Source organism: Anopheles gambiae, chromosome 3, assembly GCF_943734735.2.
Source record: "Anopheles gambiae chromosome 3, idAnoGambNW_F1_1, whole genome shotgun sequence".
In the NCBI taxonomy this organism is placed as follows: Eukaryota; Metazoa; Arthropoda; class Insecta; order Diptera; family Culicidae; genus Anopheles; species Anopheles gambiae.
In genome coordinates this window covers 52096784-52168872 of record NC_064602.1, presented here as the reverse complement: position 1 = coordinate 52168872, position 72089 = coordinate 52096784, and the positions used below count along the sequence as shown (strand labels likewise).

The 72089-nt window shown below is 41.6% G+C and overlaps 2 protein-coding genes and 1 long non-coding RNA gene across 6 annotated transcripts; 1 reads left to right on the top strand and 2 right to left on the bottom strand.

Moving 5' to 3' along the window:
- Nucleotides 1-37752: 37752 nt before the first annotated feature.
- Nucleotides 37753-41705, bottom strand: LOC133394074 (uncharacterized). Its single transcript, XR_009766591.1, has 2 exons — nucleotides 41257-41705; nucleotides 37753-38969 (listed from the first exon to the last, which is right to left on the bottom strand). It is a non-coding gene; the product is annotated as an uncharacterized LOC133394074 (long non-coding RNA).
- A 6718-nt stretch (nucleotides 41706-48423) lies between these two features.
- On the top strand, nucleotides 48424-51195 carry LOC133392779 (uncharacterized protein K02A2.6-like). The gene has a single exon (XM_061654132.1). It carries the CDS (start codon nucleotides 48548-48550, stop codon nucleotides 50912-50914), a length of 2367 nt encoding a protein of 788 aa, XP_061510116.1. The 5' UTR covers nucleotides 48424-48547; the 3' UTR covers nucleotides 50915-51195.
- Nucleotides 51196-53871: 2676 nt separating this feature from the next.
- Nucleotides 53872-66492, bottom strand: LOC1277317 (apoptosis-stimulating of p53 protein 1). 4 transcript variants are annotated; one of them, XM_061662596.1, is made up of 9 exons: nucleotides 66349-66444; nucleotides 65862-66023; nucleotides 65276-65788; nucleotides 64948-65195; nucleotides 57216-58920; nucleotides 57034-57116; nucleotides 56667-56884; nucleotides 54130-54332; nucleotides 53872-54052 (listed from the first exon to the last, which is right to left on the bottom strand). In XM_061662596.1, the coding sequence occupies exons 2-9, from the start codon at nucleotides 65889-65891 to the stop codon at nucleotides 54011-54013; spliced, it is 3042 nt and encodes a 1013-aa protein (XP_061518580.1). In that variant the 5' UTR covers nucleotides 65892-66023; nucleotides 66349-66444; the 3' UTR covers nucleotides 53872-54010. The 4 variants fall into 4 exon arrangements, with proteins under 4 accessions (XP_061518580.1, XP_061518579.1, XP_061518578.1 ...); XM_061662595.1 differs by having other exon boundaries at nucleotides 65862-66172; nucleotides 66349-66434; XM_061662594.1 differs by having other exon boundaries at nucleotides 65862-66492.
- Nucleotides 66493-72089: the final 5597 nt, after the last annotated feature.

Genomic DNA, 72089 nt, shown 5'->3' with positions numbered 1-72089 from the left:
GCGCAAGTGCGGCAACAGCGCAGCGCAAACCGAAAGAAACGGGAGAGAGCAAGAACAGCTGACCCGCGCATCCAGCGCAGCGCGAGAGGAAAGAAACGGGAGGGAGGGGGTATCAGCTGATCAGCTGTTTTGTATCGCGAGAGTGCCCCGTGTAATTTGAAGGCATGCGAGAGAGCGCTGCGCGCGCTCACTCTCAATTCGGAAAAAAATCACTGCGCCTCGACTATGGCGGCCAATACAAAATCGACCGAACCCCTTCCCCCTGTTTCTACATGCCCCTCGCCTGTAAATTTCGCTCTCTTTGTCTGTAGGGCCGTCACGAGCGTTGCGTACGACGAATTCAAAGTAAGAAGAAGATGGCAAATCACATCTTCTTCGCCCATTTTTCCACCAGTTGCTTTGTAATCGCGCACCAATTTGTCGAATTCCAAGAAATGCTCTCGAAGCGAGTTACTTTGGTGTTTCAGCGCAAGCAACTTTTTCTTCAAGAACATTCGGGACGCTAAACTTTTTCTTTCGTAAATACCAAAGTCCATATAATACAGAGGTCGATGCATAGCTCGATTTTGGTCCACCATTTTGAAAGCTTATTTTTAACAGTTAGATGAAAAAGCGTTAACAAACGATTCCAAACAACCATACACTTTTTAGGGCTAATTGTGCATTTTGTGCTCAAAACTTAGTTTAACTATACATTTCTTTCTCATGAACGTGGCATGGAGTAGTTTTTTAAGTAATTCATCACTTAAAAATGACCACAATCAGAAATCTGGCCTCTTAGCTTTGACCCTCTTGAGCTGCACATGATTTTGTCCTAATTTTGAGCACTGATCTTGTTATAATCAATAATTGTACTATAATTCTATCTTTTCTTGATATTCGTCCACTTTTTTAAGTACAATATTACGAACAAACAAAGTAAAAATGACCGAAAATGCATTCAGACCACTGCATGCACAACAACTAAAACCTCAATGTATGCTACGATGAAACTATTGAAGCTTTTTCATCCAGCTGTCAAAACTTTCCCACGCTTTTTGATCAAATGTTCTGGACGACTCGACCTCTGTATTATATAGACTTTGGTAAATACTATGGAGTGTATCCGACATTTTCACCTGTTCTCACTTTCCTCTGAATCTTTATCCGGTTGCTATGGATCGCAATCCATGAGAATGGATCGCAATCAACTACGTCTGAATCGTTGTCAGCTACGTTTGGATCGTTTTCAGCTACGTTTGGATCGCTCTCAGCTACCTTTGGATTTTACGTTAGCTCGCGCAAATTTTGTTGCGGCGCATAGTTTATTTAGTGACCGCTTGGCGTACCTCACGATTCACATCATAACAGACGATATGAAAAGCAACAATTTCATATTGTTCTATGTTTGAACCCAATTGAGAATATGTGTTAAAAACCAATTTTTGAGCTATGAACAACATTTGACAGATTTGTCGGCTTCTACGCATCAGAACAGATTTCCTCCATTCTAAAGATGGAATATCCGGCTATACCTAGAAACCCTGAACAAGACTAAATGACCACGTAGGTCGTTACGCTAAAAAGAAGAAGATTGTGCTGGTTTGTTTGGAAAACTTGGTCTAATAACCAAAAACGTATGAATGGTGATGTAAGCTTCATATAAAAAATACGATAAGATTTTATAATTGAATGCATTAATTATTTAATTCTTTCCTTGGAATGCAAATGTGTCCCACGGTCACTGAATAAACGGTGCGCTAAAACGAAATTTGCGCGAGCTAACGTAAAATCCAAAGGTAGCTGAGAGCAATCCAAACGTAACTGAAAACGATTCAGACGTAGTTGCAAACGATTCAGACGTAGTTGATTGCGATCCATTCTCATGGATTGCGATCCATAGCAACCGGATAAAGATTCAGAGGAAAGTGAGAACAGGTGTATTTTGGAGTATGTTTATCGCGAACATATTCCAACTGCGAATCTGCTATACGTGAGATCAGTAAAAGTTTACACTTCTTGTCATTTTTACTAAGGCTGGAAATAGACGAACCGAGATCGTCGCGGTACCGCGAAAATCGCGCCTTGTTTATAACAGTTGTAGAACAGTTGAGCTGTCAAATCTTCCGCGCCTCCAATCGCGCCTGCTGTTTCGCAGAGATACACAACTTGGATATTGTTGAGATTTCCGCGGTAGCGCGAACCGATGACATTTCATTTTTCATCACTTGTTCGTTGATGGCATGTTTCGAAAACTATTATTGGAAGCTAGTTTTGTGAGATATAATAGTATTAACGTGAAAAACAACTATAATGGTTAAATATGAAATGAAAGACACCCTAGCTGACAGTTTGTAATTATATTCTCAAAAATTTAGATTCCAGCTCTGAACGAAAAATTAAAAAAAAGGTATGTTTATCAACAATTGTGATGTGAAAGAAGTAGCACGATATCGCTCGCTCCGGATGTTTCCTTCGTGCGATGTACCGAGTTATGCGGCCTGTGCTGAACCGTATTTTCTTTTGTATTGTTAAAAAAACTATCAAACCAATACATAGCTTATCCTGATGATGATGATGATGTTGAAATATCCCACACCATACATAATGCTACTGACGGAAGTGTTGCTCCGTCGCAGTGCCTAACGCTGGTGCTAAACACGGTTATATTTTTCCTTTTGGATACCGGAGAGTGTCTCCGAAGAACGTGCGATTTTGTTAATGTTGTGTAAACGCACTTTCGTTATTTAGGCTCTGATATCTCATATACTGTTAAGTTGATGACCGTATATAGGTTAGCTAACAGTGCACTTTTGTTGGAGGTTTTTTTACTTTTTCTTGAGGTCGTAAGCCGCCATAGCACTTCTAGGTGCCATAGCACTTCACCCGTCAAAGGATTTAGGTTGACGAATCGTTAAGAGATCATTATTATAAAAAAAAAAAAAAAACAAAAGTAAAATACAAATGTTGCTATACGCCAACATGCTCAGGTGAACACGTCTGCATTTCGATCCCGCAACTCCTCCAAACATGACCAAACCAGCACTGCACACCACAAAGAATCCAGCAAACCAGCACCTTACCCGATTCCCGCACTAAAAATGCTTAATCTTCCATATCATCCCATTAAGTGGTGGTGGTGATGAGAAGAGAAATTAGAGATGATTTAACATCATTTAAAACTCTTATTAATTCGTGTTTTTTCCAGGCGATTTCTATGACTGATGAGGAAACTCTTCAGCTCATTGATGTCATCTTTCGGCACTCCGCTATTTGGGACAGAAAACACCCACAGTATAAAAATATCAATCGCAGAAATGATGACTGGAGCGTAATTTCTGTTGAAATAGGGCGTCCAATCACCGTTTTGAAGGAAAAATGGGCATCTCTCCAATCATGCTACAGAAAATACAGGTCGACGTATAATCGGAGTCTTGTGACGGGTTCTGGTAAGTATCATAACAATACATATTGTAGTTGTACTACAATAAGATGTTAATCGTGATTTTGTTATTTTTAGGAGCGAACGAAATTGTTGAGCCATCATGGTTTGCATATGATGCAATGCGATTTCTTGATGCGACGACGGATTGTGGAAACACTATGAATACAGTAAGTAATCTTTTTCGACAATCATTAAGCCAAAAACTATCTTCGGACAATTGGATGCCTCGATAAAGAGACTTGAACCAATCGTAGGAAAGGCTATGATAGTTCAAAAGATCTGTGTACTTACATGCTTGCAAATGTTATAACGTGTCTGTAAACATTGTTCATAAGGATTGGTATCAAGGCGTGTGAAAAATGGTGTGCCTCTCTTTAAAATTATTTTCGTTGTTTTGTTTCCTGTTGTTCCTCAATTTTCCATATAGTTTGCTCCACGACCTTGCTCAAGCGCGCGCCAAATCTTTCTCCTCTCCGATCGGCACACACGCATCGTGCCGAGCGCGCGTTCGCTGACTTCCCGATAGATCGCTCACACACTTCGATCTACGTCCGATGAGTGTCCTCGGTGACGATCTACGCGACCATCAGGTTGGCCCATGATTTAATTTCAGGCATTTCTAGAACTATACTAAAGCACTCAAGTAATAAGCCGTTAAAAAAGTGTGTCTATGTTATGTCTTCGTTATCTTTGGTTTCTTTTTTATAGACGTAACAAGATAGCTGGATAATAATGTAATAATTACAGGATGGGCAGGATGGGCCGGTGGTACAGCCGTCAATTCGTACGACGTAACAACATGCCCGTCATGGGTTCAAGTCCCGAATAGACCGTGCCCCCATACGTAGGACTGACTATCCTGCTATGGTAACAATAAGTCACTGAAAGCCAAGCTCACTTCACTAGTTGGGGTACTTGGCAGGCCTTGACCGACAGTGGTTGTTGTGCCAAAGAAGAAGAATGTAATAATACGTAATAATTGCTTTAACGATATGACTGCCGCTCTGTCTCGATTTTCAATTTTTGAGCCTTTCTCTCAGCAGTTGAAACGATCGGTTGATCACGGTTCGTCAACTGTAGTATAATTGTGTACTGTAGAAAGAGCGCGTGAGCGGCTAATAGCATTCTTTCATCCCAAAACGATAATAAACGCAATACAAGCTTAAATACTATGCCGCGCGCCTCCATGTCCTACCTGTACTCCAGCTCGACCGGTTGCTCCTTACACAACCTGGTGTCTGCTCACACGACAAGCACTATGCAGTTCGTGTTTAGCGTGCGATCGATAGTGTGCGCTAGGCATGGGCAAAACGATTCTTTTCACCGAACGCGAACGAACTAGTTCGCTCACCAAAAAGAACCGAACGTGAACGACGATTCTTTCGTTCTTTTTTTCATGGGGTTTTTATACACAAAGAACATTCGTTATTTTTTTCATTTACCCACCATAGACGCATACTGTAGCCAAAGAAGTACTCATTCTGCGGTTGAAACCAATCATTTAAAAACATTAAATAAATCAGCCCATCTGCTGTCTGGTCAACACAATCTATCGCAAAACCGACCAAAAACTAGCATGTAAAAAACTAATACGAGCAAAAATGTCTCCAGCATATATTGTACCCTATGTCTTATACACACTCAAGGATTCTATAAAAAAAAACTACTTAAACATGGATAAACATGATGAGCGCAATCAATTCAGTTCAGTTCATTCGCGAACAATGACTAATGCGTTTGAACGGGCTCGATCTATTGAATTGTATAGGTATAATTTACACACCAACAGAACACAGATCGAACACCAGTTCGAACGCGTTCGATGAATTCAGTTGTGTAGGTACGATTTCCACACCAACAGAACACAGATCGAACACCAGTTCGAACGCGTTCGGTGAATTCAGTTGTGTAGGTACGATTTACATACCAACAGTACACAGATCGAACACTAACCGATCAGATCGAACGCGTTCGATGAATTCAGTTGTGTAGGTACGATTTACACACCAACAGAACACAGATCGAACAGCAGTTCGAACGCGTTCGATAAATTCAGTCGTATAGATACGATTTCCACACCAACAGCACACGTATCGAACACTGCTGGACAAATTCGACGGCGTTCGAGGAATTGAGTTGTATGGGTACGATTTCAACACCAACAGGGTACATTTTGATCTCTGACGACCCGTTCGCACGGTGCGAGAAAGAGCGAGAAAGCAATATGATTTTGCACGTTTCATTACCACATTTATGTGTGCCGTCAAACACTGACGGAACGTTCGAACGCGTTCGGTGTAGTCAGTTTCTTCCAAAAGTCCTGGTCGTTCTTTTTGTTAAGAATCTCGTTCGTTCGTTCACTTTACCGAACTGTTCGAACGGTGCGATTCTCGTTCATTTTACACATGCCTACTATGGATGCTTTGTTGACAACTGTCGTTTTGGTCGTAGTGCGTAGTTTACAAGTGATCAAATCGAGGTTTCTCGTTGTTATTTTCGAAATATAAAGTGTTATTTTGTGTTTTAAGCATCATTTATTTGTAAAGTGTTCGAATCCGTAATCAGGGGAACAGTCTATAAAATGAAATCGAATCAGTTTCATTAAAATGATACAGCATTGAATGACTTTCATACGAAGAAAGCGAAATCTGAAACCGCTCGTGTCGCCTTATTGCCAAATGCGCTCTTGTTCTTCCCTGATCGATGGTTAGTGCTAGTCTTGGCCAGAAGTATCTTGGTCAGTAGATAGTTCAACTATGGCTACGATTCTTCATTTAAACAAATTCAAACAGACCATCCTGATTTGTGCTCCTCTTCGTATCGCGCTGAAACGGTAGCTGGCTTCGGTATAGCTTCCAGGTGATATGAAGGATTGTCAGGTGTGTGTCCAAGCACGGTCCAAGAAAGGTGTACGAAAGTAATGTTTTTTAGGATTAGAATAAACAGTTGCGCTACAATGAAATTTGCGCGAGCTACCCCAAAATCCAAAGGTAGCTGAAAGCGATCCAAATGTAGCTGAAAACGATCCAAACGTAGCTGACAACGATTCAGACGTAGTTGATTGCGATCCATTCTCATGGATTGCGATCCATAGCAACCGGATAGAGATTCAGAGGAAAGTGAGAACAGGTGTATTATTACTTGATTTCAGCTAAAACAATGTCACAAAGTAAATTTTGGTGTAAATATTCACGAGTTTTAGCATACAGCCACAATTGGTACAGCTATGGCGAATTACTAGGAACACTGTAGCCATAACCCAACTTAACAAAAGTAGTGTGGAGCCAAACAATCGTTTGTCTCCCTCTATCCTCTATACCGCGCTTGCTTGCACTCATGCACGAGCGCTCGCGTATATTCTCTTAGAACTGAGTATTCGTAGTTCAACCCGTGCAGTGAGAATGTATGTGTTAATGTGCAACAAAATTTGTCTGTGTATCTCATTTCCTCACCCCCAAAAAACCACGTTCACTCTCCGCGCACTCTTAACATTTTGGCGCGCACGCTACGTACAACACAATACAAAAGGTCGTTTTAAACGCGCGCACTGATCGAAGTCGCGATGGTTCAATCGGAACGCCGAAACTCCAAGTCAGACGGGGCGAGTACCGGCTTCGAACGATGAAATCCGTTCGACGCTCATGAGAGAATGAGAATCATGAGATATAACTGTCAAGCATTTAAAGATGTTTATATCTACGATTTAAGGATAGTTATGTTTGGAATTTTGATTTTTATTGCCGTTGGTATTGGATTTCATTCGATTGGATTTCATCATTATTGGATGATTTGTTATCAATTGTAAGGCAGCTTTACTCACTTTCTTGAAATATATATATATATATATATATATATATATATATATCTATATATATATATATATATATATATATATATATATATATATATATATATATATCTATATATATATATATCTATATATATATACATATATATATATATATATATATATATATATATATATATATATATATATATATATATATATATATATATATATATATATATATATATATATATATATATATATATATATATATATATATATATATATATATATATATATATATATATACGTATGTATGTAACATTTTGAAAATGTTTTGTGATCAATTTCCAATGAAATAAATTTTCATCAGTTTTTGAAAATGTATATGTATATGAAAATGTATTGTTTTTGAAAATGTATTCAGTTTTGAAAATGTATATAAAAACCAAAAATTATATCGGAATATAAATATACATGCAAATACCTATAATAATATAGTTATATAAATACAATATAAATATATATATATATATATATATATATATATATATATATATATATATATATATATATATATATATATATATATATATATATATATATATATATATATATATATTTATATATTGTATTTAAATAACTGTATTATTATAGATATTTGCATGTATATTTATATTCCGATATAATTTTTGGTTTTTATATACATTTTCAAAATGTTACATACCTGTAATTTCAATTCACTTCAATCATTTAAAGCAAAATTTAAAGCAAAACGTTACATTGAAAACAACATTCGTTCCAAATCCGCAGCGCAAAACCTCGCGGATATCTCCCCATACAAACGGGAACGTTCGACCCCGGCAGGTAGAACTCATTCTTTCACGCGCTTCTTACAGGCTCTCAATGGTACGTTATTTTAAAACTGAGCGCCAAGTGAGCGCCTTCTGACAACCGCGGCGAACGGATCTCGTCGTTCGAAGCCCATAGCCGCCCCGAGAGATTTGGTGTGAAAGAAAAAGATTTTTTCTGACCAAATCGACAACCCACGCGCGACAACACACATCGCCACATCGACCACCGTCGATGGAAGTGTGATGATTTAAATATGGATCGGGGGGGCGAGTGAGAAGGGGGAGGGGCGTAGAACAGAACGTAAGCGTGAGTGAGTCGTCGCGTGTGTGTGTGTTGTACACTCTCTAGAACTCATTTTTTTGCTCTTTCCTGGAACCCACGTGTTCTACATTTTTCTGATTTTAAGCAACCAAAGTAAAACGGGAAATAGAAGGCTACTTCATATTCTATTTTCCTTACTACTTTGGAGCGTTTTGAATCGCTTGGGTTATAGCCATAATTGGTACATTTACTCTATTCGCAGCCCAAGTAACATTTTCGAGTAGATTTTTTCGTATTTCGAGCTGCTGGAAGCTTGAAGAGCAGGCTTAAAGTTAGCTTAAGGAGCTGGCGACATCATCGACTTTAACACTTTAAGCGCCGTGACATATAAATTCGCATGACGGTTTTGCTCACCGTTCAGCTTTGCATCTGACGCTCAGTGATTCTCTCCAGAACGAATAAGGTAGGAAAGAGAGAACGAGAACGACATGTGCTACGCTGCTTATCGCAATGAAACAAAAGAGTGATAACAATCGCACGAGAAACTGTAGCTCTCATCGCTCTCTTGCCATGCGCTACGTGCTCACTCAAAAACTGTGACGTCAGGCTGGCGGTCAAAGTGTTAAGCTTATTATAACAGATGAAACGTCAGAGTTAGGCGTTTTTTTTTTTTCTGGTGCCATTTTGAGAATTGTCATCACGTTGTGTACAAGCTACCGGCCGAAAACAAAACATGCGTACTCTTCAATCCGATTCAAACAAAAAGTTTATTATAAAACACTCTTTTGCGTTATTTTGTTAGTCCATACGTTTATCCGCTATTCTAATGAGCCTGTATAGATCGTTTATTTCTTCTTACTCAGTGTTTTGGTTGTTGTACACCGAGGACGAAACTGCAAGCTTCTTGTTGGTCCGGTTTCTACCGAAGTTCTGACATAAACTTTATGGGAGCTTCACACAGTCAACCGTACTACTCGGTGGTTTGTCGATCAAAGAGACAGTTTATTCTTTCTTACTCCCTAACTTAACTCTAATTACATCTATGTTCGCTCTAGATAAGTTTAGCTCTAGATAAGTTGAAATTTAGATCGATTTCGATTAGTTTGATTCCGATCCCATCTGAATCCATACAACTTCAACGCTTCAACACATTGTTGTTCACCCGCTGCGCGAAGCGATCGAAAACTTCTCAACCTCTTGCTCAATGTAGCTAGAGAGCAAGAACCAATAATGATAAAGCGAGGTGAAAGGATGGGTAAGAGGGGAAGGAGGAGAGAAAGAGAACGTGGGTGTGAACTATTTTTTGGCCATTGAGGTCCTTTCCGTTTTAAGTTCTTAGGCTGATCAGCCTGTCAGCTGTTTGTATAGTATAGCAGTTTTCGAGCAGTTATCTAAGTCGTTATAATATACCACCTGCACTACATACATTTTGATTCTGGACTCCATCACCAGATCTCTTGAATGCACCTTGGGATAAATGTAAACACCACCTTGTTTTGCCATTTTTCGAGCAGGTACTCGAATCTAATTCTAGCTTAAGCTGAATTAAGGCTTAAGCTTAAATTTGAGGCTAGAAAAGTCTAGACTGAAAATTGCAGGCTAGTTTTATGTGTGGTTTTGTATGGAATGTTTACATGATTTCAGCCTCCAACTGTCAAACTATCAACTGTCAACCATACAAAAAACTGACTAGAATCGTGAAGGGCCCCATTGTTAGTCTGTACCTTTCCCCTTCTCCAAGCGATTCAAAACGCTCCGAAGTAGTAAGAAAAATAGAATGTGAAGTACAGTCTGTTCCCGAGTTACGCGGTTTATGCGTTCCCGAGGAATCCGCGTAGCTCGAATATCCGCGTAAGTCGAATTTCCCTTTTTTGACTAAAATACTATTGATTGCTCGGAGTTTTTTTTTATTTAATTTAGTACTTTTATATACTTTATCATTTATTTGATGTAATTCGTACAGAAAATTCTAATATTTCAGGCTTTTAAGCGGTTTCAACTTGTTAGCAAAAAGGCAATTTCTACCGAACTTGAAGCAAATTGTACTAATTTGACATTTAATCTGTCAAATTTCAAAAACCGCGTATCTCAGAATCCGCGTTAGTCGAGAACCGTGTAACTCGGGAACAGACTGTAGCCTTCTACTTCCCGTTCTACTTTGGTTGCTTAGAATCAGAACAATGTAGAACATGTGGGTTTCACGAAAGAGCAAAAAAATGAGTTCTCGAGTGTACACACACACATACGCAACGACTCACGCACGCTTATGTTCTTCTGCCCAACGGAACAAAAGTAGAAAGCTTGGAGCAAAATAATCGTTTGTCTCCCTCTATCCTCTATACCGCGCTTGCTTGGACTCATGTGCGAGCGCTCGAGTATATTCTCTCAGAACTGAGCATTCGCAGTTCAACCCGTGCAGTGAGAATGTATGTGTTAATGTGCAGCGAAATTTGTCTCTGTATCTCATTCCCCCACCCCCAAAAACCACATTCACTCTCCGCGCACTCTTTAAAATACGTACGCACTCTTCGCTACGTACAATACAATACAAAAGGTCGTTTTAATCGCGTGCACTGATCAAAGTCGCGATGGTTCAATCCGAATGCGGACACTTAAAGTCACAAAGCAAAAGGCCATGGGAGTGACAAAATGCTTACAAATTTTTCAAAACGTGAGCTTTTGTCACTTGTTTGAGCTTTTGTCAAAATTTTGTAACCTGGAGCAGCCAGGAAAAAAAGTTGACAAAAGTTGACAAAATTTGACGTTCGTGAAAAAGCGTAAACAAACAACTATTTGGCGCAGTTGTGACCCATTGTTATGATAATAATGCTAAAATGCATGATTCTAATTGATTTGTGTACCTATTTAGTACTTCTTAAACAAAATATCGATGATATCAGATGTTGGAGCTTTTTTTCGCTCTTGTGTATGTTTTTGGTGCGGCCACGAGAAAAGCTCTTTTTTGCAGTTGACAAGCAATTTTGACAAAGTTGAAAATTTTTTCAACATTTTTCAGCTCCGTGGCCACGCGCTAACAGATTTGGTGTGAAGAAAAAAATTTTCTGATCAAATCGACAACACACACGCTACGACACACATCGTCACATCGACCGCCGTCGATGGAAGCGATGATCTAAAAATAGATCTGTAGGGCGAGTGAGAGAAGGGGGGGGGGGGGCACATAGCACATGTTGTACATAGCGTGCACGCCAAAATGTTACGAGTGCGTGGAGAGTGTGTATGAATTTGTGGGGGTGGGGGAGTGGGATACAGAGACAAATTTCGCTGCACATTAACACATACATTCTCACTGCACAGGTTGAAATGCGAATACTCAGTTCTGAGAGAATATACGTGCATGAGTGCAAGCAAGCGCAGGATAGAGGATAGAGGGAGACAAACGATTATTTTGCTCCAAGCTTTCTACTTTTGTTCCGTTGGGTCGCTAGCTCCTTGTATTGTTGCTCAGGAGATGGAAACTATGTTACCACAGTTACCGTATACTTACTTACTTATCCGGCGCTACAACCGCTTTGCGGTCTTGGTCTGCCTCAGGAATGTCCGAAACCGCTCGCGGTCTCGCGCCTTCGTCTGCCAGTCCGTTATCTCGGCCTTAATGGCGAAAGCCTCCACACCATCTTGCCACCTCAATTTGGGCCTACCACGCCTCCTCTGTCCTTGTGGACGGCCTAAAAAGACTTTACGGGCTGGGTCGTCCGTTTCCATGCGTACAACATGGCCAGCCCACCGGAGCCTGGTGAGCTTTATACGCTGTACGACAGTGAGGTCACCGTACATCTCGTATAGCTCGTCATTATATCGGCTCCTCCATTGTCCTTCCACACATACGGGGCCAAGTATCCTTCTGAGCATCTTCCTCTCGATCGCGGCTAAGAGGGTTTCGTCAGATTTGGACAGTGTCCATGTCTCATAGGCGTATGTGAGTACTGGTACTATATAGGTACTGTATAGTCCCAGCTTCGTCCGTCGCGACAGGTTCTTTGAGGTGAACTGATTTTTCAGACTGTAGAATGACCGGTTGGCAGCCAGCATCCTTGCGCGCAACTCAGCTTCCATGCTATTGTCGTTGTTGACCTTTGACCCAACATAGGTGAATTCTGGGACGACTTCAAAAGTGCATTCACCTATCTGTACGTCACGCCTACGTAGATTATGCTTTATTATTGGTAGGCCCGCTGATGTTGCCACCATCAGTTTGGTCTTTGCCTCGTTTATCTGCAAACCGAGGTTCTCTGCCGCCTGCTCGATCTCTTGGTAGGCTTCTGCTACCAATGATGTCTATATCATCAGCGTATGCCAGGATCTGGGTTGACTTATAGAAGATGGTTCCCGTAGTCTCCACCCTCGAGTCACGGATGGCCCTCTGTAGCGCCAAGTTGAATAGGAGACGGACAAGCCCGTCACCACGGCGCAGACCCTTGGTGGTAGCAAAAGGTCCTGAGAGTTTTCCATCCACCCTCACCTGGCAAGTGACGTTGGTCATAGCCATTCTAACTAGCCTAATCAGTTTGGCCGGGATTCCAAAAGAGCTCATAGCGTCGTACAGTTTTACCCTGGCTATGCTATCATATGCGGCTTTGAAGTTAATGAAGAGATAGTATGTGTTGTGTCTGTATTCAGCCATCTTCAGCCGAGATCTGCCGCATGGTGAAGATCTGATCAGTGGTTGATTTTCCGTTTCGGAAACTTCTTTGATAGTTTCCGACTATCTCTTCGACATGCGGGACAAGGCAAGGATCAGGATCTTCAGGGGGAATATTTTATAGGCGGTATTCAACACCGTGATACCCCTGTAGTTGTTGCAGTCCAACATGTCTCCCTTCTTGTATATGGGGTAGATGATGCCGAGACACCTCAGTAACAATTTGATGAATCTCGTTTTTTAGTCGTGCACCTCCATTCTTGACCAGTTACCGTCACCTACAATAATACTTGGCGATTTCAATGCCCAACATTATATCTGGGGAAATCCCGGCTCTAACACTCGTGGCAATATGCTACATGATTATTTTGACACCTGCATAGAGGTCATTCAAGAGGTCATGTTGACATTAGTATAGAGGTCATTCATAACACACATACCTGTGTCACTAGTGAACAAGGTACTTTTTTAGATATTTGTGCTCTCTCCTCCTCTATAGCTTCTAGTTTATCTGTTTCCATTTCGTAACGATACCCATGGCAGTGATCACCACCCACTTTTTGTCCATAGTCATCAACAAACCCACAGCCCTCAAAAACGTCCCAAGAAATATGAGGAGGCTGACTGGGAAAAGTACAAAATAGAAATGACATACACACTACCCTAAGATGATCCTCCCTCCCTTACACGCTTTACAGAGACAATATCAAATGCATCCTTAAGTAGTATCTCTCTTACAAAGGGTACAGTTGGCAGAAAGTCCGTCCCCTGGTGGAATAAAACAGTTGCCCTTGCCATTAAGGCCCTTGCGAAAAGCACTCAAGAGTCTTCAACGCTCAAAAAGAGAAACAATATTTTTACCCCGCTCTTGGCCGATCAATATCGAGAAGCCAATCGGGAATCAAGAGACGCTGTCAAATTTGAAAAAAAAATCTATCTTGGGGCAAACTTTTTTTTTAAATTAACCCTAAGACAACCATCAAAGTAATGTTCCAGTAAGTATCAATTTTATCCGGTAAAAACTACAAATCTACACCAATCATTCTACACACAGAAAACACCACAATTCCTCCAACAGAAATATCTGAGGCATTGGCTAGATATTTCTATGATACATCTTCAACACACAATTTTCCACCTAATTTTCTGAACCATAAATTCATCTCTGAGTCCAGAACCCTTCCACCCATTAAAGTCTCCGACCAAAATTACAATAGTCTTTGTTAACTCGGAGGAGAATTTCGGATAAAGTCTTGCGCGTTTCTTTCTGTTTTCTAAGCTACCAATAATTACCAATCTTATAACGACGATTTGCCAGAGAAGAAGAGGATGACAAAGCCTTTTCGTCATCTATTTATTAAATCTAAACCGCTAGTGGTGTCAGCGTAAACAAGTTCAAAAAATGAACGGATTTGTTCCGCTCCGCTTCAAAATGCTCGACTCCAGCAGTTGCTCCAACAGTCTTTTTCTCTTGATGAGCTTGATTTGGTTATTCAATGCTTCGAAATCTCCCTTACCGCTCCAAAACAGTCCTCTTTCAGAAATACAATAATGGGGCCCTTTCCGTTTGAAGCTCATAGGCTGAAATTTCAGCCTGTCAGCTATTTCCATTGTATAGCAGTTTTCGAGCAGCTATCTAAGTGAGTACAATATACAGGTGGGCTTATCCCAAGGTGTATGAATTTAGAAGGCTGATTTTTATCGCTTGTGCTTCTGAATGAAGATCGTAAGGGTGTTTTGAGTATTCGTCAAGCCTCCAGAAAGCTTGTTTGAGAAAAAGTGTTCACCCGTTCTGCAAAAAAGTGATGTTCAAAATTGGTTATGAAAAAATGCTATGAGACCACCTAGACTACATACACTTTGATTCCAGATTCCACCACCTGATCTCTTTAATGCACCTTGGGATAAATGTAAACAACACCGTGTTTTCGAGCAGGTACTCGAATCTAATTCTAGCTTTTAGGCTAAAATTTTCTAGACTGAAAATCGCAGGCTAGTTTTTTGTGTGGTTTTGGATGGATTGTTTACATGATTTCAGCCTCCAACTGTCAAACTCCATACAAAAAACTGACTAGAACCGTGAAGGCTCCCAATATTTGGTTTTCCGGGAACATACCGGATGACTGGAAAACCTGTTTCACAATTCCCATTCCAAAACCCAATAAATCACCACATGCAATAGATAGCTACCGCCCCATTTATTTCCTGAATTGCATTGGCAAAATCGTGGAGTGAATGGTAAATAGAAGACTGATGCAAGAATTAGAAGAACGGAACCTCCTTAGTTCCAATCAACACGCCTTTAGATGTGGGAATGGTACTGAGACATATTTTGCCGAACTCAATGAACTTTTAGAAACCCACTACCCCAAAGGCCACCACATTGACTGTGCAATATTAGATTTATCAAAAGCTTTTGACAGAACCTGGCGACATACAATTCTTTAACAGCTCAATATGTGGGGTTTTGCAGGACCCATTACAGCGTACATTCAAAGCTTTCTTTCACATCGCACATTTAAATTTTTAATTGGAACTCAATCTTCTGACCTGCATGGTTAAAGAGAATGGTGTTCTCCAGGGTGCCATTTCTCTTCGCACTTTTCCTGGTTGCTGTAAATCCCTCTTCCGCCCCATGCCCAGAAATATTAAATGTTTTATGTATGCTGATGATATAGTTCATATCAAAATAGTTCAGAAATGGTCACGTTTACAAGATTACACAGGTTACATAGGTTAGGTTACACAATTTCACACTCCAAATCTAAAATACTTCTCATTTGCAATAGAAAATATCATACACTAAAATCCATAACATACAATAACTCAGCAATACCAAACACACGCATAGCCGACATCCTAGGAGTGACTTTTGATCGTCATTTTATATTTAAAGCACACACTATACGGCTCAAAATACAAACGAAGAACCGTATTAATCTTTTCATAATGCTTGGAACCGGTCAATATCGCGTCTCCCACCAAACACAACTTACAATCATTAATAGCTGGCTTCTATCAAAACATGGCATCGAAATAGTTTCTTGGCAACGGGAAAATACCGGGGCTTTCGCCGCAAGCCCATAGCACACTTCTGTGTGAAAGCGAACTTCAACCCTTGGACCATATCATAATAGACAATATAGTAGCAGCTGCTGGACGAATGATGGAGAAAAACATCAAGGCCGATGCCCATATCCAAAGGGCAAACGCCGAATTTACCAAGCTAACAGAACAAACACTCCCACCAGTCACCAAACTCATTCAAATCGGTAGTCGTCCCTGGTACTGCCACACGCTCCAAATAGACTGGACCATAAAAAATCAGCTTCGGGCTGGTGGCAATAATGTTATTGCTAACCGTCATTTTGCCGAACTCGTTCAGCAAAAATACCATGACCACCATCTCATATTCACAGACAGATCAGTACAAAACGGTTCCTCTGGCTGTGGAATCTACTCCAGCATCGACAATAGCTCCCACCCAAGTATACCTCAATCTTAACCGCAGAAGCAATAGCCCTGTTTACTGCAACTGACGAATAGAGATGGGTTCTGCGGATCGCACCCACGGTTCCGCTCCGGTTCCGGCAATTATGATTCCGATTCCGATTCCAGAGAGAAGGAATCGCTAGTTCCACCGGAATCGTCCGGAATCGTCCGGAATCGTCGGAATCGTCCGGAATTGTCCGGAATCGTCTGAAATCGTCTGGAATCGTGCGGAATCGTGCGGAATCGTCTTAATCGTCCGAAATCGTCGGAACAGTCGAAATTGACCGGAATTGGCTGGAATCGCCCGGAATCGACCGGAATCGTGCGGAATCGTAGTCAATCGATAGTAGTGAATAGTAGAGCCGATTCCGGTCGATTCCGAATGTTCCGACGATTCCAGACGATTCAAGTTCACGTTCCGGTCGCCGCGCATATGTCAATGCTGTCTGTCGTACATTTAAGCAAGGATTGTCGCGCTCTGATTTCCTCAATATCGTTCGATATGGACGCTAGCATCTGGTGTTACTATTTGTATCTATTTGTATTAGGATATGCACTGAAAAAATGACATGAAATGAAATGGAATTCCGACGATTACAGACGATTCCGGGCGATTCCGGGTGATTCCGGGCGATTCCGGGCAATTCCGGGCGATTCCGGGCGATTCCGGGCAATTCCGGGCGATTCCGAGCGATTCCGAGCGATTCCCGTCGATTCCAGACGATTCCGGAAAGTTCCTACGACTCCGCACGATTCCGACGATTCCGACGATTCCAGACGATTCCGGACGATTCCAGGCGGTTCCGGCTTGTCGGATTGAATCTACCCTTCGGAACTGGGTCCGAAATTTGTTGGAATCGTCCGGACCCAGTTCCGCTTTTTTGTGCGTTTTGCCCAACTCTACTGACGAAGGCCTGCGCAGAGACAAACCTGTAGCATGCATATGCTATACTCAGTTCACATTACACTCAAATAACAGAAATTGCCAACACACAACACACAATAACAACCTTCAGTTAGGAAATGTAAATCAGCAGAAAAACTCTTATCCCAAAACACTTAAGAAACATGTAATCCACACACTAAGTTTCAAAGGCGAGAAAAACATTACTCAGCACAAAACCCGTTAGAACGCACTTGAAGCGTAAAACCATAACGTTGTATAATAGCAACTATCAGGTCATAATGACGGCTGCATCCGATCTCCGACAGTTCGACTCCACCTGATCCAGCCAACGAGCTCACTGTAGTCATCTACGCCTCGTGCCGAACGGACGAGCAGTTTCCTGGTGAGGTATGAGTCCGGCATCCTCATCACGTGTCCCAGCCATCGCATCGATATCAGCACCGCCAAACAGCTCAGCTAGCTCGTGGTCCATCCTCCTTCCCCACACGCCCTGCTCGCACACACCGCCAAAGACAGTCCTTAGCACCCGCCGTTCGAAAATGAGGAAAGCATTAGCGTCCTCCGTTAGCATAGTCCAAGACTCGTACCCGAAGAGGACTATCGGACGAATCAGTGTGCGATATATGGCGCTTTTCGGGTGTTTTCTGGAGTCTTCTGGATCGCAGGAGCTTGTGGAGCCCGTAAAAGGCACGACTTCCCTGAACAATGCGCCTTCGTGTTGTAGAGACGGACAGCGTCGCACAACATTGTGGCTCTGGGTTGCTCGCTGGGTGCGACAGCCCTGGACGTCACCCGCGCTGCCCGCCGAGGGCCACCGTGTGACGCAGCGAAAGGGCCGCGCCATCGCAGCTAGGACACGACGGCCGTTCACCCGAGTCATTCGGTTCTCGGGTGATCAACGAGTACGGTTACCGTTACACGTCTGCGCTGGGGTTTTTACTGTTCGTGGTTCAGTGCGTTATTAGAATAAACGAACGGACATCCGAACACAACAGTGGCGACGAGGAAAAAAATATATAGATATATATACATACACATATAACTACAGTGCAGTGCAGTGAAATTCGGAAGCCTTGGTGAATTGAAGTGAAATTAGTGAAATTAGTGTTTCGAAGGCGAAGGCTGAACAGCCCCGAAAACTCCGCTGCAGATGAGCAGCGTCGAGCATCCCAACATTGGTCAATCGATTTCGGCGCCAGCACCTCGCAGTAGCATCATCCGCCTCCTGGAGAAAATGGGAGTGGGCCGCCATCACAGAATGCTGCCCCTGCGTCATCATTTTTATTCCAGGGGGCAATGCCTTCTAGTAATGAAGCAAGCACGGTAGTCCAAGTGTAGTAGCTTCTTAAGCAACAAATGGCACAACAATTAATGGAGCAGCTGATGAGTCAGCAGCAAGTTTCACCCAGCAACCCCGAACAAATTTTGGACACCATTACGAACCAAATCGTGGAATTCCGTTTCGAACCCGATTCGGGAATAACATTCGAGGCCTGGTTCGCCCGCTATGAAGAGTTGCTGACCAAAGATGCTTCCAGGCTCGACGATGCTGCCAGAGTTCGCCTTCTGATTCGTGAGTTGGATCTCACGGAACACGAGAGACTAACAAATTTTCTTTTGCCCAGCTTGCCACGCGATTTCACCTTCGACGCCATCGTGAGCAAACTAAAAAAGCTTTTTGGCAAAATGGAGTCGATTCTCAGCAAACGGTACAAATGTTTCAACATTACAAAAGCACGCTCGGAGGGTATGCTGACCTTCGCTTGCTGCGTAAACCGTGCTTGCGTAGATTTCGAGTTATCGAAAATGACGGAAGATCAACTCAAAAGCCTGGTGTACGTGTATGGCCTCAGGGAAGACGAAGACGCCGAAAGCCATACTCGCCTTTTGTCTCGCATCGAAGAAAAATGTGACATCACTCTCGAGCAACTGTCTGCCGAATGCCAGCGAGTAGCTAACTTTAAGAAGGACAGTGCGATGATTGCTGATTGCAGTGAACGTGTTCTAACGGTAAAAAACAATCATCAACGACGTTATCCGTACCAACCGCTGAATCAGTATGAGGGCACGTCTCATTCACACTTCCAGTCGAGCGCCAATGGAAGGTAGACACAGCAGGGATGGGAGGACAACGAGAAGGCAGAATACGACAAACTTAAAAATCCTTGCTGGCTGTGCGGAGAGCTACATTGGATGCGTGAGTGTACGTTCACCAATCATAAATGTCGCGACTGTGATCAAATTGGCCATCGTGAAGGATGTTGCAGCACTACAAATCGACGTCGCAAATATGTCCACTACAACAACACTACAAGCTGAGGTGAAATCCATGGCTGCTAGGCACCTTGGAGCTTTTCCTATAAGCTTCGATGAAGTCGCTTATGAGACAAAATCTGATCCTCTGTTATGGAAGCTTTGCGAATACGTGCAAAATGAATGGCCAAGAAATGCTACTTTCAGCGGCGAAATATCGCAATACTATCATAGGAAAAATAATCTCTCAACAATCGAAGACTGCATTTTTTTCGGAGAGAGAGTGTTCATACCCGAAAGACTAAGAGAACGCTGCCTCCTTCAGCTTCATCGAGGACATACGGGTATACAGGGATTGAAGGCGATCGCTCGCAGTTATGTATATAACACACATCCTGTACCTTGGCCAAATACTAAAACACCTTGGGAACGTATCCATGTAGACTAAGCTGGGTGGTCTGCTACCATCGGAATACTCAGGAGTTTATTTGCACGTTATGACATGCCAGTCACACTTGTAAGTGACAACGGAGCACAATTTTGTAGCAATGAATTAAAGGAATTTTACCTTCGTAGTGGTGTTCATAATCTTACTTCTGCTCCGTACCATCCGCAGTCGAACGGACAAGCGGAAAAATTTGTCGATACGTTCAAGCGAGCTCTGGCCAAGATAAGAAATAATACAACCACTCTGCAAGAATTTCTAGATATATTTCTACAAACTTACCGGACGACTCCTAACTTCCAGAACCCGCAACATCAGCCTCCAACGGATGTAATGTTTGGCAGATCCATTTGAACATGTTTCGAGCTTCTTCGTCCACCCTACAAAATGCATTATGAATCGTCTATGAATACCAGCAGAATTTTTGCCAGGGAGGACCTGGTTTACGCGAAGCTTTATCATCGCAATGGTTGGAAATGGGTTCCCGCAGTGGTAGTTCAAAAGCGCGGCAGCGTCGTGTACAAACTAAACACAGGTCAACGGATGATTATAAGTCATATGAACCAGTTGAAGCGCCGCGGCCAAAGCATCGAGCAGCTTGATAATACTGAAACTTCATCCGCGTCACATCTTGAAGTGTGAAGTGTGTGGCTTCTCGCCGGAATCTCAGAAGGTACCTCTGCCACGCCGCTCTTCGTATAAGAAGGACAGCGTCGCACAACATTGTGGCTTTGGTTGCTCGCAGGGTGCGACAGCCCTGGACGTCACCCGCGCTGTCCGTCGAGGGCCACCGTGTGACGCAGCGAAAGGGCCGCGTTATCGCGGCTAGGACACGACGGCCGTTCACCCGAGTCATTCGGTTCTCGGGTGATCAACGAGTACGGTTACCGTTACGCGGCTGCGCCGGGGTTTTTACTGTTCGACCAATTTTAATGTGTTAGTTAACCGTCCAAATAGACATACAGCGACAACGTCGCGCGCGACGACGTGGCGCGCGAAAAAAAGTAGCTCAATTTTGCAAACAGAGCTACTCGTCGTGCGCGACAATTTTGCTTCATCCGAAATAATCGAATTATCTAGTTTTTTTACAAGCCAGATTAATGCCAAACACAAAAAATTACATTTGAACACATTTCAACCTATTTTTGTGTGTTTTCAAATATAAAACAAGTTGGTTGACTGAGTCAAATGAGCTACTTTGATCTACACAAAGTGAAATTTAGAGCTATTTTTCGTCGCGCGCGACGTTTTCGCTGTATGTCTAAGGCTGGAAATAGACGAACCGAGATCATCGCGGTACCGCGAAAATCGCGTATGACTTGAGCTGTCAATTATGTTATAAAATCTGACAGATAGGCGAGATAATCGCGGTTTGTGTGTGGAACCATCCGAGGTCTGGTGACGATTGAATGTGCCAAGAAGAAACATTTTTCTATCAATTTGCGAATCAAATTATTTATTTCACATAGTTTATGCAAAATAAAATACAAAACTCAATTCTCGACACGAGTTTTCACACAAATCCGCCAGAAAAAGTAAAAATAATCGGTTCGCGTTACCGCGAAAATCTGAGAAATACCGAAGTTGGGTATCTCTGCGAAACAGCAGGCGCGATTGGAGGCGCGGAAGATTTGACAGCTCTACTGTTCTACAACTGTTATAAACAAGGCGCGAATTTCGCGGTACCGCGACGATCTCGGTTCGTCTATTTCCAGCCTAACTGAATGGTAACAAAGTGCGCTAGTTTTTTATTTTGTAATATTTTAGTCGTGCGTGGTTCAGTGCGTTATTAATATAAGCGAACGAACATCCGAACACAACACATCGGATTTCGCTGCTCACGTTGTTGTTACGTTGCTTCGCACACCCCCGCAGTTGTACGTTCGATGATGTCGATGTCATCTGCGAAGCCAAGGAATTGAGAGATCGGGTGAAAATCGTGCTCCGGATGTCAAAGCTCGCGCTTCGCATGACACCTTCTAGAGCGATGTTGAACAGCAAACAGGAGAGTCCGTCCCCTTGCCTCAGGCCCCTGTGAGATTCGAAAGATTCCGAAAGCATGTTCGTCACTCTCACCTTGCACCCCGTCCATAGTGGCCCTCAACAGCCGTATTAGTTTCCCAGGGAATCCGTACTGCTGCATGGTTTTCCATAGCTCATTCCGATCTATGGTATTGTAGGCCGCCTTGAAGTCGATGAACAGGTGGTGCGTAGGGATCTGGTGCTCTCGGCACTTCTGGAGGATCTGCGGTAGAGTAACGATTTGGTCGGTGGTCGATTTGCCTCCAACAAACCCAGCTTGGTAGCTGCCGACGACATCAGTAGCAAGTGGCGAAAATCTGCAGAAGAGTATTCGGGACAGGATCTTGTAGGCAGCATTCAGGACTGTGATGGCTCGGGAGTTGGTACAGTCCAGCCTGTCGCCCTTTTTCTACACTGGGTGTATGATACTGTAGCATATCTGCTATGCAGAACATATTGTAATACACACTATCAGCCATAGACACATAGTAACACACTTTGGAAAGCCAAGTCACACCATTGTAACACATTCATTATAACACATTCAGTAAATCAGATCATACCATACACACCCGGAAGAGCTCAGGCCACACCGTTCATATAAAAACAATTGTGACACACTTAACAGAACCAACCGAAACGTACAACATAAGCAGGAACAGTTTATGCTTTATAACCCAAAGCAAGAACAGTAGAAGCATTAAACCCAAAACAGGAACTTAGTGACAAGAACCATCGTTCTTGTCAACAAAAGACAAACGTAACTAGCTTAGTGAAAACAATAACTTTCCAACATACAACCCGGAACCAAATGTGAGAAACGAGTCGAGTTGATGACCGAAGCGGAAACGGACACCGTGGGAGAAGTTGGGTGGAACTAGTGCAAACGTGCACTTTATTTCGATGAGGGTAATGCTGATCGGTCAACCGACTGAACAGCTGATAACCAAAAATGATTATCAAATATGAGCAGAGCCTTCGGCGGAATCTGCAAATTGGTGAGATGCACCAGAACACGAGTGATCTACGTGTCTATGGAAGGTGAACTGATTTCTCCATCAGTTCGAGCTTTATTTATAACAAATATGGTGTGAAAGTTGTGACACATTTGGCAACCAGATGTTTGTCAAATGTGAGCTTTCGTTTGGTTTTCCGGGTTTGGGTTTTTTAAAGGTGTTTCTTAAATTATACCTAGCGTGCCTGTGTTTTATCAACTATCCGTGCATTGTGGATGTAGCGAACGTTTTCCTGTTTATGCCTGGGTTTTACGGAAGTTTAATTGCTTATCTGTGGCGCGTTTTCCTTATTTATGTTCTGGGGTAAAACACGAGAACGTTTACGCTTCTGGTGTTTAACGTTTCTTTTTACCTGGCTTTTGGCAATGCTAAGTTAGATGTGACCTACTGTTAGCAGTAAATCTGCTACACCTCCACCCTTCGGAAGAATAACGTAATGAAATGAAGTTATTCTGTCATATTTTAATTGCTCTATCTTTGTTGATTTTTTTTTCTAATACTTTTTTGTGTAAGTTTTATATTTTTGTTTGAAAAAAACTTATTGAAAGTATTGTCATTTCGTTAAGGTGGGTAATATTTTATGTACATTGATTTATTATCTAGAGATACAATATCGTTGTTATTTAAATGGGGATTGTAACAGTTTGATATCGCATTGATACGTTTGTTAGGTTGATTTCTTGAGGATTCTACGATTATAGATTTTTTAATTGTTATCATTGAGATAGTATGATGCAAATGTTCTAAAAGTTCTTTGAGATACTTTTCGTAAGCAACATTTTTTCTTGGTTCACTAAATGTGACATTTTTATTTTTCTCAGCCTTTATATCCTGGCAATATGATTGATTACTTACTTCAATTTTCTTCTTCTTTGATTTGATGCTACGTTTTCTTTTCTTTGCATTATTCATCTCAGTTGCATGGCTGTCTTTACAATTAGTCTCATTGTTTCTTTCTACGCTATCTAGCAGTTTTATAACCTCTGTTGGGTCGTTCATTGGTTTCTCAACAATACTTCTCTTAACAACTTCATTAATGAGTATAGTTTGCATACAATTTTCGTATTCATTATCATACTGATTATTTATATGTTCTTCGCGATCTTCGTTAGCTATCTCCTCATTTTCTTTAATAATTCTTTCTGAGTCATTACTTGGCCTTTTTACTTCATAAATTATTTGATCGTGCATAGGTTCATAAGATTTAGTTTCATAGCTTGTTCTGCTGTTGAACTCTACATTATCTTGTTCAAATTGCACTTGATTGTTATTTTCATCAATGTTTATATATTCTCTATCCTTTTGATTGTAAATGTGATTTTCATTCCGTTGGTTAGTATCATTATTGTTTTGTGTTAGTGGGATTCGGTCCACTATGTTTTCTGTTTCTTCTGAGAGCTGATCATTTGCTTGAGCACAATAAATTGCTCTTCTCGGATCGCGTTGCTCTAAAATATTTTTGCTAGTGGGTTTTCTATTTTGGATATTATACCCGTTTGTCTCGCTAGGATGTCTATTTTGAACATTTCCTACATTTGTATTTCTCCAGTTACTGTTCTGTGGAGCCTGAGTTCTCCAGTTATTAGTGATTTGCTGAGGTTGAGACCTCCAGCTGCTATTGTTTGAACGATGATCGTTGTTTATCGTGTTATTTGCCTGAAGTTGGTATGAGCTATTATATCGGGTTCCCTGACTGCTTTGCTTGTGATCATGATTCATTTCTTGCGATTTTTTATTTATATTGTCGATATTGACAATTGCCTTAATTGCAGCGTCTAAGGTAGGAATCATACCTGACAGAACTATTGCCTGATAGATCTCGTTTTTTAACCCTTTTCCGAAAGCTTTCATTGCTATCCTGTTGGTTTTTTCGCTAGCCAACTCCGGGGCGACATTTTCGTTTAGGTAAGCCTGCTCTAGTTCTTCTGCTAAGTCTTGAATTTTTTCACCAAAATCCTTCACTGTGAATTTTTGCTTCAGGGCATAGATGGCTATTACAATGTCTTCGGGTAATTCAGTTTTCTTAAAATGTGCATTGATTCTTATCAAAATGTCGTCAATGCTGTTTACCAATTTCCCTACAATCTTTCTTCCTTGTCCTTTTAATTTCGATTGAACGATTCTCATGATAAGGTGGTGATGTTGTTCATCTACAGCTTCTTTAAGAATTTCTAATGCTACTAGCATGGCTTCAGCTTCGTCTTCTCCACCATTGAAATATGGTATGAGGCTTGTTGCCGTCTTCAAAATTTCTAGAGGGTTCATTTTGGTATTAGTTTTCCTGACGTTCTAAATTCTAAATTTGAACGATATATTATTTTCGGAATTTCTAATTCATTTTTGTTATCTATAAAAAGTATTTCTCGTCATTAATATTGTCTCTCTATTTGTTGTATTATCTGTATTGCACTCATATGGTAAAAGAGAGGTTTGAAAGAGTCATATCTCGAATTAATCTAAACCTTTTTGTCTGTCACGCAATCCATCTAGTTGGATTATTTACAACAATTTGTCGGAAATAGATATACTAACTAATTCTTTCATTGTTGGCAATAGATAATTTGAATTTAGTTGTTGATAATTCTCGTTTCTTTTATGTTTATTTTGAAATTTCGCATATTTTATGCAGCACAAACTCTAAAGTCTGACTTGCTTTCGTAAGTCGTTTGAAGTTGCATTTAGCGTCTCGTTTCTGGTGTAATTGAAATTATGTTGTAAAACATGGAACTTGTGCTAATGATTATTTTTGATGTTGGTTCAGATAGTTTGTCTGTTTCTAATAGGCAAAGGTAGTCTACTCCTGATTTGATTTTGATGATGATTTTGATATGAGGATATGGTTTACAATACCTTCTTTGAATACATAACATGTATTTGTTTTCGTTGCTGCTGATGATGCTGCTCGCTGATCATCTTTCGGCGCATGGTGTATACTCGGGGCTTGGTATAAACTCGGAGCTTGAAGTATTTTCTTACGATGTCATCAGTTGATATCACTCGGTGTAACTTCTGGGTTGGGACTCCTGTCCATTCTCGCCTGTCAATCCAGATCGGGCAGTAAGCTCGCCTTGATCATTTGTCTTCCACGTTGGGAACTACTTTTCCATAAAATCACGCTGGTCACCTCTCGTGGTCCGTGGTTCTTCCATCCAATATATTATCTTTTATTTTAAACTTGTATCACTTGCAGTAAGACATGTTTTGATTGTCAAAACGCAAACTATTTAGGCAGTTGTAATTTATTGATTGCATCGTTTTTAGCATATATTTTCACTATTCTGAAGATTACTTTTACGATCTTTTGGATGAGTATGATTGAAAGCAATATCAGCACAATGTTCAGTTTCATTTCGTGGCTTTCGTGTTGCTCTGAGTGATCATTTTGGGTCTGGATAATTGTAAGGTCATTATCACCCTTCGTATTTGCTTTCGGATTTGAAGCGTCGTTACCCATTTTTCTTTAACTTGGTTGCACTTTGTATTTGTTTTGCTGAGTTAGCGTTTTGATGCATCATTTAGAGTTGAAATTCAAGGTCTAAAAATTGATTATTTAGGCATTGATCACTTTTGCATTTTAAGATAGATTTTCACAACAGTGTATTAACACTTAACTGGCACTGCTACTTTTTAGATTTTTGGGGCATGTGGTAAGGTAAGTACTCACAACAAGAGTTTTTACACAGCACTGCACTTTTGCTTTTTCACTGCACTTTATTGTTCTTGTAGCTTTGTTTTTGCTACGCTGTCACGGTCGCCATGTGGTAGGTTCGGCCGCGCTCCTCAAACCGTTTCGGTGAGTCAATGCGCGGAGCACAGTGAAAGGGTGTGGGACGAGGAAGGGGATCGTACGGAACGCGACACCAAAATGTAAACACATTCGTCGCGTATCGGTTACGTCAACCTGTTCACACTTACGCTAAGTCCGAAAAGAAGCACTTGCTTACGTCGGCGGAATCGCGGACTGGATCGACCTTGCGCGTCGAGTTGATGACCGAGGCGGAAACGGACACCGTGGGAGAAGTTGGGTGGAACTAGTGCAAACGTGCACTTTATTTCGATGAGGGTAATGCTGATCGGTCAACCGACTGAACAGCTGATAACCAAAAATGATTATCAAATATGAGCAGAGCCTTCGGCGGAATCTGCAAATTGGTGAGATGCACCAGAACACGAGTGATCTACGTGTCTATGGAAGGTGAACTGATTTCTCCATCAGTTCGAGCTTTATTTATAACAAATATGGTGTGAAAGTTGTGACACATTTGGCAACCAGATGTTTGTCAAATGTGAGCTTTCGTTTGGTTTTCCGGGTTTGGGTTTTTTAAAGGTGTTTCTTAAATTATACCTAGCGTGCCTGTGTTTTATCAACTATCCGTGCATTGTGGATGTAGCGAACGTTTTCCTGTTTATGCCTGGGTTTTACGGAAGTTTAATTGCTTATCTGTGGCGCGTTTTCCTTATTTATGTTCTGGGGTAAAACACGAGAACGTTTACGCTTCTGGTGTTTAACGTTTCTTTTTACCTGGCTTTTGGCAATGCTAAGTTAGATGTGACCTACTGTTAGCAGTAAATCTGCTACACCTCCACCCTTCGGAAGAATAACGTAATGAAATGAAGTTATTCTGTCATATTTTAATTGCTCTATCTTTGTTGATTTTTTTTTCTAATACTTTTTTGTGTAAGTTTTATATTTTTGTTTGAAAAAAACTTATTGAAAGTATTGTCATTTCGTTAAGGTGGGTAATATTTTATGTACATTGATTTATTATCTAGAGATACAATATCGTTGTTATTTAAATGGGGATTGTAACAGTTTGATATCGCATTGATACGTTTGTTAGGTTGATTTCTTGAGGATTCTACGATTATAGATTTTTTAATTGTTATCATTGAGATAGTATGATGCAAATGTTCTAAAAGTTCTTTGAGATACTTTTCGTAAGCAACATTTTTTCTTGGTTCACTAAATGTGACATTTTTATTTTTCTCAGCCTTTATATCCTGGCAATATGATTGATTACTTACTTCAATTTTCTTCTTCTTTGATTTGATGCTACGTTTTCTTTTCTTTGCATTATTCATCTCAGTTGCATGGCTGTCTTTACAATTAGTCTCATTGTTTCTTTCTACGCTATCTAGCAGTTTTATAACCTCTGTTGGGTCGTTCATTGGTTTCTCAACAATACTTCTCTTAACAACTTCATTAATGAGTATAGTTTGCATACAATTTTCGTATTCATTATCATACTGATTATTTATATGTTCTTCGCGATCTTCGTTAGCTATCTCCTCATTTTCTTTAATAATTCTTTCTGAGTCATTACTTGGCCTTTTTACTTCATAAATTATTTGATCGTGCATAGGTTCATAAGATTTAGTTTCATAGCTTGTTCTGCTGTTGAACTCTACATAATCTTGTTCAAATTGCACTTGATTGTTATTTTCATCAATGTTTATATATTCTCTATCCTTTTGATTGTAAATGTGATTTTCATTCCGTTGGTTAGTATCATTATTGTTTTGTGTTAGTGGGATTCGGTCCACTATGTTTTCTGTTTCTTCTGAGAGCTGATCATTTGCTTGAGCACAATAAATTGCTCTTCTCGGATCGCGTTGCTATAAAATATTTTTGCTAGTGGGTTTTCTATTTTGGATATTATACCCGTTTGTCTCGCTAGGATGTCTATTTTGAACATTTCCTACATTTGTATTTCTCCAGTTACTGTTCTGTGGAGCCTGAGTTCTCCAGTTATTAGTGATTTGCTGAGGTTGAGACCTCCAGCTGCTATTGTTTGAACGATGATCGTTGTTTATCGTGTTATTTGCCTGAAGTTGGTATGAGCTATTATATCGGGTTCCCTGACTGCTTTGCTTGTGATCATGATTCATTTCTTGCGATTTTTTATTTATATTGTCGATATTGACAATTGCCTTAATTGCAGCGTCTAAGGTAGGAATCATACCTGACAGAACTATTGCCTGATAGATCTCGTTTTTTAACCCTTTTCCGAAAGCTTTCATTGCTATCCTGTTGGTTTTTTCGCTAGCCAACTCCGGGGCGACATTTTCGTTTAGGTAAGCCTGCTCTAGTTCTTCTGCTAAGTCTTGAATTTTTTCACCAAAATCCTTCACTGTGAATTTTTGCTTCAGGGCATAGATGGCTATTACAATGTCTTCGGGTAATTCAGTTTTCTTAAAATGTGCATTGATTCTTATCAAAATGTCGTCAATGCTGTTTACCAATTTCCCTACAATCTTTCTTCCTTGTCCTTTTAATTTCGATTGAACGATTCTCATGATAAGGTGGTGATGTTGTTCATCTACAGCTTCTTTAAGAATTTCTAATGCTACTAGCATGGCTTCAGCTTCGTCTTCTCCACCATTGAAATATGGTATGAGGCTTGTTGCCGTCTTCAAAATTTCTAGAGGGTTCATTTTGGTATTAGTTTTCCTGACGTTCTAAATTCTAAATTTGAACGATATATTATTTTCGGAATTTCTAATTCATTTTTGTTATCTATAAAAAGTATTTCTCGTCATTAATATTGTCTCTCTATTTGTTGTATTATCTGTATTGCACTCATATGGTAAAAGAGAGGTTTGAAAGAGTCATATCTCGAATTAATCTAAACCTTTTTGTCTGTCACGCAATCCATCTAGTTGGATTATTTACAACAATTTGTCGGAAATAGATATACTAACTAATTCTTTCATTGTTGGCAATAGATAATTTGAATTTAGTTGTTGATAATTCTCGTTTCTTTTATGTTTATTTTGAAATTTCGCATATTTTATGCAGCACAAACTCTAAAGTCTGACTTGCTTTCGTAAGTCGTTTGAAGTTGCATTTAGCGTCTCGTTTCTGGTGTAATTGAAATTATGTTGTAAAACATGGAACTTGTGCTAATGATTATTTTTGATGTTGGTTCAGATAGTTTGTCTGTTTCTAATAGGCAAAGGTAGTCTACTCCTGATTTGATTTTGATGATGATTTTGATATGAGGATATGGTTTACAATACCTTCTTTGAATACATAACATGTATTTGTTTTCGTTGCTGCTGATGATGCTGCTCGCTGATCATCTTTCGGCGCATGGTGTATACTCGGGGCTTGGTATAAACTCGGAGCTTGAAGTATTTTCTTACGATGTCATCAGTTGATATCACTCGGTGTAACTTCTGGGTTGGGACTCCTGTCCATTCTCGCCTGTCAATCCAGATCGGGCAGTAAGCTCGCCTTGATCATTTGTCTTCCACGTTGGGAACTACTTTTCCATAAAATCACGCTGGTCACCTCTCGTGGTCCGTGGTTCTTCCATCCAATATATTATCTTTTATTTTAAACTTGTATCACTTGCAGTAAGACATGTTTTGATTGTCAAAACGCAAACTATTTAGGCAGTTGTAATTTATTGATTGCATCGTTTTTAGCATATATTTTCACTATTCTGAAGATTACTTTTACGATCTTTTGGATGAGTATGATTGAAAGCAATATCAGCACAATGTTCAGTTTCATTTCGTGGCTTTCGTGTTGCTCTGAGTGATCATTTTGGGTCTGGATAATTGTAAGGTCATTATCACCCTTCGTATTTGCTTTCGGATTTGAAGCGTCGTTACCCATTTTTCTTTAACTTGGTTGCACTTTGTATTTGTTTTGCTGAGTTAGCGTTTTGATGCATCATTTAGAGTTGAAATTCAAGGTCTAAAAATTGATTATTTAGGCATTGATCACTTTTGCATTTTAAGATAGATTTTCACAACAGTGTATTAACACTTAACTGGCACTGCTACTTTTTAGATTTTTGGGGCATGTGGTAAGGTAAGTACTCACAACAAGAGTTTTTACACAGCACTGCACTTTTGCTTTTTCACTGCACTTTATTGTTCTTGTAGCTTTGTTTTTGCTACGCTGTCACGGTCGCCATGTGGTAGGTTCAGCCGCGCTCCTCAAACCGTTTCGGTGAGTCAATGCGCGGAGCACAGTGAAAGGGTGTGGGACGAGGAAGGGGATCGTACGGAACGCGACACCAAAATGTAAACACATTCGTCGCGTATCGGTTACGTCAACCTGTTCACACTTACGCTAAGTCCGAAAAGAAGCACTTGCTTACGTCGGCGGAATCGCGGACTGGATCGACCTTGCGCGTCGAGTTGATGACCGAGGCGGAAACGGACACCGTGGGAGAAGTTGGGTGGAACTAGTGCAAACGTGCACTTTATTTCGATGAGGGTAATGCTGATCGGTCAACCGACTGAACAGCTGATAACCAAAAATGATTATCAAATATGAGCAGAGCCTTCGGCGGAATCTGCAAATTGGTGAGATGCACCAGAACACGAGTGATCTACGTGTCTATGGAAGGTGAACTGATTTCTCCATCAGTTCGAGCTTTATTTATAACAAATATGGTGTGAAAGTTGTGACACATTTGGCAACCAGATGTTTGTCAAATGTGAGCTTTCGTTTGGTTTTCCGGGTTTGGGTTTTTTAAAGGTGTTTCTTAAATTATACCTAGCGTGCCTGTGTTTTATCAACTATCCGTGCATTGTGGATGTAGCGAACGTTTTCCTGTTTATGCCTGGGTTTTACGGAAGTTTAATTGCTTATCTGTGGCGCGTTTTCCTTATTTATGTTCTGGGGTAAAACACGAGAACGTTTACGCTTCTGGTGTTTAACGTTTCTTTTTACCTGGCTTTTGGCAATGCTAAGTTAGATGTGACCTACTGTTAGCAGTAAATCTGCTACACCTCCACCCTTCGGAAGAATAACGTAATGAAATGAAGTTATTCTGTCATATTTTAATTGCTCTATCTTTGTTGATTTTTTTTTCTAATACTTTTTTGTGTAAGTTTTATATTTTTGTTTGAAAAAAACTTATTGAAAGTATTGTCATTTCGTTAAGGTGGGTAATATTTTATGTACATTGATTTATTATCTAGAGATACAATATCGTTGTTATTTAAATGGGGATTGTAACAGTTTGATATCGCATTGATACGTTTGTTAGGTTGATTTCTTGAGGATTCTACGATTATAGATTTTTTAATTGTTATCATTGAGATAGTATGATGCAAATGTTCTAAAAGTTCTTTGAGATACTTTTCGTAAGCAACATTTTTTCTTGGTTCACTAAATGTGACATTTTTATTTTTCTCAGCCTTTATATCCTGGCAATATGATTGATTACTTACTTCAATTTTCTTCTTCTTTGATTTGATGCTACGTTTTCTTTTCTTTGCATTATTCATCTCAGTTGCATGGCTGTCTTTACAATTCGTCTCATTGTTTCTTTCTACGCTATCTAGCAGTTTTATAACCTCTGTTGGGTCGTTCATTGGTTTCTCAACAATACTTCTCTTAACAACTTCATTAATGAGTATAGTTTGCATACAATTTTCGTATTCATTATCATACTGATTATTTATATGTTCTTCGCGATCTTCGTTAGCTATCTCCTCATTTTCTTTAATAATTCTTTCTGAGTCATTACTTGGCCTTTTTACTTCATAAATTATTTGATCGTGCATAGGTTCATAAGATTTAGTTTCATAGCTTGTTCTGCTGTTGAACTCTACATAATCTTGTTCAAATTGCACTTGATTGTTATTTTCATCAATGTTTATATATTCTCTATCCTTTTGATTGTAAATGTGATTTTCATTCCGTTGGTTAGTATCATTATTGTTTTGTGTTAGTGGGATTCGGTCCACTATGTTTTCTGTTTCTTCTGAGAGCTGATCATTTGCTTGAGCACAATAAATTGCTCTTCTCGGATCGCGTTGCTATAAAATATTTTTGCTAGTGGGTTTTCTATTTTGGATATTATACCCGTTTGTCTCGCTAGGATGTCTATTTTGAACATTTCCTACATTTGTATTTCTCCAGTTACTGTTCTGTGGAGCCTGAGTTCTCCAGTTATTAGTGATTTGCTGAGGTTGAGACCTCCAGCTGCTATTGTTTGAACGATGATCGTTGTTTATCGTGTTATTTGCCTGAAGTTGGTATGAGCTATTATATCGGGTTCCCTGACTGCTTTGCTTGTGATCATGATTCATTTCTTGCGATTTTTTATTTATATTGTCGATATTGACAATTGCCTTAATTGCAGCGTCTAAGGTAGGAATCATACCTGACAGAACTATTGCCTGATAGATCTCGTTTTTTAACCCTTTTCCGAAAGCTTTCATTGCTATCCTGTTGGTTTTTTCGCTAGCCAACTCCGGGGCGACATTTTCGTTTAGGTAAGCCTGCTCTAGTTCTTCTGCTAAGTCTTGAATTTTTTCACCAAAATCCTTCACTGTGAATTTTTGCTTCAGGGCATAGATGGCTATTACAATGTCTTCGGGTAATTCAGTTTTCTTAAAATGTGCATTGATTCTTATCAAAATGTCGTCAATGCTGTTTACCAATTTCCCTACAATCTTTCTTCCTTGTCCTTTTAATTTCGATTGAACGATTCTCATGATAAGGTGGTGATGTTGTTCATCTACAGCTTCTTTAAGAATTTCTAATGCTACTAGCATGGCTTCAGCTTCGTCTTCTCCACCATTGAAATATGGTATGAGGCTTGTTGCCGTCTTCAAAATTTCTAGAGGGTTCATTTTGGTATTAGTTTTCCTGACGTTCTAAATTCTAAATTTGAACGATATATTATTTTCGGAATTTCTAATTCATTTTTGTTATCTATAAAAAGTATTTCTCGTCATTAATATTGTCTCTCTATTTGTTGTATTATCTGTATTGCACTCATATGGTAAAAGAGAGGTTTGAAAGAGTCATATCTCGAATTAATCTAAACCTTTTTGTCTGTCACGCAATCCATCTAGTTGGATTATTTACAACAATTTGTCGGAAATAGATATACTAACTAATTCTTTCATTGTTGGCAATAGATAATTTGAATTTAGTTGTTGATAATTCTCGTTTCTTTTATGTTTATTTTGAAATTTCGCATATTTTATGCAGCACAAACTCTAAAGTCTGACTTGCTTTCGTAAGTCGTTTGAAGTTGCATTTAGCGTCTCGTTTCTGGTGTAATTGAAATTATGTTGTAAAACATGGAACTTGTGCTAATGATTATTTTTGATGTTGGTTCAGATAGTTTGTCTGTTTCTAATAGGCAAAGGTAGTCTACTCCTGATTTGATTTTGATGATGATTTTGATATGAGGATATGGTTTACAATACCTTCTTTGAATACATAACATGTATTTGTTTTCGTTGCTGCTGATGATGCTGCTCGCTGATCATCTTTCGGCGCATGGTGTATACTCGGGGCTTGGTATAAACTCGGAGCTTGAAGTATTTTCTTACGATGTCATCAGTTGATATCACTCGGTGTAACTTCTGGGTTGGGACTCCTGTCCATTCTCGCCTGTCAATCCAGATCGGGCAGTAAGCTCGCCTTGATCATTTGTCTTCCACGTTGGGAACTACTTTTCCATAAAATCACGCTGGTCACCTCTCGTGGTCCGTGGTTCTTCCATCCAATATATTATCTTTTATTTTAAACTTGTATCACTTGCAGTAAGACATGTTTTGATTGTCAAAACGCAAACTATTTAGGCAGTTGTAATTTATTGATTGCATCGTTTTTAGCATATATTTTCACTATTCTGAAGATTACTTTTACGATCTTTTGGATGAGTATGATTGAAAGCAATATCAGCACAATGTTCAGTTTCATTTCGTGGCTTTCGTGTTGCTCTGAGTGATCATTTTGGGTCTGGATAATTGTAAGGTCATTATCACCCTTCGTATTTGCTTTCGGATTTGAAGCGTCGTTACCCATTTTTCTTTAACTTGGTTGCACTTTGTATTTGTTTTGCTGAGTTAGCGTTTTGATGCATCATTTAGAGTTGAAATTCAAGGTCTAAAAATTGATTATTTAGGCATTGATCACTTTTGCATTTTAAGATAGATTTTCACAACAGTGTATTAACACTTAACTGGCACTGCTACTTTTTAGATTTTTGGGGCATGTGGTAAGGTAAGTACTCACAACAAGAGTTTTTACACAGCACTGCACTTTTGCTTTTTCACTGCACTTTATTGTTCTTGTAGCTTTGTTTTTGCTACGCTGTCACGGTCGCCATGTGGTAGGTTCGGCCGCGCTCCTCAAACCGTTTCGGTGAGTCAATGCGCGGAGCACAGTGAAAGGGTGTGGGACGAGGAAGGGGATCGTACGGAACGCGACACCAAAATGTAAACACATTCGTCGCGTATCGGTTACGTCAACCTGTTCACACTTACGCTAAGTCCGAAAAGAAGCACTTGCTTACGTCGGCGGAATCGCGGACTGGATCGACCTTGCGCGTCGAGTTGATGACCGAGGCGGAAACGGACACCGTGGGAGAAGTTGGGTGGAACTAGTGCAAACGTGCACTTTATTTCGATGAGGGTAATGCTGATCGGTCAACCGACTGAACAGCTGATAACCAAAAATGATTATCAAATATGAGCAGAGCCTTCGGCGGAATCTGCAAATTGGTGAGATGCACCAGAACACGAGTGATCTACGTGTCTATGGAAGGTGAACTGATTTCTCCATCAGTTCGAGCTTTATTTATAACAAATATGGTGTGAAAGTTGTGACACATTTGGCAACCAGATGTTTGTCAAATGTGAGCTTTCGTTTGGTTTTCCGGGTTTGGGTTTTTAAAGGTGTTTCTTAAATTATACCTAGCGTGCCTGTGTTTTATCAACTATCCGTGCATTGTGGATGTAGCGAACGTTTTCCTGTTTATGCCTGGGTTTTACGGAAGTTTAATTGCTTATCTGTGGCGCGTTTTCCTTATTTATGTTCTGGGGTAAAACACGAGAACGTTTACGCTTCTGGTGTTTAACGTTTCTTTTTACCTGGCTTTTGGCAATGCTAAGTTAGATGTGACCTACTGTTAGCAGTAAATCTGCTACACTATGCCCATCCTACATCTATCGACTTCTCATTTAAAGAGTTTAGTTATGTCCTCCTGCCCAAGGTAAGGCCTCTAAACTCCAACGTTTCCAGTAAGGGAAACCTCCTAAAGGTTTCTATGATCGCCTGGACGATCAAGTGCCGAAAGTCCGCTTCAAAACAGAGTCCACCTCAGTTCTGCTTAATTCGGCAAACGATGACGAAGGCCACCCTGGCCAACGCGAGTTCAAAGCTACCACAATACCCAGTTTCCACTCGTCCGGTAGATCTTCCCGATTCCAAATCCTCACAATCAGCCGATATATGATAAAGGTTTGGCTACCTCGTGGGTAGACCACTTTTTTATTTGGATTCCCAAGATGTCGCAAAATACAATCTTTTACAATGTCTTTATTACGCGTTACGAAGTTACGGGAGCACGTCCACTAGCGGATGAGAACGAAAAGAGAAGAGAACGCGTGGTGGGAACGACGGCTTTTATAATCTTTTAACGGGATATAGTTTAGTCTGGCTAAGTTGGTAACTATTGCTCGAATTAGGGTGCTCGAATAAGGTTGCTCGAATTAGGGTGCTTGAATTAGGGTGTTCGAATTAGAGTGCCCGATATTTTGAATTGACGGTTGACGTCAGCTCCGGACTGTGGTGAGGCTATAACGTGGTCGCCACAAAGGTAAGCCACTCTGGACCCATCTTGAACAGTTCGGCCACTAGACCATCGCTGCCAGCTGACTTGTTACACTTCAGCTGTTTGATGGCACCAATGACTTGGTCCAAAGATGGCGGGGGCACTTCGTCATCGTCATGCTGGCTATCATAGGACTGATCTCCTCTGCTTCCTATGCTTCCGTCAAAGTAGCACTTCCACCTGTCGATCACCTCTCGCTTGTCCGACAGGATATCTCCCTCCTCGTTGCGGATAATGGCTGCGCTTCTTGTCCTACTGCCTCCTCAGTCGTCTGTAGTCTTCCACGTTCTGTGGAAGCATGCGGGTACGCGCGGGGTTCTTCTCGGAGAGTGCTCGACTGCACTCATCATCAAACCATTCCTTCCTCTGGTTACGGATCACGCGGCCAATCGGCCGTTCGCTCTGCCGTGCTGCTGATGGCTTGCTCCACCATACGCCAGTGGTCATTGAGAGACATTAGGCCTGATTATTCAACACAAACGAAAATGACACAAGACAAGTGCGTTAAGACAAACGGAAAATATATACGGAAGTCACACGAAGCGTAAACTTTGGCGTAAACTGAATTTCAGCCATACAACTCTGAAATCTTTTGACAGGAAGTTTAAGCTCTCCCATACAAATCAAGCGTAAACTTTTTGAGTTTACGCCTCGTGTGACGTCCGTAATATATGCATTTTGAAACCGTTCTTGTGATACACAAGTTTCGTTAATTTTTTTCCTTCGTTAAAGCTGTGTCAAAGCCTTTGTCAATGTGTCAAAATGTTCAAAATCAAAATAAAAAAACGTAAACAAGTTTATTTAAGACACGATCGTTTATCAAGCTAACAATCCTTGTTTAAAACTTCGAAATGATTTTCTTCCACTTCGTTAGTGACGATAGTAGCAGTGAAGAAGAAACAACGGTAGATCTGGTAAAACAGCGCCGACTGCTTCCAAGTGTTTTCGACCCGTTACAGCTTTATAACCAAGCGTGAGTTAAGCATGCAGATCATTTGGGCAAACCGTGTTATACATGTTTCATTTTTTTATGTTTTAACTATTTACACCTTTATTACACATATTAAATAATACAAAACACAATATATTGATGTCTGGGGCCGCGCGCACGAGCCGCACCGTGAGCCCTACCGGGAGCCCTGCTCGACCGGTAGCCTGATACACACTCCTGCGTTAGGTGCGCTCTGCAAGCACTTAGCGCGCATCGCTAAGTGCGGCGTATTAGTGTGCGTGAGCGCAGTGTCGATTCCTGGATGTCGACCAGCAGCAGCGCAACTGCTACGGCGAATCCAGGGCTCGGCACGTCTATCCACAACATCTCCCCCTTTTAATAACCGAAGGGTCGAACCGACGCGGGTGGTATTCCACAACGGAATACCAGCGTGGTGACACCCTTCGACCGATGGTACGTAGTGGGAATCGTGATGCTGCTGCGCTCATGTTCCCGGGGCGGCGGCGATGATGCCGCGTTCGCGTTCCTCGGGTTGCGGTTGTTGCTCCCGGAGCGGCGGCGATGAAGCCGCGTTCGCTGTCCTCGGGTAGCGTCTGTTATGGTGACCTGTTGTCCCGAGGCGGCGGCGATGATGCCGTGTTCGCTGTCCTCGTGAGCGTCTGCTATGGTGCACCGTTGTCCCGGGGCGGCGGCGATGATGCCGCGTTCGCGTCCTCGGGTTGTAGCGTCGCTGCTACGCCTGCCGGGAGGTGAGGGTGGTGCCGCGATGAAACCTTGCACCGGCAGGGCCATGACCGGCGACAGCAATGGCCGGCCACAGCGATGGCGTCTCTGGCTGGACGTGCTAGGTTTGCTGCAGGTGAGGCGGAATGTGTCGTCGCCTATGATGCGAGGCTGCTGCGTTGCAGCCGAGGCGACTTACGTGTCGCCGTTGGTGATGCGGGGCTCGAGCCGCGGCGGGAATGCGACCTCGCCGATGACATGCTGCAGTGCTGCAGTCAAAGCAACCTGCGGGTTGCCGATGATGAGGCGGACTCGAGCCTTGGCGGGATTGCGACCTCGCCGATGATGTGCTGAGGTGCGGCAGCCGAAGTAACTTGCGCGTTACTGTTGGTGATGCTGGGCTCGAGCTGCGGCGGGATTGCTGCTTCACCGATGACGTGCTGCAGGGCTCGAGCCGGGGCGGAATGTGCCGTCGCCCTTGATATGCGGCTGCAGTGGGTGGTGTGTAGCCGGCTGCCCAATGCAGCGGTCGCCAGTGATGGGACAGCAGCCGGGGCCACGGTGTCTCCGGTGTTGTGGGCAGCCGTGCCGACCCCTGGACTTGCCGTGGTAGTTGTGCTGCCACTGGTCAATGTCCAGGGGACGACAGTGTGTCACGCACACTGTCGTACGCACACTAAGCGCGGGCCGCTTAGTGTGTGTTGTGCGCTCGGACAAGCAAGTGTTGCGAGCAGCCGGCGAGCAGGGCTCCCGGCAGGGCACGGTACGGCTGGCGCGCGGCTGAGTATTTTATTGTGTATTGTGCTTGTCAGTGTTATTTATTATGTGTACTGTAATATTAGTGTTTTTAATAAAGTACCTGAGAGCAAGCCAAAGACACAACAGTGGCGACGAGGATGGGATCCTCTTGCGTAAGGAGGATCCCTAGAAGAACCCGCGGTCGCCATCGCGATCGAGCGCGTCGGTTGGAGCCGGCGCCATCGCGATGGCACGGGTCCCCGCGACAGTGGGACGCCGTTCGACAAGGACCGCTGCCGCCGCCGCCGTTAAGACCGTGGCCCCGGCTGTCGTCCCGCGATGGGGACAGAAGGGACAGCCGCACACACACACTCGGCGATGTTTGATTCGCCGGGCTGCAGGCCCAGGGAGCGCCGGCAATGGAAAGGTCGAAGCCTGATTGCCGAGCCATCTGCGGCGACGCTAGGTGTCGTCGGGCTGCAGCCCAAGGAGCGCCGGCAGTGTAAGGGGCGAATTGTGATTCTGCCTAGCTGCCGGGCCATCATTGGTGACGCGAGAGGTCACTGTGTTGCTGCCGCTGTGTTCGACGGAGAGGGGGCGAGATGCCATGCCCCGCTGCAGCCGTCGTGTTGGACGGAGAGGAGGGCGAGGTTCCATGCCGCCCCGCTGCAGCCGTCGTAGACCAGTGAGAGGGGGCAAGGTTTCATGCCGCCCCGCTGCAGCAGTAGTGTCAACGGAGAGGGGGCGAGGTCCCATGCCGCCCCGCTGCTGCCGTTGTGTTTGACAGAGAGGAGGGCGAGGTTCCATGCCGCCCCGCTGCAGTAGTGTCAACGGAGAGGGGGCGAGGTTCCATGCCGCCCCGCTGCTGCCGTTGTGTTTGACAGAGAGGAGGGCGAGGTTCCATGCCGCCCCGCTGCAGCCGTCGTAGAACAGTGAGAGGGGGCGATGTTGCATGCCGCCCCGCTACTGCTGTTGCGTTCAACGGAGAGGGGGCGAGGTCCCATGCCGCCCCGCTGCTGCCGTTGTGTCGACGGAGAGGGGGCGAGGTTCCATGCCGCCCCGCTGCTGCCGTTATGTTCGACGGAGAGGGGGCGAGGTCCAATGCCGCCCCGCTGCAGCCGTTGTGTCAACGGAGAGGGGGCGAGGTCCCATGCCGCCCCGCTGCAGTAACAGTGTCAACGGAGAGGGGCGAGGTTTCATGTCGCCCCGCTGCAGCCGTCGTGTTTGACGGAGAGGAGGGCGAGGTCCAATGCCGCCCCGATGCAGCAATAGTGTCAACGGAGAGGGGGCGAGGTCCCATGCCGCCCCGCTGCTGCCGTTTTTATTCGTCGGAGAGAGGGGGAGGTCGCATTCCGTCCCCAGTTGTAGCACCGACGTGTTGTTCCCGACGTGAAGGGCGAAATGTGTGCCGTCCTTGCTGCAGCAATTGTACCACCGCTACAGGATGCCATAACGGGCTGCTGGGATATGCTCTTCAGCCGGATGAGGCTTGCGGGACAAATCGGTCGCCGCCGGAGAGATCGCCAGCAGCAGCGTAGCAGCGTGCGGAACGAGTTGCTGGGAAATGCTCTCCTGCCGGATGAGGCTAGCGGGACATTACGGTCGCCGCCGGGGAGATATCCTGCAACGTCGTAGCAGCGTTGCGGTAGCCGGGTAGCGGGGTCGCAGCTTAGGAGCAGCATTTGCGCAAAAATGCCCCAGGACAAGGGTCTATGCCCGGAGGGTGTCACCACACCGATATTCCCGCAATGGAATATGCGCGTGTCGGTTCGACCCCCTCCGGATAAGTAAAAAGGGGGAGATGTTGTGGGCAGCCGTGCCGACCCCTGGACTTGCCGTGGTAGTTGTGCTGCCACTGGTCAATGTCCAGGGGACGACAGTGTGTCACGCACACTGTCGTACGCACACTAAGCGCGGGCCGCTTAGTGTGTGTTGTGCGCTCGGACAAGCAAGTGTTGCGAGCAGCCGGCGAGCAGGGCTCCCGGCAGGGCACGGTACGGCTGGCGCGCGGCTGAGTATTTTATTGTGTATTGTGCTTGTCAGTGTTATTTATTATGTGTACTGTAATATTAGTGTTTTTAATAAAGTACCTGAGAGCAAGCCAAAGACACAACATCCGGTGGCGGCGGCCCGATGTTCCGCGGTATCCAAAGGCACAGGGAACCGTGCCATCGCGATGGCCGCTGCACTGACGCTGCAGAAAGGCCAGACGAAACGCGATGGCTGCCGCGGGTTCTGTAGGATCCTCCTTGCGCAAGAGGATCCCATCCTCGTCGCCACTTTTATGTTTTAACTATTTACACCTTTATTACATATATTAAATAATACAAAACACAATATATTGATGTCTGGGGCCGCGCGCACGAGCCGCACCGTGAGCCCTACCGGGAGCCCTGCTCGACCGGTAGCCTGATACACACTCCTGCGTTAGGTGCGCTCTGCACACACTTAGCGCGCATCGCTAAGTGCGGCGTATTAGTGTGCGTGAGCGCAGTGTCGTTTCCTGGATGTCGACCAGCAGCAGCGCAACTGCTACGGCGAATCCAGGGCTCGGCACGTCTATCCACAACACATTTCGTGATTGTTAATTTCAGATTTAAGAAAAATTTTCGTGTGTCGAAGGAAATTTTCCTTGACATTCTGGCAGAGATCGAGCCCTCCGAGTCTTTGTTATTTCTAAAAGTGTATGCAGTATTAGATGTGATAATTACATGTGCCTATGCTGTTGGTTGTTGAAGCAGTCACTCACTGAAGAAGTTGCTGGAATCCTTTGCTGTTGGACGTAAGCCGGGTGCGTGAGCCCTTCATCTTTCGACTAGCATCGAACAACAACAGAGGAAGGAAATAGCAGCAGCTTCTTAACCCAAAACAGCAGCACGTTACCAGCACCTCTACCATATTGCCATTTGTATCGATATGGCAGTACACATATTTTTGTTTAAAATGATAAAATTTGATAATTTATGAAATAAAATACTTATATTTTGTCGTGAAAGCAACAATAACAACTTTGTTGTTGTGTTGTGTAGGTCAAACAATCTGAGATTGGCGCCTTTCCGTGACAAAAAGCTGACGGAAAGCAATTTGACAATTTTGGATTTCCGTTTGTGTTTCATAATACATATCTTGGCAGTGTGCTTGTGAGTTTGTGTTTCGTCTAATTTTATTTTTCCAACACATAACACAAACGGATGTCATAATACAAATCTTCCTATTTTGACAACTTGTCTTTACAATTTGTGTTTAATAATCGGGCCTATTGCCTCGGTAGTGGTGTCCTCCGGCAACGCTTCCCCAAGCGCGATTGCGAAGTCCCTCGGCATATCAGCTTGCCTCAACCGGTCTGTGTTGAGCCTTGGAGTAGGCTGATAGCGCAGTTTATTAGCCACGCATAGTTTTTGGCGTAACTTAACCATAACCAGGAAATGGTCTGAGTCAACGTTTGCTCCTCTGTAGGTCCTTACGTCGATTACATCCGAGAAGTGCCTTCCATCGATGAGAACGTGGTCTATCTGGGATAATGTCTGCTGCGGTGGTCTTCAGGTGTAGATGAAGCGAGGTGCGTGCTGGAAGAAGGTGCTGCGGATGGTCATGTGTTTGGAGGAGCCGAAGTTGACGAGCCGAAGCCCGTTGCCATTCGTCAACTGGTGGGCACTGAAACTTCCTATCATAGGTTTAAATGCCTCCTCCTTTCCGACCTGAGCATTAAAATCCCCTATGACAATTTTGACATCGTGTTGTGGGCAGCGGTCGTACTCCCTCTTCAACTGCGTATAAAAGTTGTCTTTATCGTCATCGGTGCTCTTAAGATGCGGATTATGAGCATTTATAATGCTCAGATTGAAGAACCTGCCGCGAATCCTCAACGTGCACATCCGGTCATTGCTCGGCCACCACCGGATTGCTCGTTTCCGCATCTCACCTACGACCAGGAACGCCGTACCGAGTTGTTACCACCGCTCTGGTAGATCATGCAATCACTGCGATACGGGCGCTCCGTCACTCCTTTCTACCGCACCTCCTGAAGCGCTACTATTCCGAAGCCACGGGCCCTCACCTCGTCCGCAAGAATGCGGGTACTTCCAGGGGCTGTGAGGGACCTTCAGTTCCATGTCCCGAGTTTCCAATCGTTAGCATTTTTCGGTTGCGTGGGTCGGTATCGTTTAATCCGGTTCGAAATATATTGGTTTCCATTCGTTGCATTTGGGGCTTTCTAGGGGTGACTTTCAAGGCTTCTCCCAAGGAGTTGGGTTTCCCCGTGGACCCAAGCCCAGATTATTGGAGAGATATGTTCTGTACGCCGTGGACGTATTGGGTCGAAGTAGGGTATGGAGATTCTATATTAACCTTCAAGAGGTGTCGGAACATACCCCTATCAGTGCGGTATTGTTACGAACACTGGCAACAGAACCCCATCTGGTCACACAGATATCCAGGGAAATAAAATAGCAGACCGACTTGCCAACGCAGGACGTAATAACCCGGCCTGCTGTCATAACACTCTTCCACACCGTGATTTCATTCGCCTTAGCAAAACCATCATCACCAATAGCTGGAATGGTTATTGAGTTAGCCGCGGTCGCTCTTACCTGAGAATCATCAAGACCACAACACCACCATGGAAAAACCATCCATCACACCTTGGTGGTGGCCTTGACCAGAGAATCCTATCACGGTTTCGAATAGGACACACCCGGCTCACCCACACGAAGCGGAAATGGAAAATTGAATTGAGTTACGCAGATGCTTTTCGATACATTTTGAATGCCAACATGACTTGGCATTGTGCTGGTTTGTTTGGAAAACTTGGTCTAATAATCAAAAACATATGAATGGTGATGTAAGCAGCTTCATAAAATACGATAAGATTTTACAATTCAATGCATTAATTGTTTAGTTCTTTCCTTGGGGTGCAAATGTGTCCCGCGGTCACCAAATAAACGGTGCGCTACAACGAAATTTGCGCGAGCTACCGTAAAATCCAAAGGTAGCTGAGAGCGATCCAAACGTTGCTGAAAACGATCCAAACGTAGCTGCAAATGATTCAGACGTAGTTGATTGCGATCCAATCTCATGGATTGCGATCCATAGCAACCGGATAAAGATTCAGAGGAAAGTGAGAACAGGTGTAAGTTACTGATAGCCAAGCCTATTAGTGGTACAGGAAGGCTTTGAAGGCAGGAAGGCTGGTCGTCGCATCAAAAAAGTTTAAAAAATGCTAGATAATAAATTAATGCTTGATATTAATACCCCCCCCCCCCTCCCCCCTCCCCCCTCGGATGACAATTTGGCTTCTAAGCTCTGGGTCGGTTCTTTCTAAGTTATTTTTCAAAAATGGACTAGTTCCGTTCCGTTCCTTTTTTTTAACGGAATTCCCAACACTAGTTGGGATGCTGAAGGAAATTTCCTGCCAGGTGAGCGGAAGATGATCGAAAGGTGGAAGTGCTATTTCGAAGAACATTTGCTTCAATTTTGCTACTCCAATATTGACAAGGGCCTCCAGGTTGATGTCATTTATACCGACTTCTGCGCAGCATTTGACAAGGTCAACCACTACTTATTGCTTGCTAAATTATTAAAATATGGTGTACACTCAAAATTTTTAGCATGGTTAGAAAGCTACCTAATGAACCGTTGCATTAATGTAAAAATTGGAAAAACTTTTTCTGACCCTTTCTGTAACTTTTCTGGTTTTCCACAAGGAAGCATATTAGGGCCATTATTATTTATTATATTTATGAACGTTATTGTGTTTGCTGTTCCCAACGTTAATGTTTTACTATATGCAGACGATCTTAAGACGTTCCTTGCTGTTGAAAATTCAAATCACTGCGAAATACTTCAAGATTCCATAAACCGTTTTTTGACGTGGTGCCATGATAACGAAATGTTTGTGAATGTACAAAAATGTATCTGCATTACTTTCTCTAAGAAAAGGATTTCAATAACTTTTAATTACAAAATAGGTCAAGACAGTGTGCCGCTGTCATCTGTAGTTCGTGATTTAGGAATAATGTTAGACAGTAAACTTACATTATCGTGCCATTTCCACACAATCGTCTCAAAAGCATTAAATATGTTAGGTTTTATTCTACGTGCTTCTTCCGACTTTAAAGATCCTTTCTGTCTTAAATCGTTATACTGTGCCCTAGTCCGTCCTATACTAGAATTTGCTTGCGTTGTTTGGTGTCCAAACCAAGTGACCTATATAGACATAATAGAAAAAGTTCAGAAAAAGGCGACACGCGCTATGTTTTATCGTCTTCCTTGGTCAAACCAAATGCCACGCCCCCCGTACCATGTCAGGTGTCAGTTATTTGGTCTCGAAACTTTAGAACACAGGAGAAAGAATGCTCAATGTATTTTCATGCATAAATTATTAAATGGGCTTATTGATGCACCTGAAATTTTAAATCTGATCAGTTTTTCTGCACCTACTAGGGATCTTAGAAGCAGGTCTTTAATCAGCATCGCATTTCGATCTTCTTCATTTGGCGCTAACGACCCTTTAATTAAAATGTGTGTCAGCTACAATAGACTTGAATCATCTGCAGATTTTCATATCCCTGTTTCTAACCTTCGTCAGTTGTAAAGGGCTAGTGTTATTTATGTTTAAGTTGTTTACTAACTAAGAATTTTCTGTTCTGTATCTGTTATTTAGGCCTGTTGCCCGATAACATCAATAAATAAATAAATAATAATAATAATAATAATAATAATAATAATAATAATAATAATAATAATAATAATAATAACACCTGAATGGAGCACAAGCAGGAGAGGCTGGCGCAAGTGGCAGAACAATACAACCACCACAACAGCACCACAGCTGGCATAGATGGGCTGGCGGCCTAGCTCTTCAAGATGGGGCCGATGAGGCGCACCGTCGAAAAGCATCAGCTGATGGTGTAAACCTGGGAACAAGAGGAACTACCGGAGGAGTGGATGCTGAGTGTCATTCACCCAGTTTGCAAAAAAGGCGACAGGCTGGATTGCTCGAACTTTCGAGCCATCACAGTCCTCATTGCCGCCTACAAGATTGTTGCAGTCCGCCGAGACTGCAGCCTCTTCGCAAACTCGATGCTTTCCGGGAACTGACAGCATTCGATGTGTAGCGAATATAGTCGTCTTTTTGTCTCTCTCTCTCTCGTGCATGATCCATTACGATCGGGGATCCTGCGATGTAACGAACACTCGGGATTTTATCTGCACCAGCAATAGACGTGGCTAGCGCGCGCGGCACCGTATTCCTTTTCCTTTTATCATTTGATCGTTTATATATATATGTTTGTTAAAATAAAGTATAAGTCAACAACAACATAAAAGTGGCGACGAGTTTAAGTGGAAACGGTCAACGACAAGTAGGGAAACGCCGCAGAATGTCCAGCCCAGAAGAGACGCCGATCATCGAGGAGCAACGTCGTCTCTCACAAAATGGGGTCCTGAACACAGGGTTCATTCACCCCCAGCCAACGCAGCACACGCCATCGGATTCATCGCCGCTGCAGCAAACGCTGCAGCTTTTACAAAAGCAATTGGTCCAACAGCAGCAGCAAATGGCACAGCAACAGCAACTGTTATCGCAGCTCGTGCAACAACAACAGCAGCAGCAGCCACCGACCCCCGATCTGCAATTTGTGCCAAAACCGAGCAACCCGGAGTTGATACTGGAAGCCCTCGCCGGTAATATTAGTGAGTTCCGGTACGATACAGAAGCGGGAGTAACCTTCGAATCATGGTACACGCGGTATGTAGATTTGTTTCGTGAGGATGCTTCTCGCTTGGATGACGCCGCCAAGGTTCGACTCCTGGGACGTAAGCTTGGAACCGCTGAACACGCCCGCTTTAGTAATTTTATTTTGCCGCGTGCACCGCGAGATTTCAGCTTCAACGAAATGGTGGAAAAGCTTACCGTCCTGTTCGGCAAAATGGAGTCGGTGTTAAGCAAACGCTTCAAGTGTCTTAATATTACCAAAACGCGCACCGAGGATCTGCTAGCATTTACCTGTCGAGTTAATAAAGCGTGCGTCGATGCAGAATTTTCTTCGATGACGGAGGAAGATTGTAAGTGCCTCATCCTCGTATGCGGATTAAAGGACGAAAGCGTACAGGACATAAGAATGAAACTGTTAGCCGCCATTGAAGACAGGAAGAATGCCACCCTAGAGCAGCTAGCAGCAGATTGTCAACGTTTAGTGCGTGTAAAAGCTGATAGCGCTATGATCGCTACGGACACTAGTGAGCGAGTACAGGCAGTGCAAGCCAGAAACAACCGCCAGTGGCAACGAAACACCAACAACGAGCGCTACTCCAAACCAGCACCCCGAAACGAAGCCTCCAAACCCCGCACCCCGTGCTGGCTTTGTGGTGCCCTGCATTGGACCCGTGACTGCACCTACAGAACCAACAAGTGCCGGGATTGTGGACGTACAGGACATCGAGAGGGTTTCTGCAACTCGTCACAACGACGCAGAGGACGACCGCGATTCGATCATCGCCGTGCAGTGTCATCGCGAGTAGTACGTGTCAACGTGTGCAGCGTGCAGCAGAAGCGGAAATTTGTTAGCATGCTCATCGGAGAGAAGCCAGCTCGACTACAACTAGACACCGGATCGGACATCACTGTCATTAACCAGCAACTATGGAAGCAGTTGGGTAAGCCTCACCTCAACCCACCCAAGGTAAGAGCGAAAGCAGCTACTGGCGAAGTTTTCGGCCTTCAAGGTGAGTTTGAAGCGAACGTGAGCATTAATAATACCACCAAGCAAGCGACAATTCGCGTGTCAAAAGCGGATGTGTCATTGTTCGGGGCTGATTTAATTCATCTTTTCGGCTTGGGGACCGTCCCGATGGATAGCTATTGCAATCACATAGGTACAGCTGAACCACGATCCTGGGAGAAAGAATTTCCTTCGCTTTTTAGTGGAATGGGCCTGTGCACCAAGGCACAAATTCACCTACAGCTGCAACAAGGGAGCAGACCAGTTTTTCGACCGAAACGTCCGGTTGCATACGCGATGGAAGATGCTGTAAATAAAGAGTTGGATCGGCTTGAGAATCTAGGCATCATCAGTTCCTGCGACTATTCGGATTGGGCAGCACCAGTCGTAGTGGTTCGAAAGGCGAACGGCAAAATACGGCTTTGCGGAGACTATAGCACCGGACTCAATGCAGCATTACACCCGCACGAATATCCGCTTCCTTTACCCCAGGACATTTTTTCTAAGCTAGCCCGTTGCGTAATATTTTCACAAATTGATTTATTGATTATCCGATGCATTTTTGCAGGTAGAAATAGAAGCAAAGAGCCGACCCCTGCTGACAATTAATACGCATCGTGGTCTATACCATTACAACAGGCTTCCTCCAGGCATAAAAGTGGCCCCTGGTGCCTTTCAGCAGATAATGGATAAAATGCTCGCCGGGGTAAATGGAGTATCTGCTTACATGGATGACGTAATAGTTGGAGGGAAAACACAGGAAGAGCATGATGCAGCTCTTGAAGAAACGCTGAAGCGCATAAGGGACTATGGGTTTACCATCCGGAGTGAAAAGTGCGCATTCAACAAGTCGGAAATACGCTACTTGGGGCATATCATCGACAGCCGAGGCCTACGACCCGACCCGGCAAAGATCGACGCCATCAAAAATTTGCCTGCTCCAAAAGATGTCACAGGCGTTCGATCATTCATCGGTGCGATAAATTTTTATGCCAAGTTTATCCCCAACATGCGTAACTTGCGCTACCCATTGGATAAGTTGCTGCTAGCCAGAAGTGTGTTCCAGTGGACACCCGAATGTCAGAAAGCTTTTGACCAATTTAAAGCCCTCTTGTCCACGGAGCTCTTGCTCACACACTACGATCCAACGCGCGACATAGTTGTGTCCGCCGATGCATCATCAGTTGGCTTAGGAGCAACGCTATGCCACAAGTACCCAGACGGATCCCTAAAAGTGGTACAACACGCATCCAGAGCACACAGCAAGGCGGAGATTGGTTATAGCCAAATCGACAGAGAAGGGTTGGCAATAATTTTCGCTGTAACCAAATTTCATCGCATGATATACGGTCGTCATTTCACACTGCTGACCGACCACCGACCATTGGTACGCATATTTGGCAGTAAGAAAGGAATTCCGACATACACAGCAAACCGGCTGCAAAGGTTTGCACTTACTCTTCAGCTGTATGACATGGACATCGAGTATGTAGCAACAGGCTCATTTGGAAACGCCGATGTGTTATCTCGGCTCATACATCATCACGCCAAACCTGAAGCTGAATATGTCATCGCCAGCCTGGAGTTAGAAAACGACTTAAGGTCAGTTGCCATTAATGCGCTTAGCTCATTTCCTTTATGTTTTAGAGACGTTGAGACAGCTACGCAGACTGACCCCTTGCTCCGGAAAGTCCATAAGTACGTGCAGGACGGATGGCCGCATGATGTTTCATTCGGAGCAGATTTGGCACGGTACCACAATAGGAAAGAATCGCTCTCAACCGTTGAGGGGTGTATACTTTTCGGGGAGAGAGTGGTCATCCCGGAGAAACTGCGTTCCCGTTGTTTGCTGCAGCTGCACAAGGGTCATCCGGGGATGCAGAGAATGAAGGCGATTGCGAGAAGCTACCTGTATTGGCCAATGATCGACGACGATATTGTGAGCTACGTGGCATCTTGTGAATCCTGTTTGGCAGCCGCTAAAGCACCCCCTCGAGCAACACCAGCGACATGGCCAACACCATCGGGCGCCTGGCGTAGAGTACACGTGGACTATGCTGGGCCACTGGAAGGGTATTTCTTTTTAGTGGTGGTTGACGCTTTCTCCAAGTGGCCTGAAATCTACAAAACTACGAGTACAACAACATCTGCCACCATCTCCATGTTACGGAACATTTTCGCTCGCTTCGGTATGCCTGAAACGTTAGTTAGCGACAACGGTCCGCAATTTACCAGTGCCTTGTTTGCGGAGTTTTGCAACAGCAGCGGGATCGAGCACATCACGACAGCACCGTTCCATCCGCAATCAAATGGACAGGCGGAGCGGTTCGTCGATACGCTGAAACGAGCACTGCGGAAGATCCAGAGCGACGAGACGTCCCTTGATGAGGCCCTGGAATTGTTTCTCATGACGTACCGATCGACACCAAACGCGCAGTTGAACCAGCAGAAATCTCCAGCTGAGGAAATGTTCGGCCGCCCCATCAGGACAGCACTGGAGCTGTTGTGGCCCCCATCATCACACTCACTATCTCCTTCCTCATTTATTTCAGTGCGAAGTTTTCAGCCTGGCGATCCCGTTTCTACAAAATCTTTCTATAGAAACTCATGGAAGTGGATACCGGGAAAGATCGTTCGTAGCTGTGGACGCGTTATGTATGACGTCATTGCGAGTGATGGACGTTTACTTCGGCGCCACATAAACCAAATCAGGCGTCGTGCGGTAGCCCGTGCACCTGAGGGACATCAGCTGCCGCTTGATGTACTGTTAGAGGAATGGTCTTCTTCTTCTTCCCGACCAGAGCCAACCCAGCCTGAGCTGGAACCAATCGTAAGCGAGCCAACAGCGCTTCCACGGTCATCGCCCGCTTATTCATCACTAGCAGCGACGACCCCGATGGATGTTCCTTTGACGACATCCAGCTCGCTACCTCCTGCCGACCTCGAAAACCGTCACGGAGGTAGGACCGATCAGCGCCTGATAGATTTGCCACGCAGGTCTTCTCGAATAAGAAGACTTCCGCGTCGGCTCGGAGCCTATCAGCTCATTTAGCCGGGGGAGATGTTGCAGTCCGCCGAGACTGCAGCCTCTTCGCAATATCGATGCTTTCCGGGAACTGACAGCATTCGATGTGTAGCGAATATAGTCGTCTTTTTCTCTCTCTCTCTCGTGCATGATCCATTACGATCGGGGATCCTGCGATGTAACGAACACTCGGGATTTTATCTGCACCAGCAATAGACGTGGCTAGCGCGCGCGGCTCCGTATTCCTTTTCCTTTTATCATTTGATCGTTTTTATATATATGTTTGTTAAAATAAAGTATAAGTCAACAACAACATAAAAAAGATCATGTCCCAGATTCTGTTCTGCAGACTTGCATCCCTTGCTACAAATTTTGTAGACAGCTACCAAGCCAAACCTAGCCATCATGCAGCGGTACCACTTTCCTGGGAAGTTGATCCGGCTGTTAGAGGCCACCATGGATGGGGTGCAATGCAATGGGAGACTATCGAACTTGACGTCGGAATCGTTCGAATCTCACAGGGGTCTGAGGCAAGGTGACGGACTTTCCTGTCTACTTTTCAACATCGCCCTGGAAGGTGTCATTCGAAGCGCGGGGCTAGACAATGACATCCGTGGCTTCGCGGATGGCATCCACATCATCGGCAGGACCACAGCGATGGTGTGTGAGGCGTACACCCGACTCAAAGTGAAGCAGCAAAAATTGGATTGAGAATCAATGCGACGAAGACGAAGTACCTGCTTGCCGGCGAATAAAACCATCTGGAAAACAGTGTATTAGTTGACGGCGACAATCTCAAGGTAGTACAGGAGGTTTGCTGTCTTGGGAGGGTCGTTACCTCCAACAAGGACATCAGCTGCGAAATCCGGAGATGCATTGTGCAGGGGAATCGTGCATACTATGGGGTTCACCAACTGTTGATATCCAGAAGATTTCGAGCCCGCACGAAATGTGAGACATATCACATTGATTCGCTTAGTGGACACGAGTCCTGGACCATCCGAGCGGAGGATGCAAACGCTCTCTGAAGTGTTTGAGCGACGCATCCTCCGGACCATCTTTGGCGGTGTGTTCGAGCATGGAGCGTGGAGGAGAAGGATGAACCATGAGCTTGCTGTGCTGTACGGCGAACCGAACATCCTGACGGTGGCGAAGGCTGGTAGCCCACGAAGAAGGTGTTCGATAGCGATCCCCAGTTCGGCATAAGACGCAGGGGAGCACAGAGAGCTCGATGGCAGGATCAGGTGAAGCGATAACTGTCGGAGATCGGGTGTCTACATGGATGGGAGGCTGCAGCCAAGGCCCGAGCTCCCTGAAGAATGATTGTTGACCGGGCCATGTCACACCGACGTGCTCAATCGTGAGCAGGCCAAATTTGAAAAATGTGTCCATCTTAAGTGTACAATTTCCAGTTTCCCAAACTCTATCGAAGAGGAACACGGTCAGGTGAAGTTGCCTACATACAACGATTACTTCAATTCATTTCATGAAGGCAAGGCGATACAAAAACAAAATGACAACTGAAAAATAACGCTTGTCAAACAAAAAAAAAATTAAGAAAAATTCACAAGAATTCATGTTAATTTGTTGATTTGCACTAGTTTGCAATAAAAAATATCAGTTTTGTTTGAATTTGTCTGTCCCAGACGGTGTATAGCGTATAGAGTTCCATCTGGAACACACACCTAGAACTTCTTGTGCTTTGGCACAACAACCGTTGTCGGCCAAGGCCTGCTTGTACTACTTTTGGGCTTGGCTTTCAGTGACTTATTTATTTCCATAGCAGGACAGTTAGTCCTACGTATGGGGCACGTTCCAGTCGGGGCTTGAACCCATGACGGGCATGTTGTTAAGCCGTACGAGTTGACAACTGTACCACCAACCCGCCCAACCTAGATCTACCGACCCAAAAAAGCGAACTAAAACGAGAAAAACAATGGTAGTGATATGGCATTATGACCAATATTGCCATAATCCGAAATCATTGTGCACGGTTTAAGCGATAGTGGACAGTCTTGACATGCTGTCAGATTCAAATTATAGGAATGCGCAGCTTACGCTACGCTTGATTCAGTGTCCAAGCTCCAACCAAACTCAACGTTTTTTATTCTGATAGCTGGAAAGAACATAACAGTAGCACGCTTCCGCGTCTTGATTATGGTACAAACAACCACCACTAATACAGCATTTGTATGAGCCATACACTTAATTTTTGCGTCGATCTCAAGTCTACCGTTACATGACTTTCAACCGTTGTCAGAAAAAGTGAATAAATCCATCTTTCCGCATCGTAAAACGTATTCGCTCCTTTTTGTGAATTCTCTTTAAAAAAAATTAGGAGCCACAAACAAAGTAGGCGCCACTAAAGGTATAACGAAATTGGTCGACCGAAAAAAGAAGCATTAAAAAAAGTTACGAGGCTAAAATTCATCTGTAAAATTTTTCGTTACGTTGGTTTTTTGATGTGTCTGGCATCGGCCTGAAAGTACTGTTGAGTAATGGGAACAATAAATACTATTTTCTAAAAGAACAGAAACCATCATTTTATAATATCTTAGTTTTTGCAATCACTTCGATCGTTCCCACTTCCACTGGGGAACGAAAACTAATTGGAAAACTGGCTATTTTGACTGCCTATTTTGAAAACATGTTTCCTATCTTTTTTCCAATAATAACCATGACCGTGCGGCCACGAAGTGAAATTCACAGCGAAATGATATATTAAACAGGTGAAAAGCTGATAGGTTACGCTTCGCGGCATTCAGCTGATGTGAAAAGAAAACAAATGGCGTTTACGAAATTGCAAAAAATCCATCGCAGAATTTTAACATGGAGCATTTAATTAAGTTTCAATCATTAATCTTTAATTCTTCCATTTGGTGAATGTTCCGCTTGAAAAGATACACTGTTTAAATGATTATCGATTAGCAATACGGCCGAAGCCGTTCTTTCTGAATAAAAAAAATTATTATCGAAAGCAGATGTTGTTTCTCCTTCAACCCATTTGCTGCACCTGTCAATAATTCGTTTAGCTGTATATTTGACTCTTTGTGACCGGAGAATGATACATTTACCAAGTTGAGCAGTAAAATTATATTATGTAGAACCATACAAAATTTAATCCTAGTTTTCGTCATTGTATGATGGAGTAAGTCTCGGGTGGAGCTAAAACGAATAGGTAAATGATACATTAATTATTAGGACAAAATTATGTTCGCGAACAGCAATCGGAGCTATCATACCCCAAGTAAATTTCTCGGAACGTAACCTTCGCTACCCAAGGAGCTGCGAGCCCACCACCATTCTCGTTCAGCTTCATCTCCTTTCCGGATGATAGTCAGCGTGTCGTTGACGAAGAAGCTTAATTCATCAGGCTGCTGAGATTCGTAAGAAAATACAGCATACACCTCTCCATTGTTCAATATACCCAGCTTTTCCTGTATACCTTTAAAGAACGAACAACATGCATTTTAATTACTAATGTTGATAATTTACGTGTCATGTACATGTATAATTCTATGCTTAACTGATATTAAGTAACGCTCTTGCACGCAACAAGAGATGTCAGACATCTCATATTCTCACCATATTATCATCTTGTGATTGATGTTCACTTAGTACCAGACCACTTAATTCAGACAGTGTTGATGATCTTCTTTACTTGTTGAGGATTTAACCTCGGAAAAACTTGCATGTAAGTTCCCAAACGGTGGTGCATTTTATAGTTGTACCGACTAGTGTTGTACATCATGATTTTTTTTTTTTTTTTTTTTTATTCATTCATATGAATCTCCACCCATCAGTGAATATATTTACAGGGTTTCTCAAGCCAAATCAACATCGTAACACTATTTTCAAACACAGCGATTGTTAACATCATATATGCAATTCGAATCCGTAAACTCTTTTCAATTTGGTAACGCTAGGTTTTGAACATGTAAAATCCCAAGTCGATTCTGGAAAGTGTATAATGGATGAAAAGACAGCCAACATACATTTTCCATTCCACGACGTTCTATATACAATGGAACTCCTCAGAACGAGTTAAATCCGTTCCTAACTCGTATTGCGGTAGGCTTTTTTCATACAATTTGTATGAAAAGTAAAATAATTGGTTCCAGGTCAAGAAAAGTGTAAGTATACAAGGTGTATATGCATCACAACCATACGGAAGACTTCCACGTGGCAACAATAATGCATTGATCAATTATTAGTAACAAAATTCTCGCCTTTACGAGCAAGTAGATCAATACAGGGTTTCTCAAGCCAGCTCAACATCGTAACACTATTTTTCGAACAGGTTAAACGATTGTCAACATCGTACATACAATTCGAATCCTTAAACTCTTTTCGATTTGGTAACACTAGGTTTTGAACGCGTAAAATCCCAACTCGAATCTGGAAAATGTATGTTCGCTGTCGTGTCATCCATTATACATTTTCCAGATTCGAGTTGGGATTTTACGGGTCCAAAACCTAGTGTTACCAAATTGAAAAGAGTTTAAGGATTCGAATTGTATGTACAATGTTGACAATCGTTTAACCTGTTCGAAAAATAGTGTTACGGTGTTAAGCTGGCTTGAGAAACCCTGTATTGATCTACTTGCTCGTAAAGGCGAGAATTTTGTTAAAATCTTAAAAACGTCCTTAAAAAACCTTAAAATCTCTTTCACAACGTCATACTCTTCCCTCTTCCTAGCTTCCCTTTCCGCAATCCCCTTTTAAGAGGCGAAAGAGACTCATGAGGTCCAAAACCTCTATAATTATACACAACAACAACATCAATTCATCTCACACTTGTGAAACACACGCTTCTGAGAGGGGTACATTACACACTAAAATTCCCGTCCTGCCTACTTCCACAGCCAAAACCGAAGAGAGCATCCAATATTGTCAAATGAGAAGGAAGAAAATGGAACAATTAAACTTCCTCTTCCTGACTTACTCTACCTGTCGATAAGCGTAGCAAAACTCTCAGCTCCGTTAGCTGATCTGAAAAGAGTTATCTGGACGTATCGTGGACGGCTTTCCGAGCAGTCCCGGTTTTTTTTTAGATTGTTGTATGACTTCGTAAATTTTGGACTGGCAGTGAGAGTTAATGTGTCACGTTACACTTTTCATCCACAATTATACATTACCCCTTTTGGAAATAGCTTGATATTTAACGATTGTTAGTGTTGACTCTCGACATGGTCACAATTTCTTATCGGGAACAAACATGAAATTGCTCGTTATGCGATATTTTACCCATGAACAGGGATATTTATAGAGCTTTTAGATTAGCTTGTTTTGCAAAAAATTCGATTGCTCTCGTTATGAGGGGTTTTAATATGTATGTATGTATGTATACGTATATAAATATATTTATAACTATATTAATACTAAAGTAATACTTATAACTATATTATAATATTATAAATATATGTATATATATATATATATATATATATATATATATATATATATATATATATATATATATATATATATATATATATATATATATATATATATATATATATGTACATATATTTATCAATTTATATATATTTAGATATATTTTCTAAATATATCTAAATATATATCAGGGTTTCTCAACATCCGTAAACTTTTTTCGATTTAGTGACACTAGGTTTTCCAATTGTATGTACGATGTTGACAATCGTTTAACGTGTTCGAAAAATAGTGTTACGATTTTGAGCTGGCTTGAGAAACACTGTAATATATTTTATATTTGTATAAAATAAAATAAGCAGTCTTTAGACAAAAAGCAACGTACTGTAAAGATATTCTGAGCAACCGTCAAATCCTTCTTCATCCTCTTCGCATTTTTCGGCAGGAGTTTCGTGATCGGATAGAGTTGCTGCAAACAAACAGGCGCCAGACTCGACCAGAAACTTTACCATGGGCAAATTATTGCAACTGGCAGCACAATGCAAAGGGGTCCACCCATCGGAATCCTGTGCATTCACGTCGCATCCAAAATTTACCAAAAATCTGCAACAGAATGAAACATTTAATAAGGTTTTACTTACAAGAACAATACAGGGGTTTACATTAGAACTGAAGACCGCGAGATACTATGATGAATTGACGTGAGTCAATCACAAGACTGCAGAACATATTCTACTAGCATCACTACTTACTTTACTATTTCAAAATGTCCCGCGCATATTGCATTGTGCAAAGCTGTAATACCTTCATCATTTGCTGCACTTGGATTTGTTACCTGTAACAATAAGAGATTGTTGTTTAGAAAATTGAGCATTATTTATTTAATTATAAATAAAATAACAATGTTTAAGCTTATTACATTAGTTTGACTCACCTGCATCGCAGTTTTCTCGACGAGTTCCAGTTCTCCTTCCAAACTGGCATCCAACAGTAATGCCAACGGATCGAAACTTACACGCCGTGAAAGTTTATGTTTACTTCCTTCGCCTAATGTAATACCATTCCCGTTATCGGTCCCAATGTCAGCAGCATTCCCTTGAACATCTGGTTCCATTAGGATGAAATTACGCTTCCTTCTAGTTACTTCATTATCTGAATTTCCATCAGTACTGTTACAATTCCCACTTTTTAGCTTTTTCAATCGTTCTATTGGATGTTCTCGACCAGCATGAAACTCACTATTATCTGACACATATTTTGTACTATGCAAAGATTCGCTTTCGCAGTTACTATATTGTGTAGTCTCATTTACCTCGCTAGTATTAGCAGTAGCTGTCTCCTTTCGTTTATTTATTATCTGTTGCGTTGCGGATGAAATTGGAAACTTATTTAATGCTGTATTAGCATTGCAGTTGAGATTGACAGAGTTTGTAAAGTTCTTTAACTTTGGTTGTTCTAAAAATGGATGTTTCCGGATAGTTAAGGGCTTTGCCTTAATTGGGAGTTTATCATTTACCGTGGACTGTTTATTGATAGCCCCCTGCAAACTTAAATCCGGAATATCAAAAGAGGCTGACGCCGGTGCATCGATTTCATTGTTTGTTAATCCTTCAATAAAAGCTACATTCATTTCGTTACCATATTCATCTATTTCATTATTATTCCCCGATACCACCAAAGGATTTGTTCCTGCATTGCTGACACCGGAAATTTTGTTGGGTTTAGGAGGAAGGGCTGGTCGATTGTTATTGTTTGGGCTTGTTGAAATTGTTGTTGGATCAGCTTCGCTCAATGTCATGACGTTACTTTCAATACATGTTGGAACTTTACGTGTGACTCTCGTGATTTTTACACCCGTTGTTCCACATAAATTGTAAGAACTGGCAACCGTAGATGAGCTAGGCTTCATAGCAAGCGTAGGTGCTACACTGTTGATTGGTTTTCTGGGTGATACCACCAAATTTCCTAAAGGAATGTTTTGCAAAAAAATGTGGCTACCTTTTGGTTGGCTTAAGTTATTATGTTTTAGTTTATCTTGACTATTTCCAGTTGCGCTTGCTATTTCAATATTACTATGTTTTGACTGTCCTTTATCTAAACTTACGACCAAATCTGATTCATAATCATTAGAGTTATCGCAGTTTGATTGTGAATTGGAATTATTCTTTGTTTCAAAATCATCAGATATCATGTTTTGGTGCACTTCCTTCCCAGTAATTGTACCATTTTCTGTTCCCGTTCCAGAAACGTTTCCGAGATTTTCTGCGAAGCATGATCGATATTGCTGTTGTTGGTGCTGCTGCTGTTGGCGAACAGCGAGTTTTTTTTCATCACTTTCCGGGGCGAACAACATAGCTTCCTCACCACTAATAGTTTTCATACTAGTTTCATGTTCCCACTGGTAATTTTGTAGCTGTAATTGCTGCACATGTTGTGGTTGTATATAGTCAGAAGAATTGCTAATCGACGGCTGAGGTTTATCATTCATGCTCAACAATGAAGATGCAGGCGAAGTAAAATTGGACCCATCTCCTAAAGATGATGATTTCGCGGGAATATGATTAAACGGTTCCACTGCAACGATATTTCCTCGACTCAAAGTTCTTGAATGCGAGGAGATGATGTGTGTTGACGAGGATCTGTAAAACAATATTATTTTAAAGTTACAAATATAATACCATATTCCTCTGGGTGTCCCAGATGTATAATATTAATGCTATTATTAATTCTGACTGAAAATGACAATTTTGAACCTTTTTTGAATGAGTTTTAAAATTCGATTAAAAGGGAAATTATTTTGCATTTCATGTTCCTACTGGTAATTTAATAGCTGTAATTGCTGCACATGTTGTGGTTGTATATAGTCAGAAGAATTGCTAATCGACTGCTGAGGTTTATCATTCATGCTCAACAATGAAGATGCAGGCGAAGTAAAATTGGACCCATCTCCTTAAGATGATGATTTCGCGGGAATATAATTAAACGATTCCACTGCAACGATATTTTCTTCAGAAAATTATTCTCAGCTCAGCTATCATATATGCTAGCCAGGGATTACTGAGTTAGAATCCTAATATTTTGTGTAACAGATAGGGTGTATTGCAGGGTTTTCGAGGATTATATAGACATGTTCAGCGAGTTGTAGATTCGTTCAGGTATATAATACTCTTTCAGCGAGATATATAATTGTTCGGTTATACTGTAGAGTTGTCACTTTCGTACCCCTTGGACTGCAGCTTGGATCATTCTCATCAGGAGGTAAACAAACAGTTTTCGAAAAAATAAGCTTTTTTCAACTAATTTATGTATTAAACAGCTTGGGGAATGATTATTAGCTACTTTTCGGACTTTTAAGAATGAAAAATTGAACCCTGCGGCACAGTGTGTAAACAAAACAATTGACAGCTCTACAGAATTGCTGAACATGTCTACGCCTACTTCCGAACAATTCCATATCTCGCTGAAAGTCTATTATATGCTCGAACGAATCTACAACTCGCTGAACATGTCTATATAATCCTCGAAAACCCTGTATTATGAATCTTTGGAAAAAGATCAACACGCTCTTAAATAATTTCCGAATACATCGGAAGCCCCAGAATCTAATGGGAGAAAATCTGGTATCATATTCGCCGTTCGAATCGATGAAGGTTTCGTCAACTTTTTTGCTCTTGTTCTAGCGTTCTTGACATTTAGTCGAAGCAACTGGTAAACGGAGTAAATGTAAACAAACTGATTGAGCACTTCTTTTAAATCAACAATTTCCATATTTTGGTTACAAATGGAATATATGTGAGCGATAAAATTGTTACTAGACTTGTGTTGAATATAATTTCAAATGTAGACAGCGGTCACAATTCGTTTTATGGTTCAATTTGCGTGTTTCCGACAGCATGAGCTGTCGGGAGAAAATCACTCGAATCTGCCTACTCGATGATACCAATTTAAGCTTTTTGAACTTGAACTTTTTTTCATCAACTCGGAACTGCCGGCGGAAAAGTTACATGTCAAATGATAACAAAATTAACGTTCGAGTGAAATTTCTTGAATGCCGAACGCAATATGACAGGCTTGATAGTCTCAATTTACGGGCGCCCAATGTTTGGAACTTTTGGAACTCAAACTGTGTTGGCTTTTTATTTGTTTCCAATCAAATACATAAATTGGTTATGCATCCTCTTGAAACACGAAATATATGTTTATTTATCGCAACAGAATAATACAAGCCGGTAATAAAAAAATGCTGATAAAAATACGACTCTAAAAATATGACCTAAATGTTGTTTACATCAGAGCTATACGAAAAAGTGTGCGGATTACAGTGTTTCTCTAGCCGGCTCAACAATGTAAGCATCATTTCCAATCCATAAAATCCCTATTCAACATTGTCAAATGAATGTCGTGCGTAGCGGAATTTAGGGGAAGTGTGCCACCTTAAGCATTTAATGTTATAACTCACTAAAACGTGTTTATCAAAAGCCGATTTAAATCTCATAACCATTTTACATCTATTTCCTCACTTACTAATGAGTTCCGCTTGAAAAAAAAGTGCAAACAAAACTATTTTTGATGTGTTTTAAAAATGATCGAAAAATACGTTGTTTTTGAACTATGGGGCAAGATTGTCACCCGAATGGGACAAGACCTGGTTAAAATAAACGTATTTCTTAGATAATTTGATTTTTTATGTTGGAATAAAAACTAGTGTATGTGGCACTAGTGTATGTATTAGTGATGCGCGTTGCGTTCCGAACCTGCCAGGTGCGATCCGTTCCAGCATGCAAGCATCCGGACCGCGATCCTTATTTTTAACCCAAGCAGGTTCAAACTGAACCTGTTGCTCCCACCGTTCTTTGCGATCCGACCTGAACCGACTGTTATCAACGATCTTATCGATCCGATCTGAACCGGCTGCTCTCAGCGTTCTCGGCTATCTGTGCTAGGCCGGTTGCTCTCAGTGCTAATTGCGATCCGGCCTAGAACGCATGACATTCTACTCTCTTTGTATTGATGAGCCGGTTTGCCGGTTCAATTTAAACCTGTTTCTCTCAGCGTTCTTTTCGATCCAGTCTGGAACGCACGATCATCTGCTCTCTTTCATACGATGGGCCGATTTGGCACGTACAAAGGAAGCAGGTAAAATTTGAACCTGTTTCTCTCAGTGTTCTTTTCGTTCCGGTAAAGAACGGCGTTCTCTTCTCTTTTGCTTCTTTCTAGTATGGACACACACACACATTCTGACTATGTGCGCGATAACAGCGCAAGCCACACTCTCTCAGTCAAAGAGATAACGGTACTACACCTGAGCCGTGAAGCCAGAGAAGGATAGAGATTTGTGATTGGTGGAAAGCTAATCGCCAAAATTTAAAGAGACAATCCTGCACTAGCGGTAAGCGCAATGAATGAAATGTTTCTCTTCTGCCATATGGATGTTATCAGTATAGGTGCGTTATTTGGTCTGGATTGTGGTAGTCAATGAATTGCTATGTGTTGGGTGCTGAGCTGCTTCGTTGCACATGCATTTCCAATGAACTCGTTTGAATTTTTACCTGAGATCTTCTTTGTGCAACTAAATATTTAGGGTGCATGACACGTTTAGCCTTCTGCAATAATTTATTTAACGCCGTTTATCGCCCCGTGAAACAGCGCTATTCTTATAGACAATTGAAGTGCACTACAGGACACTTTCACACCGGTAGTCGACCGTACAGTATAATGTCAACCCTACAGAAACAACTTAACAGTCTATGTATTTCATATAAACCAAAGTTATTCGATGCTATCTGCTTCTATTAAGAAATATTAATTCAATCAGTGTAGTGTAATTTAATCCATACGAAATTTAAAAAAACCCGATTAAACTTGTAAGCTTTTTGATTTTGCATCAAAATTTCATTTGTGTTGCAACAGATTTCTGATTTACTTCTTTAGTTAGGATTATGAAAAGGGAATAATGATTAATTTTAGTAAAAACAAATACAACAAAATGCCTTAACCTTTTAATGAAAAAGGAACTGTATAGCGGGCTACTTAAGTTAAGCGTTTATATTTTAGTAGAATAGTTTTACACATTCAGTAAACTATTATTTAGCTTTGTTTTCATTGAAACTGTGTGATTACTGCACCAAAATTATAATACACAATATTCAAAGAATACTTACAAGTTAACCATATATAAAGTGAGCAACTGAAAAAATCGTAACCATGGCAGGTCATCCTGCGTTCCCTTGAACCTGCGTTCCGCGTTCCGTTCTTTTTCTCCAGATTGGCAGGTTCGTTCCGTTCTTCAATTTTCGGAACTATTCTCATCACTAGCATGTATTCCTACTTGTCTTGAGTCACCAATGAACCCTGTTTGACCACCAACTGTACCACAATATGGTTTGTTACTGGTCTGTTTTTCCGGGGTGGAATGCGCTCATATGTAATAGCGCACCATACCACAGCACGCTGTTGTAACAATAGCAGTTTTCGAGCAGCTATCAAAGTGGGTATAATATACAGGTGGCTTTCTCTCAAGGTGTATGAATTACGAAGGCTGAATGTTATCGCTTCTGTTTGTGAATGAAGATTTTAAGAGTGTTTTGTGTATTCGTCAAGCCTTCAGAAAGCTTGTTTGAGCAAAAGTTTTCACCCGTCCTGTCAAAAAGCGATACTAAAATTTAGTTATAAAAAACATGCTATGAGACCATGAGACCATCACACACCTATGAAATATGGTGGCACATTTGCCCCAAACAGAGGTCTCGAAATTAGTATCTTTTTTGAAATTGGATTTTTCAGTGACAAAAAGAAAATTTTATTCAACTAACCCCACAAAAAATTCACGTTTTCTCAGCTTTACGGTGGTATAACTATTTTCTCGGTTGATTGTTCCCATGATTTTTAGGGCTTATTTGGTTTGATTAAAAAACTAAAATTTTATGCTAAATTTTGAAACGCAACATAAAACAGTTCAAAACAATGGGAAATTCGAGATACGCGAATTTTTAGTTTTGACAGTTAATATGTCAAATCAATACAATTTTTTTCATCAATTGTCAAATGAAAAATAACTTGAACTTTTTCCAAAAGTTTTAAATCACTAAAAATACAAAAATAACCAAAGTTATTTCACGAATTGCATTAAATAAGTAAAAAATTACATAAATGAACTAAATTCAATCAAAGAAACATTACTAATCAAGTATATTTTGTCTGTAAAACGTGATATTCGACACACTTGCCCCAAATTCCGCTATACCAAGCAACCAATGACAGATCATTCAAGTTTTCATTTTTATTCCTGAATTGTATTTTACGGGATTGAATTTTTCATTTCCGATGTTGAGCTGGCTAGAGAAACCTTGTATTTCGGACCACTTCTGTTAACGCCACGGACCGCAAGTTGTCCAGGGACCACAGGTTGGATACTACTGGTTTACATGATCGCTTTATATCCATATGGGGTTTCTCTAGCAAACTCAACATAATAAGCAAACAAATCAATCCTGTTAAATACATTTTAACAATAACAATGGAAACTCAAATGACCGTCATTGATTGCTTTGGTACGTTCGACAAACATTTGACAATGTTGAGTTGGGATTTTTACAAATTGGAAATGAACCTTACACTGTTGAGTTGGCTAGAGCAACCTTGTAAAGCATGTTGTAGAAAACAAATCTGTACATAACATTAAACGGTTGATTTGTCGATTTAATGGTCAAACAAACCAAACAAAATCAAAGATATCTAGAAATCAACCAAAGTTGTAAAAAAATCATTATTTTATTTTTATATTCAATTACACTTCCCTGGGGGCCATGGCTATCATATATGATACCCATAAAAATATGTAAACAAAAAGTACTTGACTCCCAGGGAAACATCAACAAAAATGGTCTGATGCTCAAAGTGTTAAGAAAAATTACACTCAAATAAGATATGTTTTGGCTAAAACGTTGGAATTAGACCTACGCAGGAATTCGAGAAACACGGTTTCTTCTCGATCATTAGCACTTTGACTGCCGAGCACACCCACTGTGGCGTGATGCAGTTTTTCGATTCACACAGGCTATTGTATCATGAGTTTTTAATTATTTAACGGCATTTTGTATCGCTATAGTAAATGTAGATTGTTAGATCTGAAACCTGCACAAATTACTCAGAATAGAATAGAACATGAGAACATACAGAATACAACAGAAAATATTAAAACGTAGCACCATCAAAACGAACCGGCGACACTCGCAGTTTTTAGAACAATAGCTACGGCGTCTGGCGAAGAAATGAGAGCGAGTAGTGTTAATTGCGTATCTCGTGAACAACGTATAGTTGGAGTTTTGCCATTTAAATAGGAATGTAACTGATTAATTTCTATATCATATTATTCAAAAGAAGCAAAGAAGTTTTGCACAAAACAATTTCTTCGTGGCAATTACACAGTCTGTTTGTGCTAGTAGATGGATGACGATGAGTGCACAATAACTATGATTTTTTTCAATCAAACTATCGAACATTTAACAATAAATGATGGCAGCTAGAATAAGTCAGTCTCAATAAGACTGGATTTCGACTACTCCGGGCGACTATTACTAGATTGGATATAATCACATCTAAGAAGATATTAATTATTTTAAATTAAGACAACTAGAAAGACAGCAAATGTGCTCTAATAAAATTACCTCGAATGCAACGGTTGGTTAACACTGGATGGGGTTATTTTTCCGTGATTATTTTGTCCTGATCCTGGACTAACATTTCCTGCATTCAAATTGTAGTTTTGTACGTTGAGTATTCGTTTTTTATTAATCCGGCTTTGCAATTCCACAATACGTTTGTCCACCGAATGTAGTTCTATCTGGCGCTGTTGTAATGTTTCTCTCTGCATATTTAAGCGGGCATTCTGTTGCATGGATAATTGATTACGATACTGTAAAAAATACCACAAAATATTATTCTATACATCAATCCATCCATGGTGTAATTGTTTATCTTTTAATTTCATCTTACAGCAAGTTCCAAGCGCAATTTTTCCAACTCTTTCGCCGCTGGTGTAGCATTATTGTTGTGGGGATTTGAATTAAGACTGTATGAAATGCCGTTTGTACCATTACCGACACCTCGTCGATCACGTCGTAGCTCTTCAAGCTGGCGTGTTAACGCTTCAACTTTAGCTACTGCAAGAGTAAGCTCCTTTTCCTTCTCACTGAATAGCGCTCGTATCGAGTCAAGGTCATTACCCAGCGTAACGTTATAGGTTTTTTGTAAATCTACTTGTCCCCTCAAAGCCCTGAGGCGTCGCAATTTTGATTCCTGGGCTTCAACACGCTCGCGCAATCGACGAAGACGCTCAGCTTCAGCAACCGAAACAGCATTACGTGTTTCCTGTGATTTAAGGAAACGTAAACGTTGTTCCTTTGCCGCAAGCATCTGGTGCTGAGTATCAATCTGATGTTGTTGACGCATTGCCATTGAACGTAGTTCTGCAGCAGTCGGTCGATCAGCTCGGTCATGCAGCTGAATCTAGGACGAAGAAAAATCTACCATTACTACTAAAACAAAGTGTAGATTAAGCATACCATGAATATACGCATACATTATCTTCACTATAACTCGGTTGCTTCATTCCATGATATACATTTAACAAAATTCAGAATAAGATTAGTGTTGAATTACATGTAATAAAACCAATTGAAACTCGTTCGTATTCGATTGTAATAAAACACACGAAATGCTCACTTCACAAGACAATTTTATGCTAGTAAAGAATAATGAAGCTATCTAGTAATGTACAACTTCACTGTTTTACAAGACTATTATAAATGGTCACGTATTTCCACGCGTAACAGCACAATAGTTTTTCACAACATGTTGGTGGAATCCAGATATGCTTCAACCTGTTATAAACTACCAAATATTTCAATATTGAAGAAATGCTCTAGACGTGTACATTCACAAACACCACCATTTTCACTACTGGAATGCCCGAAACATCGATAATATTGATTTCGAACATAAACTCTACAAGTATTTATATTATTAGATTTTCACACAAATAAGTTAACTGTATTTTCTCTAATTACTTTTCCATAGGATTTTCTCATTACAGATGACGACAACACGCCATTTTGTGTATATCGTAAGTTGATATTCGATCTGCTATGTACAGGTAGTTCCGAATATATGCGATTTTCTAAATTTGACAGTTCCGTGAGGAAATGTACTACAGTCCGATCCCGAGTTACGCAGTTGGTGCATTCCAGAGGAATCCGCGTAACTCGAATATCAGCGTAACCGGATCAATAAACGATGCGCAATCTAAGATTGCCAATACAGCAACTATCCGCAGTACGCGATACAGTCATTATCCGATATACGCTATCGTACGGGACCAAGCGCAATAGCGTATCTCGAGTTTTCGCGTACAGGCGGTCCCCGAGATACACGGTACCTCTTATACGCGGATTCGGAGATACGCGGTTTTCTAAATTTGACAATTCTTTGAGCAAATTGTATACTGATTTGACACACCAATTTCAAATTGCCAAATAATTTCCGTTTTGATCGAATGTTAAAAACTATTTCAAAAGGTTTAAAACAGTTATTTTCAGTCAGAATCATATCAATTAATTCATAAAGTGACTCAATCCGCCCCCTACTTGCAAAATTACACAAAAATTTGTGATATTTTAGCAGGAAATCACGAGATTCGACTTACGCGGAAATTCGAGATACGCGGTATTTTGCGGCCGTTTTCGGTCCCCATTAACCGTGTATCTCGGGGACCGCCTGTATAGCGGATTCCTATGGAAAATTAGTTTACATTACCGGTTCGAGGGTTGAAAAATAACGCCACAGAGTTTTGCATTCAAGTTTTTTGTTATAAAATAGGTATCTTTTGCACAAATTTAATGCTAAATGCATTAAGAACATTAAGGAAATTCAAAAAGAGCATAAAATATTTCAAAAAATTAAAATATTTGCAAAAAACACATGGAGCTGTCAAATTTAGAGGAATCGCGTACTGCGAATTCGCGTATATCGAGTATCGCGTACTGCGGATAATTGCTGTATACAGTCTGTTCCCGAGTTACGCGGTTTCTGCGTTCCCAACGAATCCGCGTAAGGCGGCGCTCTAGCAGCAATCGAACACGACATCCGACACGAACAAACCCATATAATCATATGGAGGTGCACTGTCAGACACAAACAAACAAAAAAGACAAACGTCGAGTCGAACATGTCAGTTGATTCTGTCTGTGATGTTCGATACCCACCTGTGCTGTGAGTACCTTGGCTGTCAAACGCTTCACAGCTACAGTAGATAGAATTCAATTCGGGACATTTTTAAGTTTGTTTACGTAGTTTGTCTCTTTTTCTTCTTAAAATTGCGTGCAAAATATTTAAAATAGCTATCAATAATTATTGTAAAGCTTTACAATCAATTATAACATCAAATATAAAGGATTGAAACGTATTAAACTATTGCGTGTACATAATCCATGTGTATGCACTGTATGTGTTTTGGCATGGACGTTTGTTTACATTTTTCAATATTAAATTTGAATGATTTCTATGTTATGCTAAATGTGAATAACTAGTAAATTATTTGTTGAATCTTCCCCCTGCAGATGGATATTCATTTAAACTATAAAAATGCTTCATTTTCGAGACGAAAAGATAGGCGTATTTCAGTGCTTCATGACAGGTCTATAAGACATCGAACATCTGACAGAGCACTTATCGAACAGAGTCGTGTTTGTTTGTCTCGTTCGATTGGTCCCAGAGCGCCGCCTAAGTCGAATTTCACGTTTTTTTGACTAAAATTCTATTGATTACTCCGAGTTTTCGATTTAATGTAGTACTATTATACACTTTATCATTTATTTGTTAAGATTCGTGCAGAAAATTCTAATATTTCTGGCATTTAAGCGGTTTCAATTTGTTAGCAAAAATGTAATTTATACCGATCTTGAAGCAAATTGTATTGATTTGACATTTAAGCTGTCAAATTTATAAAGCCGCGCAAGGTGTTATAAATGACAAGGTGAAGTTGTTCAGAGCAAAATGACATTTCTCGACTTGACATTTCTCTTCCGGGGGCTCCGGTATAAAAATCGGGGAGGGCTGGTGCGGGGCAATGAAATTTGTATGCAGAGAGTGACAGATGTCCCCCACAATGTCGCCCAGCAAAAACGATAAAAATCAACCTTCTAAATACATTATCCTTGAAGCCGCGTATCTCCGAATCCGCGTAAGTCGAGAACCGTGTAACTCGGCAACAGACTGCACAGGCGTCCCCCGAGTTACGACCCCCTCGAGTTACGACGATTCGCAGATACCAGTGTGGCCAGATTATTTTGGCGGGTTTCGGTAGGCGCATCAAAATTTTATCGGTAGTTTTCGGAAAGAGTTTAAGATTTTTTCGGTAGTTTTCGGTAGGCTTTGCAGTGTTGAGCGGGGGGGGGGGGGGGTTGTCGGATATGGAAGCTAATCTGTTCCATGAAGAGCAGCACGCGAAAACAACATCTTTCATTTATTTAAAGGAGATAGTTTAGATTTGGTTCATAGCGGTAACGTGAGGCCTATCTGAAGTGTCCATCTGAAAATTGTACTAGGGAATTTAACCCAACAAATGATTGGGACGTTCGAACAGCAATTGAACGCGACATCGAACATGAAAAATATATGGGGTTTTACATGTTCGATGAGATAACCCACAAATCGAACATGTGAACCAAAGTGCCACAAATCCACTAAACGACCACTAAACGGCTTCTAAACGACTCAAGTTATCTACCTAAACGGAATATAGAAAGACTTCGTTTAGCAGACGGCAAACGACTCATGCATTCTAAAAATAGCGAAAAAGCTGGTGGCGCTCTCTGTTGGTGGGATACCCCAACCAGTTGAGCTTCATCGCTTGGAGGAGAGCTTTCTCATTTCCTCTGTACTGTTGTATGGTTTCACATTGAAGTTATGCATCGCTAGAACTAGAACGGCGATACGTTTGTTTAAATACTAAACTCCAACGGAAACCACCAGCACTGAAGCAAGTGAGATTTGAGTAATGGTCGTTGGTGTTGATACCCACGTATCTGACCACAAGACCATTCATATAAACCCAAATAACCAGAATTGCTTAAGCAGCTCATTTTGGCACGCTAAAGATCGCTGCTCTAATTCGCCTTTTGCAGTAGATAAACAGCATCAAAGTTCCAGGCGGTCCTTCTAAATAGCGCCTAAGCAGCTTCCTTAAGCTACGGTGCCGGGGATTATTTTTCTTTGTGTTTTATTTTCAAGCAAGCGTCATCGATGAAATAAACAACAGGATTTATTTTGTTTGTGTATATGTGTTTATTTTTCAATCCTTAATATTCATAAATTACACGAAACGTATCACAATTTACTGTACAATCACAATCACTTGCTTCAAAATCCCTTCTTCAAAGAACTAATCTAACTTGTACAGCAGCAATGAGATGATTGGCGGCGTCTGTCTTTGACACTTTGACAAGACCCACCTTGTACCGATGTCATGCATTAAAAAGCTATGAAGTTCCACCAAGTTCGGTACACGTTCTAAACAAGCCTTAAAGTTCCATCATGAACCCTACACATAGTGTTAATCAGCCGCAAAGTTCCAAAGAGTACCATGTGCCTGTTAAAAAGCTCCATAGTTCCGCAAAGTACCGTCTATCTTTTAATCAGCCACAAAGTACGACATCGGAACGATTTTTCGTTAAACAGCCCTAAATCAGCTATAAAGTACGAGCTGGCTATTTGGGAATATTTGCTCGGAAAGTTAGAAGCTATATAGGTCATGATAAGATGAAACTTGCCAAAACACATTGCAAGTAAAGGATAGCAATATAATAATAGTTTTAATACGCCATCTATTGATCAAAACAATGAAGCTGTGGAGCTTTCATTTTTTTCTATGGATATTCAATTTTCCAGTCCTTTAAGCTTAATCTGTGGCGCTTGGGAAGTCCTATACATTTTTCATGTTCGATGTCGTGTTCTATTGCTGCTAGAGCATCGGGTTACATTATCTGTCAAATTGAATATAAAATTTTATCAGCGCGTTCGACTTCATGAAGTGCAGACACGGGCCTTAGTTGTCTCTGTTGAACTTCTGGTTCTGGTTGCTAGTGATTTCCATATAGAGTTTAATACATTAAGTGATTTGACTTTTTGGTCAGTATTACGAAAAAATCTGTGATTTTCGGTAGGATAAATGAAAAATCGGTAGTTTTAGGGGGCTCATCTGTGAATCGGTAGGCATATCAAAAATCGGTAGGAATACAGATAAATCGGTATTTCTGGTCACTCTAGCAGACAAGACTATTTTTATTTTGACAGTTAAAAGTTGTCATTGAGACGAAATTGGTATATTTTTTGAATTTCAGTGGTGATAACCGTTACGAACACATTACCATAGATTCCGCAACTCTCCGGTTTTAAATATTAATATCGTGTAAACGGCTTTTGGAGGAAAATTAATACATTATCGTACAATATTTTAAATGAAATACACGATTTGGTAAAAGTAAGGCTCAGCCCTCTACGTTACATTGGAGAAGCGTTACATCCCTTAAAATATTCCCAAGCAGAATTTTTATTACAGTTTTGTCATCCAGGCGACCGACCAGTGTACATTATTTGAACAAAAAATATTTCAAACTGCGATAAAAAAATTAACTGCTTTAAGATGAATCGATTTCTACGAGATTTAATTTTTAAACAACAAGTAAATCAAAAGTTCAATATTTTTCATTGTTGCATTATGATTTATGAAAAATAGTCTGAAAGAAGGAAGTTCATCAACATCCCAAAAGCTTTCAAATGGAGTAAAATGTCCTATGATTAGAAAATATAAAATATTAAAAATATGAAATATGAATATGAAATATAATATTACCAATATTACCTATTCAATCTATTGTTCCAACCATTTTGAATAAACATTACTTTAGGTGCGAGGGCTCTTTTTTAAAGTTAGGTTAATGAAGTTAATAAATATTTGTATGTATTTCATTATCCTGCTTTATCAATAGCTGGGAAAATAATTAAATAATCATTTTTTATAAGTAACCCTGTCTTATGTATAATATTTGTATTAATTATAATACTTGAAGTTGTTAGAACTCTGATTGCTGTTAAAAATGATGGCCTAATAGTAATACTATAATTTATTTATACTCATGAAATATCAATGAGTTTTATCTTTATTAGCGATTGCCGTTATTTTTTATGATTGTTCAAAAATTGTTGCTTTTCTAATAATCATGTAAAAATAAGCAATAATAAGACATGATAATCTATTAATTTGCTCATCCACGGCGGTTAAAACAGACGTTCAAAAATGCCGCTTGGGTTTGTGATAAACAGGCGTTACGCGTAACGCTAGCGTAACGTAGTGGGCTGAGCCTTACCGTAGCAATAGACGATGCGCAATCTCAGATTGCGCATATATTCGTTTTATCAAAACATAAGTCATTTCGCGTAGCCAACCCTGAGCTTTAAACGTCATTTCCATACATTTTCAGATTGCGCCAAGATTGCGCATAAATTTTCAAGATTATATGTCCGAGGTATATAATTTTTTTTTGACAGATAAATATATCAAACCGACCCGTTTGACAGATAAATATATGCGCAATCTGAGATAGCGCATCGTCTATTGCTACGGTTAGGCTGGAAATAGACGATGCGAGATCGTCGCGGTACCGCGAGAATCGCGTATGACTTGAGCTGTCAATTCTGTTATAAAATCTGACAGATATGCGAGATAATCGCGGTTCATGTATGGAACAATCCG

Coding starts and splice junctions, on each gene's coding strand:
- LOC133392779 (XM_061654132.1), top strand. CDS start 48,548: ATGGATAAAATGCTCGCCGGGGTAAATGGAGTATCTGCTTACATGGAT.
- LOC1277317 (XM_061662594.1), bottom strand. CDS start 65,891: ATGAAGCAACCGAGTTATAGTGAAGATAAT. Junction 56,885..57,033: donor GGACATTTTGAAATAGTAAA/GTAAGTAGTGAT, acceptor ATTCTGTTGCAG/ATTTTTGGTAAATTTTGGAT. Junction 54,053..54,129: donor TTCCGAGAAATTTACTTGGG/GTATGATAGCTC, acceptor TATTCGTTTTAG/CTCCACCCGAGACTTACTCC.